This window comes from Haliotis rubra, unplaced genomic scaffold (genome assembly GCF_003918875.1).
Source record: "Haliotis rubra isolate DU_JTF1 unplaced genomic scaffold, ASM391887v1 Scf192, whole genome shotgun sequence".
In the NCBI taxonomy this organism is placed as follows: Eukaryota; Metazoa; Mollusca; class Gastropoda; order Lepetellida; family Haliotidae; genus Haliotis; species Haliotis rubra.
The window spans coordinates 1249327-1321415 of NW_025765914.1; the positions used below are offsets into that span (position 1 = coordinate 1249327).

General features: G+C 42.5%; 1 protein-coding gene and 5 non-coding genes across 7 annotated transcripts; 4 read left to right on the plus strand and 2 right to left on the minus strand.

The window, feature by feature from the left end:
• Positions 1-1986: 1986 nt before the first annotated feature.
• On the minus strand, positions 1987-2059 carry Trnar-ccg. Its single transcript has one exon. It is a non-coding gene; the product is annotated as a tRNA-Arg (tRNA).
• A 12238-nt stretch (positions 2060-14297) lies between these two features.
• Positions 14298-14370, plus strand: Trnar-ccg. The gene has a single exon. It is a non-coding gene; the product is annotated as a tRNA-Arg (tRNA).
• A 916-nt stretch (positions 14371-15286) lies between these two features.
• Trnar-ccg lies at positions 15287-15359 on the plus strand. Its single transcript has one exon. It is a non-coding gene; the product is annotated as a tRNA-Arg (tRNA).
• A 1986-nt stretch (positions 15360-17345) lies between these two features.
• Trnar-ccg lies at positions 17346-17418 on the minus strand. The gene has a single exon. It is a non-coding gene; the product is annotated as a tRNA-Arg (tRNA).
• A 1881-nt stretch (positions 17419-19299) lies between these two features.
• Trnar-ccg lies at positions 19300-19372 on the plus strand. Its single transcript has one exon. It is a non-coding gene; the product is annotated as a tRNA-Arg (tRNA).
• Positions 19373-41680: 22308 nt separating this feature from the next.
• Positions 41681-60532, plus strand: LOC124274594 (hexokinase-1-like). Of its 2 annotated transcripts, none has more exons than XM_046709961.1 (11): positions 41681-41839; positions 54676-54838; positions 55221-55360; positions 55495-55710; positions 56153-56252; positions 56363-56442; positions 56794-56906; positions 57704-57862; positions 58195-58334; positions 58670-58806; positions 59113-60532. In XM_046709961.1, the coding sequence occupies exons 1-11, from the start codon at positions 41801-41803 to the stop codon at positions 59212-59214; spliced, it is 1389 nt and encodes a 462-aa protein (XP_046565917.1). In that variant the 5' UTR covers positions 41681-41800; the 3' UTR covers positions 59215-60532. The 2 variants fall into 2 exon arrangements, with proteins under 2 accessions (XP_046565917.1, XP_046565916.1); XM_046709960.1 differs by lacking the exon at positions 41681-41839 and adding an exon at positions 52996-53169.
• Positions 60533-72089: the final 11557 nt, after the last annotated feature.

Here is a 72089-nt window from a genome sequence, read left to right on the forward strand (position 1 = left end):
AGGCTCCCTGACCTGGAACGATGCATGCCCTCGTGTCACCAATTGAGTAGGTCGGTACTCGTGATGTTAATCACTGGATTGTCTGATTCAGACTTGAGTACGTACAGACCGCCGTCATATATGGCTTGAATAATACAGAGTGCGGCGCTAAACAACACATAAAAGCTTGTGATTCTTGAGGGCAGGGGTAGCCCAGTCTTCCCCGTGCAGAGTTGCGTCCCTTGGCAGCTCAGAAATCGGAGATTATGTTTTCGCCTCGATTATATTTCTAGGTTTGTTGACACAATACCCGAAGTCATGGGCTTCAACAAGGTTGTAAACGTATGATACTGTATCACTTCGGGCTTTTCTCCCACATGAAGCAGACACACAACTGGAATAGACTGTTCAAGTCAGCACCAAACCACCCCACTCACTATTACTTAGTCTCTGAATATATATACTTTTAATTCCTTTTTAATTGAAACGGAGCCTCAGTGAGAAGGGAGATTCAGAACCTGGGGGAATCTAGACTTGCTTCACTGGGAGCTTTAGCCCTGCAGAAAGGGCTGGGTGGAAGAGACAGTAATGAGGTTCAGGGACTGTGATACAGTCTAACTATACGGTGATGAGATGGTATGGATACTGGTCCAATGTGAGAGGACTGACATGTTTGTTAAACTGTCATAAGTACACCCACCGATACAGCCATGACCTTAGTACCCATTCTGTACGTTATATCAGACAATAACTGCCTGACTGTTTTCCTTTTGACAGAGAAAGAATTGTTATTTGGCAATTGTTATAGCTTGCCTGTATTAGACAAGATCCCCATGTAGTAAAGGTGGATTAAAACTTGGACCTTTCAAGTATATTTACTCCTTTGCCCCCCGGAAGATGGTTGCCTCGGGAAGACTGATCACCGCTGCAACCAAAGACAGTTACTGGCAGAAATACCACAGAGGAAACGTCACTGGCAACATGGACTCCACCTTTGCCGGACGGTCAATGTTTGACCTTCGTTACATGCCTCTTATTTACGAGATAGTTTTGTTAAGACCACCAGCGACTGATGAACAGACATGATGATACTGAGAGATATACAACCACAGAATTACCTGGGCAGAAGCTTCCGATTGTTAAAAAGCCTTGGCAGAAGGTTCCGATTGTAAAAAAATACCCTGCACTTACATGCATCACGACCTTGAACTGGGCACATGACAACATGCAGGTAAAACATCAAATGATGAAATGTCTCATTCTGGGAATACATGAGCATCGCATGCCCACAACAATGGAACCCCCATGGCGTCTCCTGGCTCACACTATGTGGGATCCCAAGTTGTACCGAGGAAGCAGACAAAAAAACGCCTTGCCACCAGATGGCGCTCGCGTGTCAAGGTCGCCAGACATTTATGCACTCTACCTTAGCAAACATGCCCAATACGAAAAAAGTACAGCCTTGTAATACAAAGTAAACAATCTGAAAAACTGTAAGAGACCATATGTGATTTCTAAATTGTGCGTGAATCTATGTTGAAAGGATTATAGACACTGGGAACTGTCAAATATTTTATCATTTATTTGGAATTACTGTGAAAAAAACTGTTTACCCAGTCTCGGAACCTGGCAATTAAATATGAACACATTTGATCTTGCCTCTAGAGTGAGTGAGTGAGTTCAGTTTTACGCAGCTTTTAACCATATTCCAGCTATATCACGGCGGGGAACACCAGAAATGGGCTTCACACATTGTACCCATGTGGGGACTCGAACCCGGGTCTTCGGCGTGACGAGAGAACGCTTTAACCACTGAGCTACCCCACCGCCCCTTGCCTTTAGATATATAGTGTCATTTACAAAATGTAACATGGTACGAATGCTAGAGTAGGAGACGATAAGGGGTCTCTCAGCGCCAAAGACCACCAGCAACTGTGTATACACAGGAAAACCTACTTGTAACATAATGATACGACATTTTCACGACACGACATTTTCTGCAAAATTCGACCTTGATGGGACTCGAACCCACAATCTTCGGCTCCGGAGGCCGACGCCTTATCCGTTAGGCCACAAGGCCGCTTGATGAAAGCCAAATATGTTTAAACACATTCGTGATCAACTCGTGTTATTCCGGGACAAGCCGAATAGCGGAAAGGGGCGAGTGGTGACGAATGGTTTAAACATTGACTGTTGACGGTAACCACCCTTACTCCCATCCCAATCCCCGAAATGATCGGTTGTATCGGTAATGAATTATAATAAGGATAAGCTCGAAAGGAAGCAAAGTTAGAACAGAATCAGGGAGAAAATACACTAACAATATAAAGTAACACTCATTGATCAAAGGGAGGGGTTGGCAATCAGGGCATCGGACCTGGGATTTTGGGTGGTTCATTTAGAATCGAGGGAGGGTAACTGACTGACTGACTGAGTTTGGTTTTACGCCGCGTTTAGCAATATTCCAGCAACACCACGGCGGGGGACACCAGAAATGGGCTTCACACATTGTACCCATGTGGGGATTCGAACCCGGGTCTTCGGCGTGTAGAGCCAACGCTTTAACCACTAGGCTACCCCATTATAATAATATATAGAGTGCCTTGGCATTTTGTCTTTTAATGGACATAGGAGGGTCATTAAAATATTAATTTTGTTTAGAAGAAGGTCATTATTTTCTGTACTTCAGTACATTACCACCACCCCCACCCCCGCGCGCACCTCCCCCTGTATCAAATGACCGGTCTCTAGCATAAGTATATCTGTCCGACACAGCTCACGCCACTCACAATACGATAACAACGGCTGTGGCGAGACTTTGTTGTGACGTGAACTATATATTAGTTTGCATGCCACTTTTCAAAGGCGATGTTTCACATATTTTCGATTTAAGTCATATTTGTAAATGGTCGAGTCGAAATATTTCGCATCATTTAACAACTATTTAGAACGTAAATATTGCCATTAAAATCATTGAAAAAAATCTACACAAAATAGAATGTTTTGTGACGTAGTGATTCCTCTGTTCCGATCGTGAATATGACTTGATATAAACAGTACTACTTGTGGGAGCTCCTTGTTGGAGAGTGAGTGAGTAATAGGGTGAGTGAGTGAGTGATTTGTTGAGTGAGTGAGTGAGTCATACGTCTCCTGGATACCCCAGAAGGGTCCCGTTTGACGAACGAGTGAGTTTGGATGTACTAACACTATCATAGTTATATCAAGGCAATGTCTTTGAGAACAAACCACAGACCTGGGTTCGGGTGGTCGTCGTTGTTTACCCATACCACAGTTACCATTTAGATCATAAGTAATGGTTGTTTAACCTACAGCAGGCATCTTGAAGACGTGAAGTAATTTTTGGTTAATCAAACTGCATTGATCCTGTAGATATTTGATGTGTTCTTGAGGATACAGCGGGGACTTGGCATATAAAGTACTACTTGGCCATTCCGCTGGCTATACGTATGAATTGTAGAAAATATATCGACATGTACATTTGTCCTACAGTTGACATGCCCTGTATTTTTACTGTGAGACTGGGTACTTCCTTTCTGTTGCCCTTCATATAGTTTCGTACTGCTTTCTAAGTGTGGCCGCGCTGTATACTTGTACTATAGTGTTAACATGGATCTACAGTGTAGGGCGGTGGGGTCGACTAGTGGTTAGAGCGTTCACTTGTCAATCCAAAATCCTGTGTTCGAATCCCCACATGGGTACACTATGTGTGTTTATGCCCATTTCTCGTGTCTCCCGCATTGATACTGCTGGAATATTGCTAAAAGCGGCGTAAAACAAGACTCACATGTTCTGTACAGTGTATAAACGTATCAGTAGAATAACATTGACGTCACTTTAGCGAATCGGTAGGACCTTTGAGCCAGGAAAATTTCCCTCTCTTACTCCAACTAGCCCATTCAGTACTGCTGTACTTGTCACAATACATACTGGTAAGTTTTCCTTGCTGAAGGCAACACCCGGTCAGTCTGACCATGTTCTATATGCGGTATATGTCATGGTCAAGTGTCCCACACCAAAACATTGCATCGTTCTGTCTGATCGATGTGTGACCACACATAAGTTAGTGTGCAATAACACTCCATGGAGCAGCGGTCCAACCGGGCCACGAAACCAGGTCAAACAACGTTCTTGACCCAGTAACCACTCGAAATGACACATTGTCCTCAAGCGATATTACACGAACCAGAGTCTATATTTGGTGGACATGTCCAACTCGTAGATAGGCACCGAGCCAGGCAGGCACTTGACCGTCGTGAGCAATAACAGCTCTCAAACATATCCGATAACATATCACTACTTCCAGATGATAACATGCATGGCGTGATCGACTGTAAACAGAAGTAATATTTATTGATTTCTTCGGGTATAAGAGTGCATTTTTTGTGTGTCTACTAGACGTAAAGTGTTTGGCCGTGTGCCAAATACGATCAGAGCCGCCTCGGAAACTTTTAAATCAAATAGATCTTATCAGATTAGGAATATACTTGCTCGCTCTAGTGATATATTCTTTGTCGTTGGTGCAGTTAATTTTAACTGACAACTATGAGAATGAGATACGTGTATCCTGTAAAAGTATTTTGTACATAATTTGTCGTGCAATTTTGAATAATTTTGTCCGATTTTACAATATACCCGTCTTCCCTCGATTCGCAATACCCGACGTCATTTATCCTTTTACAAAATATATATATTATGATATTAACCAACTTTTCCACCCTTCGTTTAAACCACTACATAATTAAACATTTCATTTTCAGAAACGTCGTAAAGGTCGAAATTGTTAATGTGCTATGTCAAAACGCGCCTTCATGGTATTAAACTTCGAAATATTCAGTCTAATTACATTCAAAGTTCTTCACAATTGGTCTTCAACAATTTGAACCAATCGAAGGAGGCGACTATCGTCAGCGGGTGGTCAGGTTCGACAACCTGGTGGATGTATATATAGAGAATCTCATCCGAGTGTCTTTTGATATCAAATATATTACCACGAGTTGATAAAGTAACAAATATCCGAGGCTTGCCGAGGATATTTTTACTTTTATCAACGAGTGTTGATATATTTGATATCAGAAGACACGAGGGTGAGATTCTATTTATCATCAAAAATCACTCTTCATTAGTTTTGTGACGTCATCAAGTTCATGACATCATAGCATTGTCAGGGCATTGTGCAAAATCTACTGTCAAAACGATATCTCCTAGGAGATATCGTCTGATCTCACACAAGCGATATCTCCTGTGGAACACAGTTTTGGATGATAAATAACTGTATCCCAGTTGTATAGCTGGATGTCAGTTACTCTGTAGTGTGACGTGTGTACACAGACTGACGTCATACAAATGTCTGGAAGCATCGTTAAACAACACATTGTAGATGTCTAGTATTCTGTCTTACAGACCACAGGGTCTTGTAACGCTATAAACTGCCATCAAGGTATGTACTGTCACTAACGGGGTCTTCGCACTATCTTTTTAGTGCGAAGACCCCGTTAGTGACAGTACATACCTTGATGGCAGTTTTAGCGTTACAAGCCCCTGTCATACAGACCCTGAAACAAACGTATCCAAGAAAGCCCATGCAAGTCTAGAATATGTGGCAAGTCTACATTTCCACAATGAAGAAAGTCTCAGGGCTCCTTTCCTCTATTTGCTTTTTATGATGAACTGTTTTTTTCTGTAAAATATGTTCATTTCAGAGACTAGTTGTTAGTCTAGACGTCTAGTTGTGTACCAGGTTTTACTAGATCGCCATGTTCCAGTACTGGTGACGAAGAACTCGATCGTATGGAAATAAGTTATAATATCGATTGTGGGAATTCAACACAGGCCTTAGCCAGTAGGGACAACAATACATGTATATGGATGAACAACTACAGTACAACCAGAAATTATTGAGAATTTAAGATTGTAATTTTTATATTTTTTTCACTCATTACTCACGTATTAAATGTGAATATTAGCAGAACATAACTCCAGATTCAAAGACAGGTGAACAGTTAGTATTTTGTCAAGTCACCATGGGCAGCAATGCAGGCTTCAATGCGGCGGGGCATACTACTGATCAAAGAAGTTAGAAAGTCGTGGTCCATGCTGTCCCAATATCAGACCACCTCTTCTTTCATTTCAGCAATATTTGTCAGTTTTTCTTATTGACACTTTCCTTCATAAGTCCCCAAACATTTTCCATTGGATTTAGGTCAGGGCTATAGCTTGGCCAATCTAATAATGTCATATTTTGGGTCCGAAACCAGGCCTGTGAATGCTTTGAACGATGTTTCGGGTCGTTGTCCTGCTGGTAAATCCAAAATTTCCATAGAACACGTGAGCAGATGGAAGTGAATGTCCCTCGAGAATATCTGTGTACCGCTCACTGTTCATATTCCCTTCAAATACACAGAGGGGCGTTGCCCCTAACACAGATATGCCACCCCACACGTTAAATTTCGGACTGTACTTTGGGCGCTGATACAAAGGTTTTCAGTTTGTTTGGTCCAGAATTTCAGTGTATTAGGAAACAGCCACACAGAACTTTCATCTGAGAAAATCACATTGTCCCAGTTAAAATTTCTATGCTGTAAGCACCAGTTCAACCTTCGCTCCTTTTGTTCAGGTTTCATGATCGGTGATGGAATTCCTCGACTTTTCTGCCAACCCATTGCATGCAGCTCAGTTCTAATTGTCTCCTTACAGACAGCCACAGTTCCTCTATCAATCATATCCAGCCTTAAGTTTTCTAAACTCCTTCGTTTGTTTTTAGAAACAAGAATACCAAGCCGCCTCCTGTCACCGACAGTCAATTTTCTGGGCCTACCTGCGCCTCCTTGGTGCTCAATGCCATATCCATTTGCAATATTTTTCAAAACACGATAAACAGTGGACAAAGGGATGCCTGTTCTACTTGAAATCACTTTAGCTGATCTGATGTCCTTGTTATAATACTCTAAAATCAACTTCCTCTTCTCTAAATCATCCATACTGAGGATCACTGAAAATGTCGTCTGCTAGCAAGTAAACAAAGGGGGATAACTCTTCACAAACTAATGAAAAAGGATTAACGGAGTTGTCTCTCTTGAATGAAACCAAGCACTTGATAGCTGGTCAAGGTTGTTTATACTAGAAATCCAATTAAACATATTCCTAAAATTCTCAATAATTTCTGGTCATACTATATATTACAGTGAGAACGACGTTTTCGGTACCGGTGTAGGGTCTAACACCATTATGAAGCAAATGATAACGGTATTAGAACCGACACCGAAACGCGACTCTCACCGTAATAAAGAAGTTGTTCATCCATATATTGTTATCCCTCCTTACTAATCTAACTTGTAAATGCCTCCCAGAGAAGTTACAGATCTTAGCCAATGTTTTCACAACTAATCCTGAAACTGCAATTTTCAGCGTAGATGGAATGTGACTCAATACGACTGAAAAATGTCCGGAACAGAAGACAATTGATTCAGGAAGAAGTTGCCAAACGGGGAGGTGGGGTAGCCTAGTGGTTAAAGCGATGGCTCGTCACGCCGAAGACCCGGGTTCGAATCCCCACATGGGTACAACGTGTAAAGCCCATTTCTGGTGTCCCCCGCCGTGATGTAACTGGAATATTGCTAAAAGCGGCGTAAAGCCAAACTCAGTCAGTCAGTCAGTTGCCAAGCAGTTTATATATCTACCGTGATACAGATAATATTAAACATTTTCTTGATGGCAGTATTTCTTTATTCCTATCCTTAGTTGTTTCCTGATATCAGTTTATATCATCGCTAACCGTGACATCAACATTACTCTGATATTCCATTCCTGATATAATATCAGTACGTTAATCTTGATTACTCTGTTGAAACACCTATTCCATTCTGATATCAGTATATGGTTATTTCCATGACATCAACATTACTCTGTTGAAACACCTAATTCCATTCCTGATATCAGTATATCAGTACGTTAACCCTTTCCATGACATCAACATTACTCTGTTGAAACACCTAATTCCATTCCTGATATCAGTATATCAACGTTAACCCTACTCTGTTGAAACACCTAATTCCATTCCTGATATCAGTATATCAGTACGTTAACCCTTTCCATGACATCAACATTACTCTGTTGAAACACCTAATTCCATTCCTGATATCAGTATATCAGTACGTTAACCCTTTCCATGACATCTAATTCATTCCTGATATCGTTGACACTTTCCATGATTCAACATTACATTACAGTATCGTTAACCCTTTCCATGACATCAACATTACTCTGTTGAAACACCTGATTCCATTCCTGATATCAGTATACATCTATTCGCATCCTTATTTCTTTCTTGATATCATAAATATCAATATTGGCTTGATATCATAAATTGAAATATTGATATAAAAATTATCTGTCACCATCTATGTAAGTGAGAGCTTGTCCTTCATGCAGATTAACAAAGAGAAATTTTCATGGCGTTAATGTGTGTAGAATTTGTTTTTATGAATCCGTCCGTAGGCTAAAGATCAGTTTCTCAAAAGATATTTTCCAAATCAACGAAGCGCTCCATTTAAAATGGAAATGTGCCTTGTGAGATGGGATATAAAGATTGTAAACCTGTGACTTGCTATAGGCCCTATATTTAGCTGTAGCAATAAAGTCGGGGGGAAATAATATGGATATGGGACTGTGAGCCCCGTTGATCCACCCGTGACGACGCGAGCTATTAAAGGGGCACTGATCTCTCGCAATTTTCTTGGACGGGATCTTTTTTCACATATTGTTATTTTCGCCGTGATATACCCAGATAATAACAGACACATCGTGACTAGTTCGCGAAATATGCTGCGCCACATGCGTAGTTGTCATCTTTTTGATAGAAACTATAAGGGTGTATCGTCACCAAATATGAAACACACGTGACAGCGTGGTCTTGGAATTAGCAAATGAAGGCATCTTTGAGGTCACGTTGGTAAAGTAACGAAGGTTTAATTTCACCGAAGCATTGCGATCAATCTTCAAAATGACTGTACTTCAAAATTAAAATTTAACAAGCTGAACTGAGGATAAAATGGTTTCAGTCTGTTTGTAGTCATCTGTCATAATGTCAGTTGTACGCACAAACCTTTCTTGGAATAATAACGATTTTTTAGAATTTTTCCGATTTAGAAGGACCGGGGATATTGATAACTTCATCTTCTAGTTCAGTTTGCGTCCGATAATTGATGTCCGGGTTAGAATATTGGCCTTCAGTAACCGGCCATTCTTGTAAGAGGCGACTAACGGGATCGGGTGGTCAGGCTCGCTTGGTTGACACATGTCATCGGTTCCCAATTGCGCAGATCGATGCGCATGTTGTTGATCACTGGATTGTCTGGTCCAAATTCGATTATTTACAGACCGCCGCCATATAGCTGGAATATTGCTGAGTGCGGCGTCAAACTAAACACACTCACTCCGATAATTGATAGAATAGCCAATATACTGACAAAATGGTTTTTATGTTTTAGCCTAGAATAAATCGAATGTCTGTTTTCATTAATACTGACAGGTCATAATTAAAAAATACATTTATATATATGTCATGCCATGATACATGGAAATGGGATCCATCTCAATCTCACAAATCCACAGAAATCTGTTACTGCAGCAGAGGGATACTAATTTTATCATCCTTTTACCGGGTGTATCAAAGGTATCAGTACGCTCAACCAACGGGTGTATCGAAGGTATCAGTACGCTCAACCATCGGGTGTATCAAAGGTATCAGTACGCTCAAACATCGGGTGTATCAATGGTATCAGTACGCTCAACCATCGGGTGTATCAAAGGTATCAGTACGCTCAACCAACGGGTGTATCAAAGGTATCAGCACGCTCAACCATAGGGTGTATCAAAGGTATCAGTACGCTCAACCATAGGGTGTATCAAAGGTATCAGAACGGTCAACCAACGGGTGTATCAAAGGTATCAGTACGCTCAACCATCAGGTGTATCAAAGGTATCAGCATGCTCAACCATAGGGTGTATCAATGGTATCAGTACGCTCAACCATCGGGTGTATCAATGGTATCAGTACGCTCAACCATCGGGTGTATCAAAGGTATCAGCACGCTCAACCATCGGGTGTATCAATGGTATCAGTACGCTCAACCATCGGGTGTATCAATGGTATCAGTACGCTCAACCATCGGGTGTATCAATGGTATCAGTACGCTCAACCAGCGGGTGTATCAATGGTATCAGTACGCTCAACCATCGGGTGTATCAATGATATCAAACCATCAGGTGTATCAATGTATCAGTACGCTCAACCAGCGGGGTGTATCAATGTATCAATGGGTATCAGTACGCTCAACCATCGGGTGTATCAATGATCATTACGCTCAACCATCGGGTGTATCAATGGTATCAGTACGCTCAACCATCAGATTGTATCAATGGTATCAGTACGCTCAACCATCGGGTTGTATCAATGGTATCAGTACGCTCAACCATCGGGTGTATCAATGGTATCAGTACGCTCAACCATCAGGTGTATCAAAGGTATCAGTACGCTCAACCATCAGTGTATCAAAGGTATCAGTACGCTCAACCATCGGGTGTATCAAAGGTATCAGCACGCTCAACCATCGGGTGTATCAAAGGTATCAGTACGCTCAACCAGCGGGTGTATCAATGGTATCAGTACGCTCAACCATCGGGTGTATCAATGATATTAGTACGCTTAACCATCGGGTGTATCAATGGTATCAGTACGGTCAACCAACGGGTGTATCAAGGGTATCAGTACGCTCAACCATCGGGTGTATCAAAGGTATCAGTACGCTCAACCAGCGGGTGTATCAATGGTATCAGTACGCTCAACCATCGGGTGTATCAATGATATTAGTACGCTCAACCATCGGGTGTATCAATGGTATCAGCACTCTCAACCATCGGGTGTATCAATGGTATCAGTACGCTCAACCATCGGGTGTATCAAAGGTATCAGTACGCTCTACCATCGGGTGTATCAAAGGTATCAGTACGTTCAACCATCAGGTGTATCAAAGGTATCAGCATGCTCAACCATAGGGTGTATCAATGGTATCGGTGCGCTCAACTATCGGGTGTATGAATGGTATCAGTACGCTCAACCATCAGGTGTATCAAAGGTATCAGCACGCTCAACCATAGGGTGTATCAAAGGTATCAGCACGCTCAACCATAGGGTGTATCAAATGATCAGCACGCTCAACCATCGGATGTATCAATGGTATCGGTAAGCTTCCATCGTTCGTTTGGTCTGTTTGTTTAGGTTCAAATAAATCAAATTGCGATTTTTGTAATATCAAACCTTTCATAGATGACAGGTAGTAGCCCGTATTCACTTCAGAAATGCCTTTAAGTTTACTTTGGCTATCCTTATAGACGGTAGCCCAGTCTCTTCTTCTACTCAGTTGCGGTCGCCAGCAAATGGGGGACAAAGCAAACGTTCGCTTGTAGGCAATGTTTCACAGCCGGGTAGAAACCAGAGCTCATTGTCCCTTTAAGGTACTGTCATTGATGAACTCGAATGACATCATGTGTCTCAGCGTTTGCCCTTGAAACCACGTGGACACGACGTGGGTACTCTGCGTTCACTGGTTTTTGTACTTGGAAGACAACGCTCGATCGTCACGTCGTGGCATACATCCTGGGTGTCACTTGACATGGACTATCACGTGATAGACTGTGTAGTTGATTGATTTTAATTGTTATTCTGGATTCATTAGTCGATGCACATGTAGACGATGACGAAGGACAGACTAGATCGAATTCTTGAAGATTCTTCTTCGAGTCTGTTGACCTGTGAGCTTTTGGTACCTTTCATCAAGTCGTTGGGGAAATAGAACCAGGTAATTATGCCCATTGAGAATGCAGCGAGACTACATGACGGCATCTGCTTATAAAAAGTAGCACGTGGTGTAATAGTACTGTATCATACTGTTTCCCTAAAACCATAGTCAAGGCTGTATGATGTCAGGGTCTCTCAGACCTTGTTACAGATTCTGGTATGCTCCCATCATTGGTACCTTGCCACGTTCTGTCAAATAGGACCATCAAACTGAAGAGACTACCAGACTTATATCGTATATGCTCCCTGGCTCGACGTCAAACAGACTCATGAAGGTGGCAAGCTCAAAGGTCACAGACTCGAAGAACTATCAAACTCAATTTAATAAACAAAAAAGAACTGTGTTTTATAACACTCTTCCTGACAATCGTGGCAATGCAAAGGCGATCAACCAGGCAAGGCAGGTGAATGGTGGATGCGATGGTTGATGGAAGATACAATTTCACAGGGATGGAGTTTTTGACTCTAATGGGTCAAGGCTTCGCGATCTAACAATGGCTCACGCAGGTCCATTGCTGTGTCAGAATGACATGTAGTGCAATATATAACAAATCTTCAGAACAGACCAGCAACTTATCTACAAGGCGAACGCTGTAGTATAACTTCCAACTCCTTAATGTGTAGGTGAAACCCCCCCTGATATAAACACCAAATAGTCATTCTCATGTCAACTATCTTAGATTTCATTGTTTTGTTTATGGTCCTACTCTGCAGTGTTACAGCTACATGACAGCAGTCTGTAGGTTATCGAGTTCGGACTTGACGATCCAGTTATTGGCATCAAGAGCATTGATTTAGTGAATGCATCAGCAATGTCAGCCATCCCGGCTACACGTCCTTTTACGACAAGGATTGGTTGCTGAAGACCGATTTTGACTTTGGGTCTTCACGGGCCGTGAACGAGACATAAAAGGACACCTAACCTCAAGGATCGTAAAGGGTGATCGACTGGCAAAAGGGGCCTGTGCTTAAGGCTCGGTTCTACCCTGTAGTGAATACGCCCTAGTTTACAGACAGTTACGTAATACAGGATTAATACATTGCGTCACGTTTACCACTTGTCATAGAGTAGGTGGGTGTACCTTAAGGTACTATGTACTTTAAGACGTAAAATGACGTCAAATAGATATTAATATCCTAAACAAATAGTTATCATCAGTGAGTATGTTACCTTCGCCTAAAAAAGGTATTTCACTTATGAAAGACCTTTCAAAAATATTGATCCAAATATATCTGGAGTTTGGTAAGCTCTGTACTTCACTGACGGAGATGATATGGTGGCTGGCAACCTGATGAGCAGGTGAGAATACTTTAGTCAACCGACAGCATATCTGCGTGCATCGTAAGGGCTGTTTTATTGGAAAGGGCTACGTTAACCTGCTGATTGTCTATCGGGTGTGTGTGTGTGTGTGTGTGTGTGTGTGGTGGTGGGTGGTGGGGTGGGGGTGGGGTGGTGGGGGTGGTGGTGGTGGTGGGGGGGATATAGTTGGGGTTACCTTCCCAAACCAAACCACAATTGACCCAAAGGATCAGCGGGAGCAGTGGAGCGACACCTACCGGCAGACCAAGCCTCTTAGCGTCATATACACATTAATCAAGCACCGCCCACGTTTACAATATTATACAATATCGTACAGATCACTACACGTTGTTGTATACGTTTGAAAACCAAATTCCGCGTATCGAAAATGGTAACTGTAACATATTTTACTCTGATTAAAACAAAAATAAAACTGATATTGAAATTTGGTAACAATTTACTTGCAATCTAAGAGGAATACACGAAAACGTGAATAACAATAAAAGTATGGTCACGAAGACCAAACTAATATGATTGTCAGCCGGTTCTCACTTACTGAATTCTATGAACAACCACTGGCGACCATATGATGAAGCCACCCTTCGCACAGATAAGATCAGCCCGTCTTCTCATACTCTCAGCATCAGTCCTCTGTCAATCCTCGTAGAGTGCCTGCGTCAGTTCCTGAAGATGTTGAACAGGAGGATCTCTTGCTCGAACTTGGCGTCAAAGATGGTCCCAAAGTTGTTCGATGGCTTCATATCTGAGCATAGGCGCCCGACTCTGATATATATATAAGTATGACCTATAGATCTATATATATCTTATATATATAGGTCATACTTATATATATATCAGAGTCGGGCGCCTATGTACCTGAGATCCTTGCGGGCCCTGGTAATGTCTATATAGATGGCGTTATTCTGTAAAAATGAGCGATGAGCGGTGAACAGTATGCTAGGCTAAGATCGCTTGTTCAGACCATAATTTTGAAACTTGCCTTTGGATTTCGGTGGTGATTAATAATTGTTCACACGTATAAGCTGTGAAACTTTAATGCTGTGTCAAATATTCATTGTGTCCGGCCAACCATTGGCGGCATTCCACGCAAACAATCACTGATCGAGTCACCGAGCGTCAGGCGGCCTTGTGGCCTAATGGATAAGGCGTCGACCTCCGGAGCCGAAGATTGTGGGTTCGAGTCCCGTCAAGGTCGTTTCTTTTAAGCAATCTTCATTGTTATGTTTCAGACTGTGAGAAACAAATATGACGATAAAAGTGAAACTAATGTATACCAACGGAACTTTCATTTCTACCTGTTTACTTCAATATGCCGCATAGCTTGAAACATTTATCTACTTACTTTGATATCAAAAGAAACTAAGGTAATATTGCCCATAAATCTAATTAACCATTTATCTTTTTCTGATTGTCCAGTGGCCACCCTGCACGTACATCATGACGTCAACCTATTTAATTCGAAGTACACTAAAACTGGTCTTCAGTAACCCATGCTTGTCGTAAGAGGCGACTAACGGGATCGGGTTGTCAGGCTCGCTGACTTGGTGGACACATGTCATCGTATCCCAAGTTGGTAGATCGATGCTCATGATGTTGATCACTGGATTGTCTGGTCCAGACTCGATTTTTTACAGAAATATTACAGAGCTATTTACATACAGCTGGAATATTGCTTTGCGCGGCATTAAATAACCAAACTGAATCTTGTTTACTAGCGGAAAAAAGTTCCGTTAGAACGGTGTTCCTGTTCTATTGCTGAACAATATAATGTTTGTTCTTTCGTCAGATCAATTCTTCATCATAACAAAACCATACCTGGTGACAGAGTGACAAGGGATACGGGTAGCGTTAGGATCTGCTACCCAGACACAGCTTACCCCCACAGAACAAGGAGACAGCTTACCCCCACAGAACAAGGAGGACACAGAACCCAGATCTGCTACCCAGACACAGCTTACCCCCACAGAACAAGGAGGAAGAGCGATCAGTGAAGCAAGCCCATTTGACATCATCAGGTCAACTGCAATGTAACCTTTGTGTTGTGTCACTGGGTGGGTTACGCTAATCAATAAACAATCGATGGCAGTGGTTTTAAGCTTCATACATCAGGCGGCCTTGTGGCCTAATGGATAAGGCGTCGGCCTCCGGAGCCGAAGATTGTGGGTTCGAGTCCCATCAAGGTCGATTTCTTTTATAAACCTTTGTGTGATTATGTTTCAGACCAATCTCAGTGTCAACATAATATTTATGGGCTGTGACCAAAAAAAACCCGAAAAAATTATACAAACAGCAACAACAAAACAAAAACAAATTGCTTCTTCTTCAGACTGGTTTCAAAAACAGGTGGGGGCGGTGGGGTAGACAAGTGCTTAAAGCGTTCGCTCGTCTCGCCGAAGACCCGGGTTTGATTCCCCACATGGGTACAATGAGTGAAGATCATTTCTGGTGTTCCCCGCCGTGATATTGCTGGTATATTGCTAAAAGCGGCGTAAAACCTAACTGACTCACTCAAAACATTTAGATGTAGCCTAAATGTATGTTCGCTTAGTGAAATCGATGACATGTCAATACGACATAATTACACACTTAAAATACGGACCGGCTACTTGTTCTTGTATGCCAGCAGACCAATAACTCAGAGCAGAGTGCCGTCCCTTGGGCGCGCCCGCATCCTATGATCGCGGCGTCAAGTCCCGGTCCGCCTTTATTATGTAAACTGGTCTGTGAGCTCCATGTTTGCGCTTCTGGTTCCATCAAGGACCCTTGGGTTTTCTTCCCACGTGAAGCAGATATAACGTGACATATATCTTGTATTGTTCAAACCGACGTCACGAACCCACTCAAACCCTGAGTATCATATATGGCATTACTGGAACTATAATTTTCCTAGATCACATATCGTGTCCACATGTTTGAGTCGTAGTAACCTTCTACCCGGTCACAGAATCAATAACAACCAATCAAACATCTGAAGGACGGTATATTACCAGCCTCCAGAACTATATTCTACATCTCGATCCATAAGCACACTGTATGTGTTTGCATTTACCCGTGTCCTATATACGCATTTGCTCCAGTCTGTTTAATGTTTAACGCGATACTCAACAGTGCTCCAGTTATACAACAGCGGTGTGTACATAATCGAGTCTCAATTAACTCGATAATCCAGTAATTGACATCGTGAGCATCGACTTGCGTTATTGGGATGTGATGTCAGGACCCTCGAGACTCATCTTACGAGAGGTATTGTTAAACAGAATGACGTACGAAGGAAAACTTTAATGGGTCAGTGAATTTAGTCTTCAATTCAATTTCTTTTATTCAGGAGAGGCTACAAGCTTATAGTATACTCATGCCAATAATGGTTGTCACCCCCCTCCCCACAACAACCCCACACACACCTCACCCCCCACCCCTCATCCCCTCTCCAATTAAAAAAATTGAAGGGGGTGACAACCATTATTGGCATTAGTATACAATAAGTGTGTACAGTCACATACTATTCAAAACAGATTTTCTATTGTTGAACCCATGATAGATGTACGTTGATTTTTAACAAATTTGTAAATTTGTTGCTTTCAACAATAACTTTAATTTATATTCACAATGATTGATACGGTAAAATGGAGGGATAATATAACATTCTTAAACTGAATTAAATGGAATTTAGTGCAGTCCTTACACCAATTCCACAGCCCAATCTACCCATCCTTCACTCAACGTACCAACCGCCTTGTAATAAATGACCAGGGCCTCTTTTCGCAAAGCACTAAGGTGATGGTTACACAGAGTAACGGAAGGACGAGGGGTGTACACAAACAATCAGCTCTAAAGATTCCGAGCCATATTTCGAGCCATTGGACAGTCTGTATTTTAACTTGAATGACAACCTCCTATTAAACAGTATGACGTCATGATACACGTTTAGACCGGTCACTTGCCAATCAGATGGCTAGATTCTAGAGTACTGTTAAATATAGATATTTTTACAAAATCAGCCTGACGTCCTCTTTTATGACACGAGTCGATAAAACTATTAGGCTTACTGTAGTGGATTTGTTATAAGCACGTGGTGATGATAGGTCCTGTTTGCATTTCATTGTCGAATGCTGTGAATATTTAGTGAGGGTGGTTTAAACTGAAACATAATACGACGTTTTCTCCAAAAATCGACCTTGATGGGACTCGAACCCACAATCTTCGGCTCCGGAGGCCGACGCCTTATCCATTAGGCCACAAGGCCGCCTGATTACGGCTGGCCAATAACTCGACCAGTGATTGTTTATCGATTGACGTAACACACACTGTGACTACTTCAGAGTCAAAGGGAACATTGTAGTTGACCTGGCGATTCTAATTGTCCCAGGCTTCCAGCTGTGGTTTCACTTAACTGATCACGTCACCTTTTATTTGGGATTAGCTGTGGTAGGGCTAGGTTATCCTATAAACTGCATTAAATGTTGATTTCTAAAGTTTCATTTGGTTTAGATTTTGTCAACCAGCAATATTCCAGCCATATGGCCGCGGTTTGTACATAATCGAGTCTGTTACACATGTTGACAACCCAGTGATCAACAGCATGAACATCGACCTACGCAATTGGAAACGATCATATGTCAACAATGTCAGCCAGCTTGACCATCCGATCCCGTTAGTAATTTCTGAAGAAATTAATTGCAAAAAATAGAAGTGTGTCATTTTTTTATGTCTTCTCTTCCTCCTACCCTAAAAAAAAGGTCCAATACATTTTAGCGACGCCTCAGACCCACTTTTATTGTGTTATTTTCATGACCCCCAACCCCACACACTAGAAGGGGCGGTAGCCCAGTGGTTAAAGCATCCGCTCGTCACACCGAACACCCGGGTTCGATTCCCCACATCGGTGTGTGAAGCCCATTTCCGGGCTTTCTGGGATTATTGCTAAAAGCGGCGTAAAACATACTTACTCACTCACTCACCGCTCCAAAATCCAGCTGGAGTGATTTTATGTAAAACAACTTTATTTCCGTCTCCTTAATACATTTTACTTTTTCTGTAAACTTTGTAAATATCTTACCGATATTACAGCAGGTCTCTCCAGCAGCGGCTGTCTGGCTCGGCTATTTCCGTTTAGTGTTGTGTGATAGTCTTGTTTGATGTGCTGGGATCTCCAGACAGAGTTATGATGTAATGCCCTATTCCGTCTGTAATCCCAGCTTCATTAACCGACATTCCTCGCACCGGAAGTACCGCGGGCTCTAGGTGCTTCTCGCAGATAAAGTAACCGAATTACTCAAGTGTGCTCCACGGTAACATTGCAGGTACTTGACAACAGACTGGTACGTGTGAGTGAGTGAGTGAGTGAGTGAGGTTAGTTTAACGCCGCACTCAGCAATATTCCAGCTATATGGCAGCGGTCTGTAAATAATCAAGTCTGGACCGGACAATCAAGTGATCAACAGCATGAGCATCGATCTGTGCAATTGGGAACCGATGACATGTGTCAACCAAGTCAGCGAGCCTGACCACCCGTTCCCGTTAGTCGCCTCTTACGACAAGCATAGTCGCCTTTTATGGCAAGCACATGGGTTGCTGAAGACCTATTCTACCCCGGCATCTTCACGGGGCTTGGTACGTGTGACTAATCCTAGTGAAAAAACTGCATCATGTTGAACATAAGGGCTGCAAAACATACTTAATTGAATTCGTGTTCGATGTTACATCCAACTGGAACCGATGACCTGTCAACACGTTACAACATAGTTACCTTTACTCGTTCCTACATACAAACAGAGTGAGTGAGTTTAGTTTTACGCCGCTTTTAGCAATATTCCAGCAATATCGGGGATGGGGACACCAGGAATAGGCTTTAGACAATGTATCCATGTGGGGAATCGAACCCGCGTGTTCAGCGTGACGCCAACCTTAAGGCCGTAAAGCGGTTCCAAATGCTGGTGATACAGTGGAGGATAACTGACCCCAAACAATGAAGAGGCGGCGTGAGCATTGAAGCGAGACCTGGAGCCGGTAGCCGGAGCCAATTAGCAATGCCAGGTTAACTGCAAAGTTACCTTTGACTCGGAAGTGACGAGTTACGTCAATCGATAAACAATCACTGGTCGAGTTACTGCAGTGTTTGTCAGACGGCCTTGTGGCCTAATGGATAAGGCGTCGGCCTCCGGAGCCGAAGATTATGGGTTCGAGTCCCATCAAGGTCGATTTTTTGAAGAAATCTTCTTGTAATTAGGAACGATCTGTGAGACTAGTCTTTGACAAAGAAACTCAGCTAGCACCTTTCATCTTCACCTGCACCGGCCCGCATCCGTGATACAGTCACATCTGGATATACGTTAAGTTGTCCTTTAACCAGACATTCTCCCTCACCTCGCAATCACTTGCTTTAATCAGTCGTGTTGTGTGTATATTTTTTTAAAGGATTAAATGACTTCTTGTCGTGGCATTTTAGAAGTCGGAGTGTCAGATATAAGGACAAACATTTTGGATGAACAAACTTCTTTATTCTTCTAGATTCTGTATGGAAACGTCGCATCACCTGAATAAAGACGTTGTTCATCCATAAAGTTTGTCCCCTTATCATGATTAAATGGGTAAAATGTAAAGTAGTGTAAAATAATAAGCTATATGTCTTCCTTCCAGGGAATTGTCACCGACTCTCAATCCTGGAAACCGTCCAAAACATACCGTAGAGCCGCGTTATCAGCAATTCGAGACAAGCGGAGCGTCGATATGAGACGCGATACATCGATGCATAGAGGGAGCTGATGCTGTTCGAGTTCGCGAGGTGTCACTGTACGCAGTGTACCATTGTCGTGGTACTGAATGCTGAACCTCATCCTGGATTAACGAAGATGGGTTTTTTTCAGTTCTTCCGTCACAGTGATAAGTACACTTGATCCATTCATTACCCAACGTGCCACCCCATCGCGCTAATCTCTGAATCACAATAAACACGTTTTCTTTGCTCGATTTTTTTGGAGGACTATTTTTCTAAGAATGACGTTAAGGTAGTGAATGGGTCCGTGATATTTATAGCAAGAGGATAATGCGCTGGATAATAAAGCCAATGAGCATGCGTGTATGTGTCTTCTAGCTGCACCGATCCACATCGAATACTAACACTGTCGCATCCTACACTTCCTTATCCCGCGGTTCTAAACCCAGACAACTGATAATAGAATGTTTGTGGAAGATAAGCTTGTGGAGTTCATTAATCCTGTTGTCATATTCCTTGAGAAAATGAAGCCATGAAATAGATGCGCAGTAAATAGGTCTTGTTTCCATGGCAACCTGACGTACTGACCGATTTCTTAAATTTAGTGCCAGCACGAAAATCCCTGCATGTCTGTCTCTGCCCACCGTCCTGTTTCCATCCCCACGAGAAATCGATACAGTTCAATATTCTGAATCAATATGTTTAAATTTGTTATCGGCGTTAGACCCGATTTCCAAAAGCCTGTATGACATGTAATCTGCCTCTCACCATGCCTGTTTACGCCAGCTAACGAACTGCCATAACCTTATGTATTATATATTTTGAAACACAGATTAACCATATTTCCAGACAACATTGTGCTATAAATAATGTTTTAACGGTTGCAGCACTCTCTGTGAGGGGCGATATAGAGAATTTTGGCCTCTTCAACGTCTGGCTAAATATCTTCAGCTATAGCTGTTATATATGACAGTTTACGTACATTTATGTGTGGTTATTGCCCGTTTCAGTTGGCTGAGTACCAGTGAATACATGAGTAGTGTTATGTGTTTGTTGTGAGATGTTGTTTCACTCACAGTATTCACCAAACAGACATTCCAGGTACCACTAGTTCTGGGTTTGAATCTAGGATTAGGTCCCATTACAAGTGTTGCGTTTTATATTGACGCCGCACACATGGATTTTCCAGCTGGAATATTGCTAAAAGCGGCGTAAAACCATACTCACTCACCCCAGCTATATCACGACGGTCTTTAAATAATCGAGTCTGGACAAAATACAAACCGAAACATGAATCTCATTGACCTATTCAGACAATGACCTACTTTTCAGCCGATCCGAATTTTCTCGTGTGAAAGTGAAAAGAGACACCACAGACAACTATGGTTACACTGAATTCCAATTCCTTGTTTCATAAGAAAATGGCATTATATGTTAATTGTAATTTTAAACTTTAATAACATCGTATTTCTATATTTCATGGCGAGGTGTAGGCAGCATGGCCTTAAGTAAGACGACACAGACTGCCCCAGTTTGATGAGGGCGTCAAATGATTCACAATTCATCTGGCTCACTGGTTACACCTGTTATGTGCTCTTTGCGCTGATGTAGTGTAGTTGTGTAACGCACAATGTGATTGATATATTATCAAGTCCGTACCAGACCAAAACTTTTCTAGTGGCAGAGCCTCGTTTTTTGAGATTACCACGATTTCCAGATTTCTGTTGGTCAGAGCACACTGTACGAGAGAGCACGCGCTGCCCGACGTGTTTGCAAGGATTAGAAGGAGCGTAGTGTTGCAATATACAAGTGGTTAGATGTATCAAACAATTTCTGATTAATATTTATGTATTCAGTTGAATGAAATCTGGACTGGTTATTGTACTAAGTTGCGCAATAAGACGGAACCCAGTCAGCAGGAAACGAGACTGTTGTGTCATCAATGCTTTGACTTGGCCAGTGAGTGACATCATGAGCATTGACAGAACACCTAGCTGGTGACAGCACTGAAGTATGAGATATGACGAATGTAATTCAGTTGTTTTAGTTGTTGTTTAACGCCGCACTCAGCAATTTTCCAGCCAAGTCAGCGAGTCGGACCACCCGATCCCGTTAGTTGCCTTTTGCGCCAAGCATGGGTTACTGATAGGTTTTAATCTAGTTCGTATGTAAAATATACACCTATGTGCAAATCACACATGTTTTGATGAGGACAGAAATGTTCCTGTTACGTCGCTTTAACGTGAAGAACCAACAGGAATGACATGGTGATGAGAAACCAATAAGGTAACCAGTGTGGAATCTGGATTCAATCTGGATCATTGGATCTTTGAACTTGTATCGAGCATTTTATGTATATCAGTAATAGGAATCCATGCTGGAGTGGAATGTACAGAATGTATGTTACATTAGGTCACATTATTGTCACATTACACCAAACACTCTTGCAAACTCACAGCCGAGGACGCAAGCTTCTCTACGTGTGTATTTTCAATTGACATTTTAGGACGGGCTCACCAAAATCCAAGTTGTACGAGCTATTCGGAGGGATGGGGTTTACTGTTAAATCACATCACTACTCAACAACTGTCAGGGGTATTTTGTTAATAACGAATAAGGTAGAGGGAATACGATTTTATCATCCAAAACTGTGTTCCACAGGAGATATCGCTTGTGTGAGATCAAACGATATCTCCTAGGAGATATCGCTTTGACAGTAGATTTTGTACAATGCCCTGACAATGCTATGACGTCATGTACTTGATGACATCACAATGCTATGACATCGCTGCACTGCAAGTGTAATGGCAGTACCATGTTCAGAGATGTACATTTTCATTGAAAATTAATGAAGAGTGATTTTGATGATAATAGAATTCACTTCGTGTCTTCTGATATCAAATATATCAACACTTGTTGATAAAGTAAAATATCCTCGGCAAGCCTCGGGTATTTGTAACTTTATCAAATCGTGCTTGATATAATTGATATCAGAAGACACTTGGGTGAGATTCTCTATATGAAGTAAAGAAAAGTAAATACGGGGAACAACTGAACATTGTCTGGTTATAGTCTGTGTACCAGTTTCCCGATGTCTAGGCCAGTAGCTGTCACTCTTACTGCAAGCTGGACGAGAGTCTGTCTAGGGTTGTAATCCTCATTGTACTAGGGACTATCCAGGTTAGGTGATTTATATGTTTAATGGAAACATCAACACCATGTCGATAATCATAAGAAATCTAAATACAGATTCCATGCACAATTTCGACTAATTTACATCATGAAAAGTCTTTATAAATCACAATATATTAGTGATGATACCATGTGTTCGCCAAAAGGTGAGCGTATCCTGTAGTACCGATGACATCCGTCTGAAACACATGCAAAGTCAAGTTAATAGCTAGCTTTAGGAAATCCCACGTGACACCATCAGACATCATTATAATCGCTGAAGCGTCTAATTTGGATACGCCTTCCACATATTGACCAGAAACTATACTGAAAGCTTGCTTAGGTCTTGAATGTTTAAACCATGGCTGTATGGCGCTGTTTAACATCTTATCATCAAGAGCACGCTCTATTGTACCTCATGAGCTGTGACACTGAAGACGCCACAGGCTGGACTGTTGGAATACTGCATAAAGGGAAAGTTTAAAACTGGACAGACTGGAGTCTTTCTCTCGTCGTTGTGGTGTTTTTGCCACTCTGATTCTTTATGCATAGATGTGAACCTGGAACGTATGAGGCAGTTTTAATTGCAGGATTTTGTTGGCATGGGTTCTGAAGACCACTATTTCTCTCTTAGTAGAGCCTTTTCACTGATCTTTGAAATTCAGTACAATAGAGTAATGGAACAGTCTTCAAGTCCAAATCGCTGATTCGCGGTTTGGGCTGTTTTCCTTCTCAGTTAATATACTGGCCAATAAGATGTGTATTACATACATGTATAAAGGTTTTGTCATTAGAGGTCTTGTTAGTGGGACAAAGAACTTTGTTCTTTTCTAAGATTACGACATTGTTTTGTAATGTTACCATCACAATGCTACCACAACGCTGGCTTATCTATTTTTAGCAACAAGAGACGTCTTGCGCTGTGCTGACATGAGCACGGTTAACGTTTTATCCACCCCAAGAGTTCACAGCATTAATTCAAGTCATCCTTAAGAATTTTGCAGAAAAGTCTGCTCTCTGGAACAGGCCCAAAGTATCGATGTTGGGCTTCGCATGCTTAGTGCCTTTACAGGTTTGTTGAAGTATTGATGTGTGTGCATGTTTGCGCGCGTGCGTGCGTGCATGCGTGTGTGTGCACTAGCCACAAAAAGAAACTGCATATAGGAAATCAAAATATATAATTTTTATTGAAAATAGTGTGTACAGACATACACATGCAAACACAGCATGTGCATCTCAATAAGGTGCGAGGAACACATGAATGTCAAGAACAGCTGTCGATTTGGTAAGTTTAATTGTTTGACGGTTGACAGTAAAAAGACTAATGATGAACCGCACATCCTCCAAGTCACCGAAATCATGTCCGTCAACCTTGGCTGTTGTTTTAACAGTCAAGTAAAGTTTTAACATTTCCGCTGTGAAGGACGTCGACGTGTCTACATACGTCTTGGAGAGCGTTATGCTAAAAAGCGTCATGGAGACGCTCGCTATGGGTTGGTTCCGTGATGACTTGTCGAGGGAAAAGTACAGGCCAGTGAACCCCATTAATTGTTGTTCAGACCAATTTGACAGGTGTGGGTTACGGAGACAAGATTCTCGAACCTGTGGCAATGCCCTTACTTCAACGTCATGGCCCAGGAATGACATCCAGTAAAATGCCCGTCCTCACACGCAAGGTGTGCTGTGTTTTCTCTTCAACAACACAATATCCAACTGCCTTGGCCTGTAAATTCACCGGATCCACGTACATGGTTCGAATGAAGATATCAGAGGCGCAAAGATTTCAGATAAACCAAGGGGATAACATTCCACAAACACTCCTTCAAAGTTATCGGGTGTTAAATGGGCTACCATCACACAGTATCAGCTGATTGCTTAGAACTCAGTCAACCCAAGTGCCTTCCATGGTCACGTCGACCTCCAGTGACACAGGTCATTGCTATGATAAGTACAATGGCATTCATTTGCAACCTTTCTCGGAACGACAGTGGATACAAAATTGATGTTTGACCACCAACCTTGAGGTACCACTTGACAACACAGGAAAGGCATAAAAACGCACCCTAATGGCAGATCACCATCAGAGCTTCCGTTTATTATGCTGTGCTGGGTACCGAGTCAACCCTCCCTTCGTGGTTTAGCTTAGTCTCTCGTGACCCTGGCAAATATATCCAAGAGTCTAGAAAATGTGGCAAGTCTAGATTTCCTCAGCTTCAGTCTCAGGGCTCCTTTTCATTATATATTTTTTTTTTTTTACTATGAACATTTTTCAGTAAAATATGTTCATTTCAGAGACTAGTTGTTTCTAGGTTTACCTATAGGTGATGACTTAAGGGTTCATCGTCCACGATTCCAAGCTGGACCTGGTACCGTTCATGACCACTTCACAGGTTGTCAGTGTTACATCCCACATGCCCTGGAACCAGCTGCAGTTGCCCATTCTGTACAACCAGCGTCCTACAGTAAGAATTAGACTTAGGCCCCGTTTCACAAAGCTATCGTAGCGCTACCACTGTCGTAAGTCTTTGTTACAGCCTAGGAGGTACGGCAGTCGTAGCGCTACGATAGATTTGTGAAACGGGGCCCTTGGGTGGAGGCATTCATCCGGGCATGTGGAGGGTTACTAAACCTTTGAACTACATGGTATCGTCTAGGGACTGAAAGTGGCATGTTTACCGAGACTATAACCTCTTACGGGCGGTGGGGTAGCCTAGTGGTTAAGGCGTTCGCTCGTCACGCCTAAGACCCGGGTTCGATTCCCCAAATGGGTACAATGTGTTAAGCCCATTTCTGGTGTCCCCCGCCGTGATATTGCTGGAATATTGCTAAAAGCGGCGTAAAACCAAACTCACTCACTCACTATAACCTCTTGACATCGTGGCATGTAAAGACATTGTGAAGGTGTGAAATCACAACTAGTGGTTGTGCTACAGTGTAATGACGGGACTCATGACGATGGTGGTGTCTAACTGTCGGAGCGTTGTTCGTACGTATTTTGTTAGCAGCGTCATTCCATGAACGGCCCCCAGGTGCACTGTGAACACGTTTTTGAACAAAACAATAACGTAGACCAAGAAGGTGTTCCTAATTCACAGGGCGGTGGGGTAGCCTAATGGTTAGAGCGTTCGCTCGTCACACCGAAGACCAGGGTTCGATTCCCCACATGGGTACAATGTGTGAAGCCCATTTGTGGCGTCAACGCCGTGATTTTGCTGTAATATTGCTAAAGCCCAACTCACTCACTCCTAACTCACAATTTGTAATCTTCATCCTGAAGCAACTGATTGGACAAAAACAGAACAAGAAACGAAGGAACTAACAAGCTATAGTCTGACGGTTTTTAGAGAATGATTCACCATATTTGACGGTTTAATGATGTGAGCTTGGATTCATGCCGCTTTCAGCAAGACTCTTGCAAGTTATGTCGACGGACACAAAAGAGTTTTCACACTCCAGAGACCATACACCGATATGTACACCCACCACCCTTTCATAATCCTTGGTGTGTCAAAAAATAACAACCCCCTTATGCACCGCATGCCTGCTGTGTTTGCGTTCCATGAGTTCTGGCCCAACCCTTGTCAATAATGGAATGTTCCGTGCAAGTGTTTCCGCGCTACGGACAATAAGTACAAGGGAACTTGATGACGAAGTAGAACTAGCAATTTTGAAACAACCTGCGATTGTGCATAGGGGCGTCTATCCATCCATGTCAATGTTGAGAAAGCAGATTACATCATATCATGGGGGTGACCCTTCAAAACACATTTTTTGTGTTGTTTTACTCACCGACTTCTTTATCAGGTTAATGATAACCCCCGCGTGAGTCTTCGCGCCAAATTATCTCAAACCGAGATGAACCTGGACGAACATTTAGAGATGTGTCATCATCAGATGGAATTGCCTTATCAGAAGTATGACCTGATTTTTTAAGATTCAAAATGAAAAGTATTAGGTTTGCCAACACGTTTTAACTTAGATCAGGTAGTTCGCCCTTGGAATCCAACACCAGAAAGATGTTATTTATAGCAGCTGTTTACACTGGGGAGGAATTCAGTGAAGCGATTTAACACGCCTTACAGTCGTTAAACTGTGGCTGGCTGAGAGTTGATGAAAGTTGACATTCCTTCTGTAAGCCAGCAACTGGAACGAAGCTTCTTAAACGTGATGCGTCTGTCTAACTGCACTAGCTCAGCGGGATACCAAACACTTAGCTAGTAAATCATACCTCACTGTGGATAAGTCTCTGTCAGATATGTGGAATTCAGTATACATAGATTTATTACATTGCTGCCCTTGTACATCACCGACAGGCAACTTTTTCTACCCAACTGCTTCACGGTTAGTCGAGTACGTCAATGGTGGCAACATTTTCTGCCCCATTGCTACACGGTTGCTCGAGTACGTCAATGATGGCAACATTTTCTGCCCCATTGCTACACGGTTGCTCGAGTACGTCAATGATGGCAACATCTTCTGCCCCATTGCTACACGGTTGCTCGAGTACGTCAATGATGGCAACATCTTCTGCCCCATTGCTACACGGTTGCTCGAGTACGTCAATGATGGCAACATTTTCTGCCCCATTGCTACACGGTTGCTCGAGTACGTCAATGATGGCAACATTTTCTGCCCCATTGCTACACGGTTGCTCGAGTACGTCAATGATGGCAACATCTTCTGCCCAATTGCTACACGGTTGCTCGAGTACGTCACTGATGGCAACATCTTCTGCCCCATTGCTACACGGTTGCTCGAGTACGTCAATGATGGCAACATCCTCTGCCCCATTGCTACACGGTTGCTCGAGTACGTCAATGATGGCAACATCTTCTGCCCCATTGCTACACGGTTGCTCGAGTACGTCAATGATGGCAACATTTTCTGCCCCATTGCTACACGGTTGCTCGAGTACGTCAATGATGGCAACATCTTCTGCCCCATTGCTACACGGTTGCTCGAGTACGTCAATGATGGCAACATTTTCTGCCCCATTGCTACACGGTTGCTCGAGTACGTCAATGATGGCAACATCTTCTGCCCAATTGCTATACCGCTGCTACAGAACTTCACTGATTGCAATTATTTATAGTTTTAACCACATTAGCACAATGTTGCCACTGTTGCACGATTACGTCGCTGGTGGCAACATCATTACCCAAACATCCTCAAAGACCTGTATTACTTCCGGTTTTCACTCAACAGTAACCACCCTTTAATACTCCGGGTTAGATTTGATCTTTAGCAACCCATGCTTTTCGTAAGAAGAGATTTCGGGATTGAGTGGTCAGGCAGTCTTGATTAACACATGTCATCGGTTCCCAATCGCGTAGATCGATGCTCTTGGTGTCAATTACTGGTTTGTCTGGTCCAGACTCGATTATTGACCGACCGCCGCCATGTAGCTGGAATATTGCGGATTGCGGCCTTAAACAATAAACAAACAAACAAACCCAGCATTAAGCTCATACGCCGCTCTGACTGGAATACTGTCTGAAGCGGCGTTGAACCCACCTCACTCACTATTACATGGGGACTAGGAGCATGAGATTGTATGGACGGTAGGGCTGCGCAATATAACCGGTTTACCGGTATTTACCGGTTCAGACATGAAAACGATACGTATTGCGATACGCTGATCGAAAACCGGTATTTTGACATGCATTCGGAAAACGTCGTAACACTTGGAAATCTTCGGATATTTCCTTGTTTCATTTGTGCCAAATATTATTCACATTTTTATTTTATCATGATTAAAGTTTGTTATTAAAGCTTCATCAAGCATAGCGATTTTGTTGTGTTTTTGCTCTATAAATCAAGCATTAACTCGATTATAAGTAGTTTTTTGTTTAAAAATACTTCATGCAATATATTGCAATGCATATCGCAATACATGCTTTCGCATCGCAATATATCGCAATATGAATATTCTCTGCAATACCCACCCCTAATGGATGGCGGTCTCATTAACCCTGCGAGAGGTGAGAGGAATGACATGTTTACTAAACTGTCAGTAATACACCCAACGACACAGCCGTGACCCCTGTAAGCACTATGTGTACTATAAACATAACAGCAGATATCACCAGGAAAATATGGATTACTGTTTTTGGAAAAACGAAAGCTGTCGCATGACAGAGAAGCATTGTTCGTTCTGAATGTTCAAACGTTAAAATCATCTCTATGACATTATTAGCAGTACTGACGGAATAAATATTTGTGTAATTAGCAAAATGATATTATTATCTGTTTGAGCGTGTAGATCAGGTATGGGATGGTGGAGATAATGATTGTCAGCCAGGGTGTTGCTAGGTGATCTAAATGTCACGGGATGTTACAGAGGAGAAGGCACTGGCTTCATCTAAACACAAGCTGATTGATGTTGTCCATAGTTACAATAAAAATGACGACAAACATTATGGCGGACACAGGTACGACTCAACTAGCAATTGAGCGTAGTCAGAAATGAAGACTGGCCGATGAAACATTGTACATGGTTTCATATATTTGTTATTATTAATGCTGTATACAGCGGTACCCCAGCTAAATGACGGCAGTCTCTAAATACACGGGTTTGACTTGACCATCCAGTGATTGACATCATGAGCAGCGATCTGCAGAACTGAGCAACCATGACCACTCGACCTCATATAGACGCCTTTACGATAAGCATTTCCGATTCTTACTTCATAATTATTATATGATTAGATAGTTTGAATTATTATACTTGCTTGACACATCCCTTGAACTGACGAGAAATCTAGGGTTAAGTGGACATGTAGATAGTGTAAGATATAGTGATATGAAATATGTTGGAGTTCCACATATTCTGAGGTAAATCCATACCATGTTGGAGGTTTATGAAACGTTGCCTTTTCGATAACGTCGTCATGTGACAATAATATGCCCCAAAATCGGTATACGTATTTTACATAATTCAACCTGGTTCCGATTCACTCATCATCAGTTACAATATTTGACAGCCATGATTTCTGCAGCATATCTTCAAAAGTTATTCCTGCATCCTGTTTGTCCGATATTCTGAGCGCACCAGACCTGGGGCGCGAGAGAAAGAGGCCTATATCAAACTATATGCAGCAGTCCCCGTGTGGCCTTCAACAGCTATTTTGAAACTAAGGACAAGGACAGAGATAACTAATTTAATACCACCAAGTCCACATTTACAACGACTTCGAGGACTTCATTGTTCTAATGACGTCACAATGACGTAAGCGAGAGGCAGTGTGACCATGAGCACAGCAATAGACCGATCCAGTCCCGGCCGATAAGCCCCGCCCACTTCGTTTTTGACGTTAGGGGGGACAACCACGGACTAATCACAATGGCGTCACCGCCGGCGAAAAGTACGTGACTGCGAACGTTGTTGATGAATTATCTTGTGGTATCCGTCGTTTTTTATGAATGATATTTAAAGAGGAAAGTTATACGTATTTTATTTTTAATAGATTTTAGTTGACAGATTGCAATTGGCGAGTGAAAATGAGTTACATTCACGATGAAAAATCGTCTCGGCCAGCTGCTGCTCCTGCCCCGAAGCGTATTTTCTTTCGAACCAAATACTCTATCTGTCAATTCACGTCCGTCTGAATATAAGATATTAGCATTGGAGGGGTAACTGAATTATGTTATTTGTTTCTTTTTCTCAAACATTCCCATCGTAATTTTAGAAAATCCCTGAACACAGCCACATGTTCAAGTTGAGATTGTTTCGGTATCTATAAATAGATTGTCAACAGTGCGCGTGTATTCATTTATCCGTTGTTCAAATCTAGTTACATCAATAATGTGAAAACATAGGTTTCTACCTTTTAATGAATAAAGCAGAAAAATATTTCCCGTCTACTACTTCGTGCACCTTATTTGTCTGTATATATTAATGTAAACAAATCAATCACAGCATAACCTATAATTGATCTTTTGGGGGAATCTGGAAAAGGTGATTGGGCTTGTAAACATTATGTTTCCATGGGTGTATCTGACATACCAAGACGCAAATATTCAGCGGCTTATCTGCAGCAATTCTCAGTAAAATTTCCCTCTTCAAAATCTGTACACCATCCTGAAATGACACTGGATATAAGGAAATCCTTTCCAATTTTTTTTTCTATGTGTACTTTGTTGTAGAAACTTAATTTACAAACTTCCATAATACTGGACTTTATGAACTGCCAGCATTTATGTACAGGTACGTAACAGCACCAGAACACAAAGAAGATCCAGGATACAGTCTGCACCTGTACACTGACCCATCTTCAGAAATAGGAAACATGTGATGCAAAATCTTTGAACAGAGGATCCACAGTTATCCAAACAATTAACTAGGATTGAAATAGAATGTTACACAAAATACAAATATACTGCTTTTCTTCAGAGATATTTAACTGCTAACTACTAATGTAAATAAGGCACAAAGAATTATGAATATATCCTATGTTCAAAGCTTTTTGTCAATAAAAGTACATATTGACATTATTGCTTCTTAATTAAACAATGATAATCTTTGTTTTATTACATCTGAGACCATATCCCTAAGGGACATAACACTGATTTTGATCTATTTCCTTTTCTGGGATACTTAACAGTGTCCAAAAAATATATTAAAGTTGTTTCAAAATTTGATAAAAGTCATAAGAAATGTTTAGGAAAAAAGACATGAAAGTGTCCTGAAGCTTTCACCTCCTTCAAACCATTGTGCAATTTAATATGAAGCTCATTTTCCAAATAACCATCAACAAACCTTGAACAATGTGTCCAAAATCAACATCTTAATAAACACTACTTTGGCTCAGTCTTCAAATATTGGTAATTCCTCAAAAGCTGATGATTTCTAAGAAGTACTACATCAAATCTGGGTTAAATATATGTTTCAATATTCATTCCACTTACATGAAAAGTCAACTGAGAATTTTGTAACTTATTCTGTTTCAAGACTGAATAATGCCTGACCAAGGTGTGACCAAAACGTAGTCTTTTTTCAAATTTTTTGGATGTTGAAATAACTTTATTACGAGTTATGATACTAGTAATCACTTTCAGAATAATTTTATTAGTAAATATATTATTTAAAAAAACAAAGATATCTTAAAGCAAGAGTCAACAAGTTAGTTAGTACCAAGTGACTGTTCTGACATGATATGTATAAAGTGCTTAAGTTGTTTGCCTATTTCTGCCTTAAAATCACATGAGGGGCGGTGGGGTAGCCTAATGGTTAAAGCGTTGGCTCGTCACGCCGAAGACCCGGGTTCGAATCCCCACAGGGCACAATGTGTGAAGCCCATTTCTGGTGTCCCCCGCCGTGATGTTGATGGAATATTGCTAAAAGCAGCGTAAAACCAAACTCAGTCAGTCAGTCAGTAAAATCACATGAATCTGATATGTCAGTCCATTAAGTAATTATTTATAATAGATTAGATTATTATTTATTTTATTACCTTTCCACGTTTACTAAAGGACGCAAGATTTTTAAAACATACCTATCTATCATGTCCAGTGAATTAATTAAAATGACAGTTCTGTTATTACTCCTAAAATGTACCAATATACCTCCCCTACATGTAAAACTATTATGTTGTAAGAAAAATTCAAAACAAATAATGTTCTCATAGTTAAGAAATATACTTTTATTTCACTCCGTTTAATATTCCAGAAAGTCACTATTCTTCTCACATAGTTTTCGTCTCCAGTCCACATGGAGTAAGGTATAATTCAATTCAAGGTCCCATCTCTTTAAAGAAATTCTAGGGGCGGTGGGGTAGCCTAATGGTTAAAGCGTTGGCTCGTCACGCCGAAGACCCGGGTTCGAATCTCCACATGGGCACAATGGGTGAAGCCCATTTCTGGTGTCCCCAGCCGTGATGTTGCTGGAATATTGCTAAAAGCGGCGTAAAACCAAACTCAGTCAGTCAGTTTAAAGAAATTCTAAAATATTTAAGGCATGGTTTTATAGACACTCATTTGAATTAATTTTGATATTTGGATAGGCAACTGCTGACACTGACACTAAAAAAATATTACTCCTCGAATATTTTGCACTATTAACAGATACTATCAGTAGGCCTTCAGATTGTGCTTGTGAAACTATAAAACATCCAAAAATGTGTGACAAATTTAAGAATATCTAAGAGCGAAGGCAACAATATCCACCACATTGTCCTTTAATGTAACAAGTTTTGCCATTTCGGTCGACCCTAACCGAAATGAGATCGCTGTCAGATTTGTTTACATTGTGTCACGGCTTTCTCGCCTGTCTCATTTCAGCTTTATGGCGGGCCAACTCAATGCCCAGTATTGACTGAAAACGTTAAGCAAAAACATTTTTGTAGTTACAAAAATTGTCCGTGTTTATAACACTTGCAAAGACTTAAACTGCTATTTGTTGTCATTTATTGGTAATGATTTTGCACGTGTGCGAAAGTGTGGAAATTCGTGCAAATTCTCATCTTTGAGCAGACGTAGGTTTCGTGAACGATATGCCGACATTTAACTGATCGCGAGACCTATCGCACTACTTGATCTGCCTCAAATCTTTTGTCTTGATCGTAATGGTTGTGTTAAAGGTACACATGAAATCGAAGCAATATGTAATAGATATAGCGAGTGTCAATTGCATAATTCGATCTATTATTAACCTGCAGCTATCTGGCCTACTGTAGGCGACTTGGAACACCCACACCATGGGGAAGGACGCTCTCTTCCAACGCTAATGAGGTTCGGCCTTTGGGAAAGGTTATTTTAGGTATTGTATGTTAGTTTTAATGCAGTCATCACCTTTTCCCGTATTCAATGTCGAGACGTTAGGGTATTTAGCAATGAAGTATGGTTCGAGTGTTACCACAACTGAAGAGGCTTATAACCGGTTTTGCGATGAAACATTCAGGCTAGTCACTGAACTGAAAACTGAATCCAAAGCCGCAAATGTTTGCTAATTCACCCACTCATCTCCAACTTTCCCACCAACACGCACTCCCCTCCCCAACCCACCATACCCTGCCCACACTCACTCATCCAATCACTGCTAATATTGTTTAAGTCGTTTCAAACAAAAGATATAATTATGAAGCTGACGATCCAGCCGGATGTGAGATTCGAACCCACGTTCAGTGACTATATTCTGGGACAACTAAGGGAAGCAACTCTCCACAGAGAACTCTGCGATGACCACCTGTCAGTGTTATAAGCCTGTTGTTATTGTACACGTCTATTCCCGGTAACAACAGTATTATTCTGGAGCTTTCTTATCTGGATTAGCCGGGTCGTCTCTAAGAAAAGAAGAGCTATTTAGGACGTCATTTATTATGACTGGACAGAAATGAATAACAGATTGAAGATTGCATGGACATAACGGAGTAATGTTCTCACGACCCTCTCATCATTATGGGGGGAGGCGTTCATTTAACAACCGTCGATCAATTTGACTCCCCTCCCGGCCCTTATTTCGCATCTTTGCTTTCACAAACAAATACTCAAATAAAATGAAGGACAGATATGCACATGGGCAAAAGTATCGCCACACCCAATATGTTATGTAGTATCAGTCAGTTACCGCTGACCATATCCAAACCTCAATTTAACTTACTATGTGGATAAATTGACCCACTTTGGTTAACTAGATGGCAAATATAAATGTAAAAGCAAAAGCAGAACAAAAAAAGAAAACAAAAACCCTGTAGTTGATTCAGAAAAGCAAAAACACCAAAACAAATGGCTCATTTTGTAGTGCTGGTAACTTTGGTCATATGACATTAACACGTGTGGCCCTTTGCAAGATTATGTTATACAATCGTCAATAAATGCTATAATTATCCATAACCGAGCACGGGGCGGTGGGGTAGCCCAGTGGTTAAAGCGTTGGCTCGTCACGCCGAAGGCCCGGGTTCGAATCGTTCCAACAATTATCTGTACGCACGTCGACCTGTTTGCCGTACGCCATTAAACAACATTCACTCGACCACTCCACTAGGTCCATCAAACAACTGTACACATGTCGACCTGTCTGTCGTGCGCCATAAAATAATATTCGCTCGACCACTCCACCATATGACTCTCTTAAGGTAGCCAAATGCCTCGTCATCTAATTAGTGACGCGCATGAATGGATTAACGAGATTGTGTACAGTCCATCAATCAACTGACCACTCAACCAGGTTACTGTACACATGTCGACCTGTTTGTCGTGCGCCATAAAACAATATTCACTCTCCCACTCTATCAATCAACTGTACAGACATCGACCAGACTTCCAGCACGTACACATGCATGCTGACATGCCTCAATTATACAACATACCAAATGTAGCCTCCTGACCTCCTGACCCACAGTGCAGACAGGCTGCCGCCGCCATGGTGTATGTTGGTAAACTTGTCTCTGCATTGCCATTCAGAAAGAATAGACAACCTGTATGGAGGTAGATCAACATTGCTGGAAACTTTAACATTACGCTAACATTTAGTCTAAAAAAAGAAAGAAAGAACAAAATAAAAAGAATTATGAGTATGTTTTTGTGTTAGTGTTAAGTTACCTTCTTACATAATAGAAAGAAGAAATAGAAAGTCTGGGGCGGTGGGGTAGCGTAGAGGTTAAAGCGTTCGCTAGTGTTGCTGAAGACCCGGGTTCCATTCCCTACATGGGTACAATGTGTGAAGCCCATTTCTGAAGTCCCCCTCCGTGCTATTGCTGGAATATTGTTAAAAGCGGCGCAAAACTAACCTCACTCACTCACTCTGGCTATAATGTGTAAGCAGTGGCGGATCCAGAGGGTGTGTGTGTGTGTTCGACCCCCTTTGAAAATGACTAAAGACCACATTGAAGTTAATGTTTTGCAATGGCAGAGAGCCCCTCCCCCTGAAAATATCTGGATCCGCCTATGTGTATGTTTCCCTAAACACTACTTCCATATGTCCTTGAGACTCCGCTCATATATGACCCCGCTGGGACATTTGAAGGTTAATCTTTGTCCTCCCGGGATGTTGTGTCCCCTAAATTAACCTGAAATTTATGTGGTATTTGGGAGCGTGTGTTACATAATAAAGGGGCATAACTGCAGTTGTCGGCATGTATATATGTCAGAATGGAGGCCAGTGAGTACGACGTATAGTGTAAACTGATAAACTGTAAACATAACAATCTGTACTGTCTCTGGGAACTTAATATACTACCCACTACAGACATACATAATGGTATGACGTCATCAGGGACAGTGTTGGTCGTTATAGCAGTCTTCTCCCACGTCATACAGGCATATAACTCGACCTTTATGATCAAACAGCACAATTGCATTCTAAGGACAACAGGTATCAGCTATCACAGGGTATTTGATTTATGTGTAAATGGAAGGATTAATTTAAAAATCAGTTCAAGTTATCAAAATGGTAACTACTTTTCTAGTTGACTAATATATATTAAATTAAGGGTCATTTAGCGCAACAACACCTTTAATCTAAACCTCAATTTTGAAGAGAAGGGCCGTTAGCTAGAAGTCCTTGATCAAGTGGAGATTTCGCAAAGCGTCACGTGTGTGGACACTGCCACTTTGTCACTGTTTCTAAATCCCACGTGTTTCGTAAATCACGCTCCGTACTAAGTACATCATAGTATCAACTGTCATATTCTATCAATTACCACATATCATTTCCTACATAGGGTATCAATGATCACAGGGCATGGCAGAGCCGTATCATAAAACATAATTAATATACGATACAAATAACCAGTTGGAATGAACTGTAAAATAATATTCGCCTGACTAAGATAAAGGTGATAAATTACTTATCATAAGGTATGAGTTTATGCTATGGTATAACTCTACAGGACGACTGTCGGCAAATAACTTGTTCAGAACCAAGGAATCCGGTGATTGACCTCATGAGCATCTATCTATGCAAGTGGCATATATTACAGGGCGTTAACCAAATAGACCTTGACTTTGACACGGTATCAACATTGTTGGCTTTTTACAATTTTTCGTTTTTAAGAGTCCAAAATGTTTCCATAGAAACTGAGAAAATTAATGTTAAGGTTATTTGACTAATAATGTGTTATGTATTGTTGCTTAATTGACCCCTTAGCACATAAGTTTCGAAACAGTTAATTAACTTTAGTTTGAGAATTGATTCTTTTCTTTTTTAAACCATTTCACTTAATGATTTAGCTCTATTTATTTTTTACGTCAAAACTACTACTTTCCTGCAAAAAGAGAAGGGGTTTGCAACTTGTATACCTCTCGGGAATCTTATAAACACATAATCTCGAATCAAACGAGATGTTTTCTTGGTTCTGTTAGCTTCTTGTTTAACGCCGTACTCAGCATTATTCCAACTGAATGACGTCAACGAGCCTGAGAATCCGATCCGTTAGTCGCCATCAAAATCAAACATGCTGACAATCAGTCCGAATTCTATAGCTAGATCCCGATCCACAAAGCGTTCACAGCGCTACGATCAGTCGTAACACTATTCCATTATAGACCAACGAATGTCGTAGTTCTACGAAGGTAATTAATGGTTCATAAGTATTACTCACAACAAAAAGAACAAAGATGAACAGTTTTCATGTAAACTTACGAAGACTGCAGAACAGCATGTTTAATGTCCCTGACATTGACGTTACGAGTCGAAATACGGGGCAAGGGTCCAGCAACAATGCCACAAAATCAATAACGGGTATACCCACCGTGAGCAGCGATAACAGTAGTGCATATATAGAGTCTGTCAAATGTACATGGAAGGCTTGTAGAATGGCTTGCCACATTCTCTGTAACTCCCCATGAACGTTATCGGGCGGATTTGATACACGGTGTAGATGTCGCTCCATTTCATCCCACACGTGGAGAAAGACCCGGTGAATTCAGGCCAAGATAGTAATCATGCTGTTGAGGAAAGGAAATAGCAGCCATAGGCACACGAGGAGGGTCATGTTCCTGGTGGAATGTCAATCCTGGGCTGAAGACACTGAGGACACGTTGACGTCCGCCACTGCGGGAAAATAAAGTTAAACTGGACTCGTTTATATAAACTACAGTTCTCCACCACAACCAAAGTTGACGTCAGGATAGTCATATGTCAGCTGTTCCTGCCTGTGTTTGGATGGAATGGCCTGGGTGCCTTTGAACAAAGCGACCATAGCGCTAAGGTGACCGTAGCTACCACACCGTAACGTGGACGTACGACAGTCGTAGCGCTAAGGGGACCGTAGCTCCCATACCGTAACATGGACTTACGACAGTCGTGACGCTAAGGGGACAAACGTAACATGGACTTACGACAGTCGTAGCGCTACGGTTGCATTGTCCAACGGCACTCTGAGCGAGGGTCACTGCAGTCTGGAGATGGGTCACAATCCACCTGACCGGTCTTATATCGCTGAGACGTCCAGGGTCCCGTTCCTCAAAGCGATCGTAGCGCTACGACAGTCGTAAGTCTATGTTAAAGTATTGGGAGTTACGATCACCTTAGCGCTACGATCGCTTTCAGGAACGGGGCCCTGCTCGTCTGAATATTTAACTTCGCTATTGTTCTGACAACGTGTCAGCAGTGATGAAATGGGGCTTCGGTGGCAGTGGAAATGCCCGACGTTTAGCCATTCCCCTACAGACCATCCCAATATAGTCATGACATTGTGCAGTCGTGGCATGATGTTCGGTTCATTAGACGTTCAATTATCTGAACGAACAAATGTCAAACAATTAAGCTTCCGAAATCGACAGCAATTTTTTCACATTCATGTGTTCCACACAGATGCACAAGCACAAGCGTGCTGCCGAAACCACTGACTTCACGAGACGTTAAACATATGATTCAGTTCACTAATTTAAGTAATATAATTACTGTATTTACATGTAATAGTGTACACATGGAGCCCCATGTATTTGGATATCCTGTGTGCAAGTAAATAAAGATAAAAGAATTACTTCTGAAATCAGCATATTGGACAGGGTAGATCATTGGTGGGCGCAATACTGTAGTAAAAATGACTCTGTATAGTTTACACCGCCTTTACTACAGGGGGCATAGGAAGTTCACTTCACGCTGTTAAATAGCAGTGTAATTTATTTCTAGACAATATTATAATTGTCCTACATTGTTTTCTGATACGATTCAGTAGAAGTCCATAACCGTTTGTTTCAACAAAAAATAGTTGTCGGGAAAGTATTACTGAAGCAGTGGTGTGGAAGATATTGCGATGCTTTTAAAGTCAAGTGTACTCTAGAATCTTCAAGAACAACATAAGACGAATCCGCTATGGTATGGCACTCTCTACAAGGTGTTTAGATTTGTTCGTTGTTGGTTTGTTGTTTAACGCCGCACTCAGCAATAGTACAGCTATATGGCGTCAGTCTGTAAATAATTGAGTCTGTACCATCAATCCAGTGATCTACATCGACATGTGTCAACCAAGTCAGCGAGCCTGACCACCCGATCCCTTTAGTCGCCTTTCACGACAAGCATGGGTTACTGAAGATCAATTCTAACCCGGATCTTCACAGGTTACACTGTATAAGAGGACAAGCATGGGTTACTGAAGACCAATTCTAACCCGGATCTTCACAGGTTACACTGTATAAGAGGACAAGCATGGGTTACTGAAGACCAATTCTAACCCGGATCTTCAGGTTACACTGTTACACTGTATAAGAGGACAAGAATGGGTTACTGAAGACCAATTCTAACCCGGATCTTCACAGGTTACACTGTATAAGAGGACAAGCATGGGTTACTGAAGACCAATTCTAACCCGGATCTTCACAGGTTACACTGTATAAGAGGACAAGAATGGGTTACTGAAGACCAATTCTAACCCGGATCTTCACAGGTTACACTGTATAAGAGGACAAGAATGGGTTACTGAAGACCAATTCCCGGATCTTCACAGGTTACACTGTATAAGAGGACAAGCATGGGTTACTGAAGACCAATTCTAACCCGGATCTTCACAGGTTACACTGTATAAGAGGACAAGCATGGGTTACTGAAGACCAATTCTAACCCGGATCTTCACAGGTTACACTGTATAAGAGGACAAGAATGGGTTACTGAAGACCAATTCTAACCCGGATCTTCACAGGTTACACTGTATAAGAGGACAAGAATGGGTTACTGAAGACCAATTCTAACCCGGATCTTCACAGGTTACACTGTATAAGAGGACAAGCATGGGTTACTGAAGACCAATTCTAACCCGGATCTTCACAGGTTACACTGTATAAGAGGACAAGAATGGGTTACTGAAGATCAATTCTAACCCGGATCTTCACAGGTTACACTGTATAAGAGGACAAGCTCATGCCTCTGTCATCTCACGTTACACAATATCGCTCGTCACGCCCAAGATCAGGGTTTGATTCCCCACATGGGTCAACGCGTGAAGTCCATTTCTGGTGTCCCCGGACGTGATATTGCTGAAATTTTGCTAAAAGCAGCGTAAAACTACACGGAAACTCACGTTTTAAACTTGGATATCCACCATGGGCCTATTTTAGATGTTTGTCCTCAGTTGCTTCTGTTTTGTTGTTTTTACCACTGCCATAGACTAACGCTTAGTCTCTGGATATATATAATTTGGATTGTAACAAATAAACCCGTTTAAGTTGAAAAGGAGCCCCGGGGAGACCAGAGACTGAACCTAAGGAAATCTAGACTGGCTTCATGTAGGGCCGTAGCATTGCAGGGAGGGCTAGGCTGTAGGGAAAGTAATATGGTTCAGGGACTACCATAGACTAACAACTAGTCTCTGAAAGGAACATATTTTACAGAAACAAATGCTCATAGTGGAAAAAAATAAACTATAATGAAAAGGAGCCCTGAGACTTCCTTCATTTTCAGAGCTGTGGACATCTAGACTTGCCACATTTTCTAGACTTGCGTGGGATTCTTGGATATATTTTCTTCAGGGTTTGTATGACAGACTAGGACTACCACGGCCATTGAATGCTGTACTGACACTTTATCGTGTACCTCTTGTGTAATACGTTTGCAGTAATGAATATTGGTTTGTAGATCTGTTTTAGTTTAGGATACGGTTGTCATATTTTATAACATTTCTCTGCTATTTGTACGACCACCATGATTTTTTTGGCGAATAGATTTCTTTTTTGGTTAATTATTGTTTTAATTTAGAGACTGACACCTAAAAGCACATATTATCCATATGGGGAATCGAATCCGGACCTTCGGTGTGACGACCGAACACTTTAACCTCACCGCCCCGTTTCAAAGAAGGTCGTCTTTATTGTTATGTATAATGTATATATACGCTGGATATGGAATATCTCCACTTATGCAACACGCCTGAAGTCCGTATAAACATGGAAACACTGTATCTACATATCCAGTGGCGGGACGAATTATGCCACATTGCGCCAGACGCTCAGTTTCCCACAAAAATGTCACCGCTGTGTGTTGTCTGAATAACGACCTACATTCGGATACCCCCCTGTCATTTTCTCCCCCCTACTCCTCGACCTCCCACTTCCCTCCTTCACCCCAGCCCGTATCGTCGCGCGTGACGTCAGCGCGAGGTCAGAGCGGAGCCCAGTCCTCACAGCGAACAACACAGTCTGTGCCAGCAAACTCATTACTATTCATGACGTTATGAATATGTATGAAGCAAACGAGGCCAATGCATTACGGCTACCGAAGCAGACAGCTCAGTTTAAGTGTGGGACGAGACACCTCTTGGCATTCAGGAAATAGAAACTTCAGATTTGTGGAATATTGTTGAACCTAACCATGCCTGCCACGCCCGATCAGCTCTCCAAATATGAAAAGGTAAGTTTCTGTACATTTTTGACAGATTCGAGCTTTTGTTGAGTCCTGAACAACTGAAAACAAGGGCGCTGCCGCGTACGATATGGATCTATTTATAGACCCGACCAAAACATTTGGAGGTTCGGTCAAGGTCTGAGCATCTCAGAGATCGAGATTTGATCCTTTTATGTTTTGAATGTGTTCTATGATGTTTAAGGATACTGTGTAGTGTTTTATCTTGAACGTGTTGTGTGTTTTCTTGCCTAGATCAACACAACAAGGAATGATATGTGATATGTGGGTCATTTGTATGTCGTACCATGTTGTGTATGTGTTTGAATGTACCCAAAGCTTGTGGTCTCTTAGTGTCTCCATTTGTACCGTCAATGAAATATAGGCACAGCTAAATCAATGTAAATCATATGTGCAATGTCCACTGTTTGTTTATTTCATATTTAGTTACACATTTCTGCATCAAAACCTCGGTGTTATCGTGCTATGGCGATGCCCTGTTCTGATTGGTCAGAATAGGGTGTGTGGCTGGCACACCTCCACAATCATCTTGGAAGTCGAATATATTATCCTATGCCCCATGTCCCTCGCGCTTGTTCCACTTGACTGATTTAAACAAGTTTTGTATTACATTGTGTTGATGTTCTGATGAAATAACCTTCGTCCGAAACAAACACGCGGATGTGCTAGGACGATATGACCAATACATACATAGGCAGCCTGTATATGGCGTATCGCCCTACAACGCAGTAGCGGTATTGATCTCAATGTGTGGGGCCAGACCTAGCAATTTAGCACAAACCAGGGTTAAAAGAGACTAACAAATAGTTTTATTTAAACACGTGGCGTTTTTAATCAACTCTATTTGAAACAATTGACTTTATGTGTGGCAGTGTGAAGATGTATTTTGTGTGGATTGATATATGATTTGTGGGCATTCTTGTCCGTTATTTTGGCGCGCTGTGTATTTAAGTCAAAAGTACAAAAACCAAGCATATGTTGGTTAAGGATTCTTAATATCTCAAATTATTTTCACTTTCTTTAACATCTCTGAAAGGATTTCCTGTTTTTCGTACAAATTTGCTCAATGCAGTCATACTTGTCTATACTTTTTGCAGATTTTCTGGTAAATCTAAAATATCCTTGAATGATACGATGTTTTCTTGGTCATAACGTTTCCTCAGAAACAATTTCATGTAAACATATGTCTTGTCTGTTTTATAATTTGTAGACAAAATAATGTATTTTATCGTATGTGTGTGTGAAAAACGTTTCAAAGAACGATAAAACTTCGTGTTGTGTCATTTGTATGTGAATTACTTATATATGTACAACTTTACACTGCTCAGCTTTGCCGCTTTGATATATGCATGTGCGTGCGTCCGTCCGTCCGTGCCTGGTCTTACTTTATGCTTATTAATGCTTTGATCAATAAAACAAGCTATGACGGATAGGTCTGGATGAACCTTCGTGTCATTATTCCCGTGCTCCTAGTGTTCGCTAAACTGATCAACATCTCAACAAAGTCACTTTCGGCTGGCTGTCCTCCCACACTGGGCTTATACAACCGAGGGGCTGTCCCATGGGACAAGTTCACCCAAATTCACTCACGATATATCCGCCTGACTTGACTCACTTGGACAACTTCTAATATTATGCTAAGAGGAGAAGAAATGACCCTTTCTCTGCCAATTACTCAATGTAATAGCAACAATGTAGCAGGCGTTGAAGACACGGGGAACCAAGTGTTTGTTATTCGCGAAGGGGGTAATGACCTTTCTTGATGGCATGCGTGTCTTTTCTCCCTAGACACTAAGTGCGTTTTATCAAAACATGTTTGAAGTAGTTAGATTTTAATAACTTTATTTTCATCTTGTACTGCGCAATAGTTTCTGTTCTATTTGCCATTTCTACCAAGTTTGATTTTATCAGTTTTAATAGCTTCCCCATCGAGTTACGACACAAACAACTTTGAGTTAGATTCAACGTTTTGAGCTCTCTGTGAGTAAAAAACAACTTGATGCAATCTCCTAGCGTTCGTATTATTTATCTTTGACAGTCTTTCCGTTCAATTGTCAGGCAAAACAGCGCATGGCAATTTTAAAACATCACTAAAAACAAGGCTGAAGTCTTTGAAGTAACCTGCCTTAAATTGTTCTTAATTACACTTGAAGCCTTTTCAGTGATATGAACATCCAAATAGGGCAGTGGTCGATTGATGTTTATTACTGACTTTACAAAGGCGCTTCATCCAGCTTCCTCTTTCATTTGTAGGAATGTCATTTTAACCTAAAGGACATAAAAAATAACGTATATCAATAAGCAGCCTTACATTGGTAGTAGACTCATAGGCGCTGAACAACAGAATAGAGATGATTCACGGAATTGCTTCTAAATTAGTACTTGTTTAAGGATTCAGTGGGCGATGTTGAAAATTCTTTCTAATTTTTCTACTGTTCATAAAATCAAATCATGGCGAATTTCACTGTTCGTTAACTTTTTTATGAAGTATTTTGCTATTGTTAAAGGACCCTACTGCTGGGTTCAGTCGTACACCGGTGTCATGAGAATGTTCTGAGACACAGTTTTGGGGTAATAGTCCTGACCCCCAGGAATGGGTAATATTACACTCCCGGGACGGTCTAATATGTATAGCACGTGGCACGAGACTGGCGAACACCAACAGTGCCAAGCTGTTTGTCATTTCAACTTTTTTCCTCGCTCAGAAAATAACCTGATTGCATGAGTACGTGCCACCAGTAGATCCAAGAAGTCAACGTACTTGTGGAATAATGGATTCCTTGACTCGCACTCATGGATTTCTTCAAGTATCTGAAAATGGAGAAAGTCTCTTGTCCCATCTATTATATACCTAAAACATTATAAAAACCTATCAAAATATGTTTCAGAACGTGAATATCAGTCACCCTACCAAAATACAGTGCTTGTATATACACTGACTCTATTCCGAGCCTCGAAACCTCACTTCTAAGGAAATTCAACTCAGAATTTATGTTAAACCTCTTGAAACCAGAAAACATTATAAATGGATATAGATCAGGGAAGTTTTGTTGAGTAAACCGAGAGAATATCTTTTTTAATCAATTTTAAAGGTTCGGTGATTGTTTGTTTTGGGGGGTTATTATTTTTGAAATATAGATCTACGATGCAGCAATCTCGACCAAATGTTTCTACCAGATAACGAAGACTTCTGGACATCAGCGATATTAACTGATTGCGTGTTTGCGTGCGTGCGTGCGTATACTTTCACACTAAACAATATTTAAAGAAATATGACGTACACTATCGAGTCGGGACCAGAAAAACAACATTGAATGATATTATGAGCATCGATCAGCATTGCCCGGTACGATGACACACTTCCATCTAGTCGCCGAGCCTGACCACCTATTCTTCGCATGGCCCCTCCCAATCAGAATGTGTAGTCTGTCTCACACTCCCTGAACCACATTATTTCCCCTACTGCCTAGCCATCTCTGCAATGCTAAAGTCCTAAATGAAGCAAGTCTACATTACCCAGGGTTCTGAGTTCCCGTCTCACTGGGGCTCCTTTTCAATTAAAATGGGATTATGTTATTTGTTACTATCAAAATAATATATATTCTACCTGAATATGCTGCTGGGGACCTACTGTAGACTTAAACCCCAAAAGATATGAGTAAATAGGAAACATTATGTATTATTTATTTGTTCGCACTGTTGAAAGTGTTTCATAATACCCATAATCTGGATTTGATTTTTATTCATTTTAACATTTGCCACATTTTCACAAGTACAATCAATTAAGACCTTTTGAAAACTATTAGATTTATTGTTTAGATAAGTACATTTTATAGGTCGAGCTCTAAAATCTGTCCACCATTAGCTTGGCATGGCATTCAACATTATTACTCAGGGCTATAAATCTTAGCCATATTTAAACCACGCCAGGTAGATGTGTCCCTGAAACAGTGCAGTGGTGGTATGCCAACCTTGGCACATAGAGTATAAGCGACCTGTACGTCTTACTCATGAAGCTGGTTGCATAGCTACCTTGTCCTTGTACTTGTTGCTAGGTAACCGACATTTGGTAATTCACCCTGGAACCTTATTGTTTGGAATGGAACACGCAATAAGTGTCTGTGGTATTAAATGAAATGATAGGCCCGTAGATTTATGATATTGAACTCAGAGTGAATAGCTGTATTTGTGGTATGAGATGATATTCCTGTAAAATTATTATTTGAGATGACAGGAGCAATGGTCGTTTAGGGGCATCAAGCGAAATGGTTGGCCTCTAAATTCATAATGGTAAATCACAGGTGGACTATATGTTTTGGGATATCAACTGGAATGATAGTCGGTCAGCTGATATTTCCTTGACATTATAAAAGATGTAACCCTTTCATCCAGTACTTGAGGTCAACCATTACTCTTACGTAGGGCCTTTTCAGTCTGTACAGTCCCTCCACAACATTGATTTCCCTACTGCCTTCAGTACCTTGTCCTCCCTGCAATGCTAAAGCCGTAAATGAAGCAAGTCTAGATTCCCTCATGATTCCATCTGACTGGGGATCCTTTTGAATTTAAATGGGTTTATTTGTTACTATCAAAATTACATATATTCAGAGACTTAGTCCATCTGTTCTCCATGTGAGTTGGCCCTATTACGACGTCGTATTTGGCAGAACGCCATACTGGTTCCTATAAAGCAAGTGATCTGTTTACTCAATCGGTAGATTCAACCCAGCTAACGAGCCATGCTAGACGTGGGTCAGACCAATCAACAATTCTGAAGAATTCTGGTTTGTCATCAAAGACCAACTCGACCTTAATCCGTCCGCACATTTATGCGAGGATTAGGTGAAACTATATCGCCGTCTTTATGGATTAGTGGTACACTAATGTAGTTAGTGATCGGTAACTTGGCCCCGTGTCACCATATTCAGCCGAAACCAACACAGCATGTCCTATATTGACAGTAATATGGCCATGACACGAGGAACATGGGCAAAGACATGTGCTGATATTGACAGTAAGATCCACAGGGTGGACATGGGATAAGTAATCAGTAATATGTCAATATAGAATACGGAATACGTAAGAACAGGAATGCAGAACATGGATTTTATGGATAACAACTTCTTTATCTTAAAGGACTGACTGGCTGACTGAGTCTGGTTTTACGCCGCTTTTAGCAATATTCCAGCAATATCACGGCGGGGACACCAGAAATGGGCTTCACACATTGTACCCATGTGGGGATTCGAACCCGGGTCTTCGGCGTGACGAGCCAACGCTTTAACCACTAGACTACCCCACCGCCCCTTATCTTATAAGACGTTTCAGAGCTAAGTTTTGCTTCACATAATCCAGCTCCTGCTAATTCTACAAAGAAGTTGTTATTCATAAACACGTGTCATGTATTCATGTTCGTCCAACTTCTAAATGCGTTGGAACTACGTAAGAACAGATATACAAACATTAAACAATATGTAATATTAGAAATGTATCTATGTAATATAATTTAATTTGTTACCCATTGATCCGAATACTGTTTGATTAATGTAGGCTTATAAGTGTGATATCAGGTTTTGCCAAGTTGTAATTGTACAGCATTACTATAGTACAATCGTCTTAATCGCAGAATTTTCAAAATACCCCAGTCTTTGACCATACAATCAATCCATGGGACCAGTGTCTTATCTTCACAGAACAATCTGAAGACTAACTACATGTACGTTGTATATTCTTGAAAGCTGATTTACGATTGTCGTAACTTTAAGATCGTTTTGTGTACCTAGCCCCTTATTATGAAGACCTGTCCGCAACCGGAAACATTCAGGGGAACGCCATTGTTGTAACGGATGGGTCACCAAAGCGTTGTAAAGAAATATAGGATTTATTTTGTTTATTATGGAGAGACGGAAGCTCCGTGTTAGACTTAGTCATGTTTATTGTCAGTGGTTGATTTACATGATATAAGGAGTGTCACTTCTCAATCTGTTCAAGCACGCCAATACCTGATTACCTGATATGTATTTAAATATGATGTATGCATTCGCGGTTTATGGGACTAGTTTGTTGGACATTGAGATCTTTGATATCTTGTTACTGGACCGACTGCTACAGAGTATAAGACCAGGGAGACTATGTAACGTAGATTATCCCTGATAAAACATACTACTACGCTGCTTGCGAATGAAATACCAACGCTGACCTTTGGTCAGACTTCGGCCATTAATGACCACGCACCTGCCTCCCTGCCCCACTGCCCCGAGCTATAATTACTATAACGTGACACAGCAAAGCCCCGCCGTCTCACGCGTGTAATCACGAGACATCGCGGTCATGTGATACTACCCAAACAAGGCCGCCAGGGACTGCATTCATTCACAATGTGACGTTGAAAGATATCGAATATCTTCGTGCGCTTGTTGTATATCTATACTAGACTAACGCTTAGTCTCTGAATATATATAATTTTGATAGTAACAAATAAACCCATTTAAATAAAAAATCCTGGAGCCCCAGGGAGACCAGAGATGAAAATCTAGACTTGCTTCATTTAGAACACTGCAGAGAGTTCTAGTCAGTAGGGAAAATAATGTGGTTCAGGGACTGTGAGAACGACTATATCTATACTGACACGCATATTTACATACACACACACACACGCACACGCACGCATATATATATATACACACACACACATACGCGCGCACACACACGCCCTAAATGTTCATCGATCTGTTTCGGACCCAGCTTGTATAAATTTATCATTTATGTTATAATTTTATTGTATTGTTCCTGTGCCATCAATGGTGGTTTGTCGGAATAAAATATTGACTGTAATCTAAAACTTATGATTCCATTACTATATGGAAGAATGCTTGATTCCGACTGGTGGAAGGAGGGCTCTGTTGTCCATGTGGTATATGTATTGTTATCAAACAATACCGTACGTATGTACAGATCGATATACTACCTATCAATACATGAAATGGCTGTCAATCATACACCGTTCGATATCGAAACGTTTGTTGACGCTTTTTCGTAAACCTCGTGTCTCCCTACTCAAAACAAAAAAAGTATCGTGACGATCTCAAAATACGAATTATAGAGGGTTTATCTGCACAGTTTGTGAATGAGCAGAAGGCGGACCCCGTTTTAAAGGAGCACCAGATTTAGGTTTATTGGCAGTCCAGGCAAAATAACAGCCTCTCGCGAGTTCAGCACACCCAGTTTACCAGTTTACGCTGTCTCCATATGTCATGACATTTTTGCGTAGACGAGGTTAATGCATAATGGCAGGAGACAGCCATAATGTGACCCATTCCAAAATAACAAGCAGTTGAAAAGAATGTCTTCCACACTCGCCGAACGACACATTATTCTACGTTGGTAACAGGAACACATTTGAACTTCATCTGGTGGTTCAACGTCACCGACCAGTTTTCGCCAGCTATATTGATATTAGTATTGGTGTCATGCAATGTTTCCTAGTATCCATTAGACTGACATTTAGTTCCAGAAATAAAGTTACATTTGACATGTCTTTATAAATATCCACAAGAATTTTAAATTAGAACTGAGGCAGTCTAGACTTGCGCAATCACTCCAGTCTCCTGTTTTAGTGTATTCTTTAGGGGCAGTGAGACAGACTAAGTATCCGTTGTCATTCTCGATTATCCAGTCAATGGATATAGAATGCAGTACATAATGTCGAGGGGGGCGGTGGGGTAGCCTAGTGGTTAAGGCGTCCGCTCGTCACGCCGAAAACCCAGGTTCGATCCCCCACATGGGCACAATGTGTTAAGTCCATTTCTGGTGTCCCCTGCCGTGATATTGCTGGAATATTGTTAAAAGCGGCGTAAAACTAAACTCACTCACTCACATAATGTCGAGGTGATCATTGTGTGCGTGGTTAGCTTGTCATTGTCCCCCACCCGGATGCACCATCGCCATCAACGTCACAGGGGCGGTAGGGTAGCCTAGTGGTTAAAGCGTTGGTTCGTCACGCCGAAGACCCGGATTCGAATCCCCACATGGATACAATGTGTGAAGCCCATTTCTGGTGTCCCCCGCCTTGATGTTGCTGGAATATTGCTAAAAGCGGCGTAAAACCAAACTCACTCAGTCAGTCAGTCAACGTCACAGCGTTATCCTAGAGGGAGTAGCGGGTGCTACCATTTCTGCGAACACCTGATGTTATTGATTTTTAGTGATGGTTTTTTAGATTTTTAACGACTTTCTTCCTTATATACTGAATGGAACCTTTGAAGTTGGAATGGTCCAACTTTCTTTACAACAGGACCTCATTACTGCTTATATCTACTGTAGGTTGATATAGGTTGTCCAATTTGACCAGGTAATGTTATTGCTTGTGAAGATGGGACATAGGTAAAAGTAAATTATCGGTCTAAACAAGATCATAATATTGTGTTTTACAATTGCGTTCAGTTCCAAAAATAGCCGATGTCATCAGCATATTGGAATGAACCTGTATGATCTTGTGTGCCCGAATTTGACACGTGTTTCATCAAGCTGTCTGATGCAATGCGAGCCCTGTTTCTGTACCTACTCTGTAAACACATGATGTATAAATAGGCTACAGCTCCATCCGCAGTTTGCTACTGCGCATGCGTAATGGATTCAATGGGTAAAATGATATATATGAATCAATGCCAAACCGGATGTACAGGGTAAACTGTCGAGGACATGATCAAACAAGACGTCCTGCGTATGTCAAACTTATTGAGTATTATTATTGAAGCTCGTCTATGCACATCGAATTAATCTGCATGCGGGGATATTTATAACCGATTTTATGTTATGCTCAAATGCCGTTTACAAAGTGAACAATGTTCATGGATCAATAATGAGTTAATGTATTATGATGCCGCTTTGAAGAATTATTTCAGTTATGCTAACGCGGGTCTGCTTGATTGAGGAGGAAACCCCGAACTGATGCAATTCTGAGACATGTTCCACTTTAGTGAAATCCAAGAACACGGTGCTGTAATGTTACAAAAAACCCTCTGGGATTCGAACCCAAAATCATCGGTTTTGTGACAGGCATGAATGGCGCAAAACTGCACAGCGATCTGGATATGCAATAAAGGCACATGTTCAAGGGTTTAACCGAAAAAAAATGAATAGTGTAAACACTGATAAGAGAACTTAATTTAGAAGATATTTCCATTGAATAGATGTGACACGCATTCAGCGCTGGTGGTGATAGGAAAGGTAGTGATTGACAGTGTTACTTGAGTGTAGCCTGACTCAGTGTAGCCAGTCTCTGATAACTATCGATATCACTATGTGATAAACGTCATAGATCACTCTCACGTCATGGTATTGACACACGTGGCTCGGGTCATTTTTGAGCACAACGTTCTCATTTAACCTACTTTAGATAGACTGAAGATCTCAAACACGATGCGTAAAGCATCAATCCTGTGATATCACTGCGTTAGAGATAAAACAATCAGCGAAACTCTCATTTTACTTGTGTTGGAATCGAACTGAGATGTTTGATGATGATGGGATGATGGGCAAACGCTTTAACCACCTAACCACCCTAACGCTGTATGAGTGTTCTGGAGACAATCCGGAAACTTATATCGCCGATACGACTGAGACCACACGACTAAAAATATAATCATTTCTAGTTCTCTAAGTTGTATCTTTTCAACACTTTATAAACACAGACGCATCTATATTCTTTAACCTTTTATAGTTAACTATTGAATTTCATTCCAATAGGCTGCAATATCCTCCACAAGCCCAGGCATTCATGGATCATGTTGCTGACTAAAGACAAAAGTCCTGAGATCCTGGCTAGCTATTCTCGAAACGTTCGTAGCCCTACGAACTTCTTAAGCCCATTCTTAACATATTGGCTACGATCAAAGTTAAGAATTCTATGGCTACGAGCGTTTCGAGAATAGGGGCGGTGGGGTAGCCTAATGGTTAAAGCGTTGGCTCGTCACGCCGAAAACCCGGGTTCGAATCCCCACATGGGTACAATGTGTGAAGCCAATTTCTGGTGTCCCCCGCCGTGATGTTGCTGGAATATTGCTAAAAGCCGCATAAACCCAAACTCAGTCAGTCAGTCAGTTTCGAGAATAAGGGCCACAGTGTTGTGACGTTTGTACTATTTAAGCTGATCTTACTAGACTAAATAATTTGACTAAACTCGTGCTGCTGTGAGTTCGCCTTCATATAGCTGGAATATTTCTGAGTGTGGCGTTAAACAATAACACTGATTCTGCTTGGTATGTCATCAAAGATGCTCGGACCAGATCCTTCCCTTGACCAATGGTGTATGTAATCGTACCTCGTCAGCCTCGTTTTGGTGTTTTCTATAAAGGTCAAGGACAGACAGAGATCCAGGGTCAGCATGTGTTCTTGTGTACTTGATCTTTTATAGTGACCTTTTCTATGTCGTCACATCATCAACTGAAGGCAAGCAACGGATCCTTAGCCACTTGTTCTTCACTATTTAAAGACCACTTTCAGGCTGGAAAACTTTTCGCTGATTTACAGTTGCTACAGGGGTGTGTTTTGTATCTGTAGGTTTAACGGGTGGTTGGGATATTTGAGCTTATGGTGTTATATATATTAAGGACATCCTTACTGGAGACGCATTGCAAGAAAACCCCAATCAAACAAGAATAAATGGAACTGGTATTAAAAGTTGAAGCTCACATTACATTATTGGCATGTATTTAGCTTTCCAATATATTGTGATACTCTTCTTCATCAAAATTCAGCGGAACTGAGTGATGTATGAAGCTTTAGTCGCCGAAAGGACGGCGTATTTTACCATGGAGTTTTCTTGGGCAATGGCATGGAGTTTCGTTTGTCTATCCTATATATAACTTTTATGCTCATGTGAAATTTGATCCAGTTGAGTATTTCCAGTAGCAATTGGATGGGTACAGAAAGGCTGTTGGCAAGTATGTCTCGGAGAATCTAGTCTGGTGTGTTCAGTGACGGCAACAATCCAGTTGTCCAACGTCTTGTTCGTTGGTAATCAGTGGGGAGGGGCTTAGTGTAGAGTGACTGTAGAGACTGGTGTATCACGCGAGTAGTGTCAAGGTTGCACGACAAGTCACATGACCTGGTGTTTAAGACCAAGCGTTACGTAGATAACATTTATTGTTCAGTCCGCCCGGTGACGGAATATCCCACTGACCGACCGCTCGACGTCCTAAAACTTTCTACCTTTGCCGAACATCTTGGGCTGGTGGGTGTTCCGGACCGAAGTCAAAATGAGTTCGAAAATTGCCAAGACCTGTCAATGCGACGTAGATTCAGAATGTTTTTGCGAGGTAAGAAATATATTCGTGTTTATTCTTCTCAAAATTTGCATAAATGGGGATCAAAGGTATCTTCTGGACATTCCTGTTTGCTTCCTCCTCGTTTGATCTTGCTGAAAGAAAATGACAGGAGACCGGAATCCATTGTATAAGTGCAATTTCCTCCGGTTGCATCGACTGCATAACCTCTTCATTGTGTGTTACTGTCAAACATGGCTTCGCGTGTTGGTTGACCATCGACAGTTGGAGACTTGCGGAAACCTTGCAGGATGTCACATTACGTAGTTTGTCAAACATCTGAACAACTATTGGACAGCTCTGTCCGTAACCCAACCTAATTAACGGTTTTATTTCTGGAAAATCCAATCTCATCTCAATCTTTGATTTCCCCTTTCTTTGCGGGTCTAGGAAGAGAAGTGATAGCATTAAATACACATTGCTTTCCCAGGGACTGATTGCCAGCGTCTTCACAAACAGATGACGTGCACACTGATTTATCGATAGTCAGAAAATCATCTCTAGTCAAGACGTACTTTCCGATCACTAAGTCAGGACGTCAGTTTTGTTGACAGCACAATCTGTCGGGACACCCAGCGTTCGTTTTACAAAATGCACCATCTAACATTCGCAACGCAACAGTGGGCTTTCGTATGTTCCACTGCTCATTGGCCCACCCGTGAAGATCCGGGTTATTGAATTGGTCTTAGAATGCTTGTCGTGGGGGCCATGCTTGCTGAGTTGGATGATGCATGTCATCGCAAGATAAGTGCTCACGATTGTCTGGTCCATGCTGAAAATTTTATTATCGTCTTGATGTAGCTGGGATATTGCAGCGTTAAACAACACGCAAACGAACTTCAACAGGAATACAACCCTCCTCTAAAAAGCTTATAAATTTGGGTATTAGGAGAAACGCGCACCTATGAAACTGAGGCGGTGTTTTAATTGTTCACAGATTGCATTATACGTTTTTTACTAACGTACCTGTAGAATACTTTTAACAGGTAAAATGTCAGTGCCAAAGAATACGCCTCTATCAACCACCGAAGTTCTTCACTGTTGAGGTATAATGTATGTCATTGTCATTGCTATTCGAGAGTCCTCGCCCTCCTGTGTGATACATTGGTCCTAGTGGCAGCCCCGGTCATGGGCCGGACTATCGTTGACCTTCACGAAGGGCGGCGCTTGGCGTACATCTGGCTGCCCTCCCGTCCTCTTGCCCGCGTCCTACTGACCCACATGGGTAGTCAGGCTTTATACATTCATCATGTTACAAAACACAGCCTCATACTGCATAATGGGTCGTGTATTTAGAATAACATGTTACGCGAACCGCCTCGAAAGTTAGTTTATTGTTGTTCAGGGCCTTTGTTAAAACACGTTTTTTCAATTTTTATTCCTGTCGGAAATATGACAACACTAGTTGCATGTTTCATACTTGCTGCACATGTATTTAATGCGTTTGTATTTGTTTTCCTAGTTAGTGCTGATCTTATGTCATTTTCTTCTTTCTTGCAGATCGAGGCTTTTGTCAAGGGCTTCAAATTGTCGACCTTGACCTACAAGCGCGTGATGCATTTACTGAATCAGGAGATGAACAATGGCTTGAAGGAACATACACACCATGTGGCGGACATCAAGATGTTCCCGACATTCGTCAGATCGCTCCCGGATGGCTCAGGTAAGGCCCTTGGGGGAAGGAGATTCGAATAAGAATGTTGAGGATGTCCGTTTTAGTAAGGCCACTGAAATAAAGCAATTTGAAGGACAAGTAAAGAAATGATCTAGTTCATGGAGGGAATTGAGCAGGGATATTGACTTAAGGACAGTAGTAATTTCTACTTTAGATAAATTACATCGATTAAAGGTTCCACTAAGGCCACTTTGCCACAGCTGGTTGCTAAAGACCATTATGGTCACTGGAGTAAGGCCACGGCAGTCGAACAGACTTTTTGTGCATGTATGCGGCCTTCTGTCGGTAGATCAGAAAGTCAGTGGTGAAAACGTCCAGCCAGTAGTCGTTTCTTTCATTTTCAACTGATAGGTTTATACTCCTTTTGTAGAAAATGGAGATTTTCTTGCCCTTGACCTTGGCGGTACGAACTTCCGGGTGCTGCTGGTGAAGCTGAACAAGGGAGATGTGGACATCCAGAGCAAGACCTACCTTATCCCTCAGAGAATCATGCTCGGGACAGGACAACAGGTGCGTGGATCAGGGTGGTGGCCATTGGGGTGGGGGTTGTTTGAGTTATGTTTCATTTTTGTCTTAACGTATCTTTTTCTCGAAGCTGTGTCAGTGTGTGACATATGTGATCATGTCTTTGTGTTTGCTTGCAGTTGTTCGATCACATCGCTGACTGTATCGGGAAGTTTGTTCGGGATCACGACCTGGTCGGACAGAAACTACCCTTGGGATTCACATTCTCCTTCCCATGCAGACAGGAAGGACTTGCCAAAGCGAGGCTTTCAAAATGGACGAAGGGCTTCCGATGTGAGGGTGTTGTGGGTGAAGACATATGCCATCTGCTACACGAAGCGCTCCGGCGCAGAACGGTAAGAGCAGGACAATGTTCCCCAAATACGGGCTGTTTGACACTCGGCTTGACGTCTTCATAGCAACTAGCAGCCATTTTCCCTAATATATTTTGTACAGCATTGGATAGTTTAAGTATCGTGCAGAACAATTTGTCTTCTACAATCCCACGGTTTGTGAACAGGGCGGGTGGTTGCTAGCTAGTTAAGTGTTTCCCTTTTCGGCTCGATTCCCATGTGGGTACAATATGTGAAGCCCATTTCTGGAGTTCCCCACCTTTCCCCATTTGGCTAGGTTCTCGTTGGCAGCAGCTAAAGCAATGCCCACAGTTTATAATGTAAAAGTAACACACCCAAGACATTAGCAGGATTTTTGTAGCCATTTCTGTACTATTACACATGTGTTGGTACGACTTGTATTTGTTTATGACTGTCGAGTACATGTGTATAGTTTCTGTTACAGAATTGTGACGTAGAGATCGTCGCTATCGTCAACGATGCCGTGGGAACGCTGATGTCAGCTGCGCACACAGACAGAGACTGCGAAATCGGACTTATTCTGGGTAAATACATCTGTTATTTTATTTATCAAATAGCATTGTGTTTAGTTGTAGCAGACAGAACATATTGAAAAGAACAAACGATGCTGACAACGCTGGTCTTTTGTTGACAGGAACCGGATGTAACGCTTGCTATATGGAGAAACTGGACAATGTTGGATTGTGGGACGGGGACTACACCCATCCCGAACAGGTATGTCTCTAGCCAGGAATTATTCAATCCATCCATCCATTCATTTGGCTCTCTTCAGTCAATGCACCAATCCAGTCAAGCACAAACACGCACGCGCGCACACATGCACGCTCACGCATACATAGAATGGATCTGGATGTCTGAATGTGATCGACACAATATGAGAAGAATGTGTTCAATACTAACATAAATTCTAGGTCTATCATGTTTGTTCGCTATTCACCTAGTCGATGACCAGAGTGTGGTTGTCTTTTGTATTCTGGCAGCTGCTGCACAGTACTAAGCCTTTTGGAACACATGTTCAGGACGAAGCTTGAAACAGTCAAATTAAGTTTCTGATTTCTGATTCAGGTTATTATCAATACGGAATGGGGAGCCTTTGGAGATAATGGGTGCCTAGACTTCCTGCGGACTGAATACGATCGAGAGTTGGACACTTTCTCCATCAACCCTGGCAAACAAGTGTAAGTCGGAGTCTACATACTCATAATGTAAAATGAAAAGATACACGACTGACCATTACATTATATGTACAACTTACAAAAAGTCACCCCCGATTCAAAGGTAATGTGTTACAATACCCATAAGCTATGGCAGCTGAACGATAATCATAGGAACAAATGGGATGTTCTTTAAAAGCCATGGTTGAGTACTACATAGTTCTATGTTCGCACGGGCGGTGGGGTAGCCTAGTGGTTAAAGGGTACGCTCGTCACGCCGAAGGCCCGGGTTCGATTCCCCACATGGGTACAATGTGTGAAGCCAATTTCTGGTGTCCCTCGCCGTGATATTACTGGAATATTGCTAAAAGGGACGTAAAACCATACTCACTCACTCACTCGATGTTCGCAGAAATATGAAACCAAAACCGATTTCCAATAACTTTTTAAGACAGGAAAATATGAGCAACATTGATTATTCACTGGGAAGTCGGTTGATATGACATATTATTCCCGGAATAGACTCTGCCATGACAAGTTGTCTGATTAGCTATATTGTTCTGGAACTGCGGGTTTTCTTTTGATTGGAATACCTGAATTGTACGGCTTGATATCTTTAGGATTTTTAATTATGTCACACGTGATAAAGACACTTGTGAAGGAGATACTGGGAAACATTGTGAATGACACATATACACACTCACTCAATCAATCACTTCGCACACCGCAGAGACAGACATAGACTCCCGTTATACATATATGCGACGGATTTAGGTGACGGTGTGGCTGAAGGTTTATAATGGTCTGTTATGTGTTCCCAGATTAGAGAAGATGATCTCCGGTATGTACATGGGAGAGATAGTCAGACTCGTCCTTGAGCGTCTCGCCATGGAAGGCCTCATCTTTCGCGGTGCAGACAGAGATTGCTATCTGTTCGAGAGAGGAAAATTCTACACCAAATACGTCTCTGAAATCGAAAGGTAAACACTCTTATTCTTACACTCATTTGCTATTTCGGTAACGCCACATTTACAAGGGTTAATCCTGCTATAGTCTGTCTCACAGTCCCTGAACCACATTAATTTCCCTACTGCCAAGCCCTCTCTGCAGTGCTAAAGCCCTAAATAAAGCAAGTCTAGATTTCCTCAGGTTCAGGTTCTGAAATTCTGGTCTCCCTAGGACTCCTTTTCAATATAAATGGGCTTGTTTGTTACTATCAAAATTATATATATTCAGAGACTAATCCTTAGTCTAATCCTACTATTGAGATAATGTGAACGATTTCACATGCCTATTGTTTATTCTGTTGTAGCGACCATGACGAATTTTTCCGCAACACTAAGCAGGTCCTTGACGAGATTGGTGTTGAGAATTACACCACAGAAGACTGTAAGATTGTTAAGTACGTCTGCACCCTCATCTCAGCAAGAGCTGCATTCCTTTCAGCTGCTGGTAAGTACTTCCGGCCATGTGATTGCCACATCCGGTTTACATATGTGTTTTAGTTTGAGAAAAGGAAATGTCATAACTATCAGAACGTCCACGTGTGTTTGAAGGGCTTACAAGTTCGCTGAATGTAATTTTGCAATGATTATATATTATCCATAACTGATTGTGTACCGGATATATATTGTCTGGCACTGATTGTTTACTGACTGGGTACTAGTTCTTCATTGTCGGATACTTATTGTTTACTGATTGTACTCTGGTTCTTCATTGTCGGATACTTATTGTTTACTGATTGTACTCTGGTTCTTCATTGTCTGATTGTGTACTCTCCCCATCAGGGTTGTCCACTCTGATCAACAAGAAGAACAAAGGTGACATGACCATCGCAGTAGACGGGTCCCTGTACCGCTTCCACCCCCGCTTCCACAACCTAATGAGCCTCAAGATGCAGGAGCTCGTCAAACCAGGGCTCAAGGTACGCAGTCTGTCTTCTCATTCACGTAGAGCATCATCACACACCATGTAAACTTCCAGAAGTTTCTTTGGGCTTGTTTAAGGCATACATCGATCAGAACATTAGCTTAATTAGTCGCGATCTGGTCCCGATCCACAGTTCGTTCGTAGAGCTACGACATTCCTAAGCTCATGATAAACCGTTGGAACTCTTTGTGGATCAGGACCCAGGTCGTAAGTTTGTCCCTATGTCCCTATATTTACAGAATATCAGTTTTTGCGTTACTATAGAATAACCAGCTATAAACCCACCTTTTGCATCTTTCAGTTCCGACTTCAACTATCTCACGACGGATCAGGAAAGGGTGCCGCTCTGGTTGCTGCCGTTGCTATGCGACTGAGGAACTCGATAAAGCAGGAATGTGTATGAGGGAAAACACGCTAGATGGCGCTGTAAATAATACTTTGCAAATGGCAGCATTTAACTATGTGTATATATCTGCTACTGACACCCGAATGGTCATAATACGTTTGCCCTCTTTGGCCAGCGAGCAATGCAAAATACTTCCTTGTTTGGGAAGGAAGTGGACATGATACGTTCTGGTTGCCGCCATTTCTCAGCCCCATCCTGTGCCTTCCGGCACATTGCGCATGACATAATGGACTGTCTTTCCGGAAGTCTTTCTCAACACCCATACACGCAAAAGAAGTCGACAACTCCTGAAGCTTTGTTTGAATTACATGTATGCTGAAACTACCGTAACTGTCTGTGATGATGTGCTCGTGGTATATATTACCTGTTGCTTTGGTGCTACATGCAACAGATGGCTGGGGAGACAACTCTCACTGTGATAGGTAGCGGACTGTGTTGTCTACCTTTGATGAAGGACGATTGCAGTTACCGTGAAGTGTGTGAATGATAAGAAGGGAGCATGCCGTTCGGCTTCGTCTGTCAGTACCAATAAACGCTTGTGATTCTAGTACACGTAGAGTGTCGTTTGTGTGTTGAAGCGTTCGAAGAACAAACATTTGTTACCGGTATTGATCAAATTGGTGCACTGTTCTGACTGTGGTATTTGCGCTGCCTGTGTATGATGTGACCGCATAGTTGCCGAGTGTTAATCATTTACCAGTTAAAACTACCGTTAGCTTGAACCCAGCATTATAATGGCAGCTATTATCCATATTTCGTTCCGTTTCTAGCGGTACATGATGCTTAACTCTTTTACTGGTAAATCCGTATCATCTGGCTGTACAGTGTGCATACTTGTAGATCTCGGGGATGTTAGTGCCAGCAGTATACACATACACCGGGCCACGTGACAATGGCGTTGCCTAGCAACGTCAGTCTTATTCGACATCTTAACTCCCATCTGTGATTGCTAACGTGTAGAGTCTTCTACTCATAAATAACAAGACAAATAATGCAATGTTATTATGTTTGCGTCTACTCTTGTTTTTGTTTTGTTTGAAAGCGCGACATGCTGATTTGGTAGTTTTATGCGTGTTGATATGTACATATTGTTTTTATTGTAAGAAATGATAAACTATATGGGTTATATACTCATGCCAACATACTCCAGGTCGAGGGGTCAGTGTTTCGATCGCGTTGGACATGTATATACGTCGGAAGATAACTTGAGAGCAGTGTGTAATATTTGACAATCTTGGCTTGCTCCTCACGAATCTCTTACTAATATTTCTATGTAAATGAAGCTTTGTATATAACAAATAAACATATAAGAATACAAGGTTTTGTGTCATTTGTCATGTACAGTTTGTAAATGTGTAAATCTAATGCATTAGACGGATCTAATGCTGAAAGAGCTTGCCGAACCCTTATCAAACAGGATGTCTTATCATGCATTCATCCAAACTAGCCCTCATGTTTGAAATGCACTCTCTCACCAAATGGAATATTTCGTTGATCCGTGTTAAATATGGTCATGTGTCTCTCTCTCACACACACACACACGCGTGCACGCACACTCAGGAAGGGGGCATGAACAGGGACACACAGGGTCACACACACAGAGGGGGACATGCACACACGGGTCACGCACACAGGGGGGGGGGGCCATCAGGGACAAATACACACAGAGGGGTCACGCAAATACACACAGAGGGAGCAGGGGCACACACAGAGGGGGCAGGGACACATACTCACAGATGGGGCAGGGACACACACACAGAAAGGGGGCAGGAACACACACAGAAAGGGGCAGGGACACACACACAGAAAGGGGCAGGGACAACACAGAGGGGGCAGGGACACACACACAGACAGGGGCAGGGACACACACAGACAGGGGGCAGGGACACACACAGAGGGGGCAGGGACACACACAGAGGGGGCAGGGACACACACAGGGGGCAGGGACACACACAGACAGGGGCAGGGACACACACAGAGGGGCAGGGACACACACAGACAGGGGCAGGGACACACACACACAGACAGGGGGCAGGGACACACACACAGAGGGGGGGAGGGACACACACAGACAGGGGGGGGGCAGGGACACACACACAGACAGGGGGCAGGGACACACACAGACAGGGACACACAGGCAGGGACACACACAGACAGGCAGGGACACACACACACAGGGACAGACACACACACAGGGGGCAGACAGGGGCAGGGACACACAGACAGGGGGCAGGGACACACACACAGACACACACACAGGGGGGGACAGGGACACACACAGAGGGGGCAGGGACACACACAGACAGGGGGCAGGGACACACACACAGACAGGGGCAGGGACACACACAGACAGGGGGGGGCAGGGACACACACAGACAGGGGGCAGGGACACACACACAGACAGGGGGCAGGGACACACAGACAGACAGGGACAGGGACACACAGACAGGGGGCAGGGATACACACAGACAGGGGGCAGGGACACACACACAGACATGGGGCTGGGACACACACACACACACACACAGGGGGCAGGGACACACACACAGAGGGGGCAGGGACACAAGATAGTGGCTGGAGTCACCCGGGATTAACTCCGCTTTGAACAGTTACCTCGTTATACCGGTATTAAACATGGTAGTCTGGTGAAAGGTGGAAGATTGTGATATTAGTTTTGAAGCCACTTGTAACACTTGTGGGAGGAAATCCACCCTCACAGTACACAGTTGTATGTGACCCTAAAGATTTACGTATGTTTGTAGACCACTATGTCCCCACAAAGCCCACCCATGCCAAGTACACAGTTGTATGTGACCCTAAAGATTTACGTATGTTTGTTGACCACAATGTCCCCACAAAGCTCACCCATGCCAAGTACACAAAGTTTATGTTTATGACGCCTGGGGATTCCAGGTCAGAACAGGTTCCCAGAAAACTCTGCTCGTTACAGCCAACTCTTTATGTCCGTTCTAGTCTGTCTCACAGTCCCTGAACCTCATTATTTTGCCTACTGCCTAGCCCTCATGGAATGCTAAAGCCCTAAACGAAGAAAGTCTAGATTTCCTCAGGTTCTGAATCTCCAATCTCACTGGGGATCCTTTTTAATTAAGATGGGTTCATTTGTTACTACCAAAATTATATATATTCAGAGGCTAAGCGTTAGTCTAGGCCGTTCGAGCTCCGTTGTTTTCGTGGCTTGCCATCGGTAGTCATTAGTAGGGAGGTAAACAACAACAACAACTGAGATCACTCACGGCGGGCCGAGCTGAACAGCTGACGCTGTTCGACCCAATCAATGACCGGTCGGAGAAGAATAACATGTTATCTGGCATGAGTCACTGGTTTGTTGCTCCCGAATCACAGAACATGGAACTGTGCTTCGTTTTTATCCGGGTGAGCTGCACCCAGAATAGGACAGTGATTCATCCTCGACACAAACAACCACATATACCACAAGATTGTGTTGTCTAAATGAGCACAATGTAATATGCCATACGAGCAAACTGTGAATGTTTCATGAGTGTGTGCGTGCGTGTGCGCATATGTTTATCCAGAGAATATGTTTACTATTTGGGCAAAGGACCAGGTATCATACAAATCACGCACCACCAACCCCTCACAATTCCAGACTCACCACCCACTTTATAACATCCACCCAGCCTACCTAGACATCGCCCCCACTCCTAGTGATTCCAGACTTACAACCCACTTTATAACATCCACCCAGCCTACCTAGACGTCGCCCCCACCCCTAGTGATTCCAGACTTACCACCCACTTTATAACATCCACCCAGCCTACCTAGACGTCGCCCCCACCCTTGATTCCAGACTTACACCCACTTTATAACCACCCAGCCTTAGACATCGCCCCACCCCTAAGACCCACCACCCTTTTTATAACATCCACCCAGCCTACCTAGAGACCCACCCCTCGACCCCCACCCACCCCACTCAGTGATTCCAGACCCACCACCCACTTTATAACACTCACCCAGCCTACCTAGACATCGCCCCCCACCCGTAGTGATTCCAGACCCACCACCCACTTCATAACACTCCACCCAGCCTACCTAGACATCGCCCCCACTTCCAGATTCCAGACCCACCACCCACTTCATAACATCCAGCCAGCCTACCTAGTCATCGCCCCCACCCCAGTGATTCCAGACCCACCACCCACTTCATAACACCCACCCAGCCTACCTAGACATCGCCCCCCCACCCCTAGTGATTCCAGACCCACCACCCACTTCATAACACCTGCACCCAGCCTACCTAGACATCACCCTCATGATTCCAGACCCACCACCCACTTCAGCCATCCACCAGCCTACCTAGACGCCCCCATCGCCCCCACCCTTTAGAACACCCACCCAGCCTACCCTAGACGTTCCACCCCCAATTCCAGACTTACCACCCACTTTATAACATCCACCCAGCCTACCTAGACATCGCCCCCACCCCTAGTGATTCCAGACTCCAACCACCCACTTAGACATCGTCTTCCAACACCAGACTTACCACCCAGCCTACCCCCCCCTAGATTTCATCATCCACCCAGCCTACCTAGACATCGCACTAGTGATTCCAGACCCACCACCCACTTCATAACACCCACCCAGCCTACCTAGACATCGCCCCCACCCCTAGTGATTCCAGACCCACCACCCACTTCATAACACTCACCCAGCCTACCTAGACATCGCCCCCACCCCTAGTGATTCCAGACCCACCACCCACTTCATAACACTCACCCAGCCTACCTAGACATCGCCCCCACTTCTATTGATTCCAGACCCACCACCCACTTCATAACATCCAGCCAGCCTACCTAGACATCGCCCCCACTCCTCGTGATTCCAGACTCACCACCCACTTTATAACATCCACCCAGCCTACCTAGACATCGCCCCCACTCCTAGTGATTCCAGACTCACCACCCACTTTAGAACACCACCCAGCCTACCTAGACATCGTCTTCCACCCCTCGCAATTTCAGACTCACCACCCACTTTATAACATCCACCCAGCCTACCTAGACATCGCCCCCACCCCTATTGATTCCAGACTCACCATCCACTTCATAATATCCACCCAGCCTACCAAGCCATCGCCTCCACCCCTATTGATTCCAGACTTACCACCTACTTCATAACATCCACCCCACCTACCTAGTCATCGCCCCCACCCCTAGTGATTCAAGACCCACAACCCAGGGATTAGATATCTATTCGAATCTTTGCCCCTAAACACATTAATTACCGTACTTAATCCCCTACCAAAACACAAACTGTTTACAGATGCTGCTCACCTATTGATGTTTAGTGTCCACTCTAGTATATAGAAAAATAATGATCTAAAAACTACAGACTCACATTCCGTGATAGAGAAAATAGAATTTGTTGATTCTACTTCCTGCCAATGAATTCCTGGCACAGAACCAACTACAATAGAGCAATGTCATCACAATGGTACAATCGTGAGAACATCAATGCAGCGAGATAGGTATCGATAGCCCCAACACAAGAGTGCCGAACTCCGCCCATTGACAAACGCTGTCTGTCAATCAATAACAGAACCATTGTTGTATATGTTGTATAATGTTGAAACATCGATCTATCTACATTTCCAGTTCTATGTACATTTGTAAAACAAACTAATTATATTCGCCTACCGCCATGCCCTACCTCAACAAATTGATGACAACTGTTTGTGAGAAGGACAAATGTATGACCTCGTGACATACATAACGACTGTTTACTGGGCTTAAAGAGTGATGTAATATACAAGGAAATTTCCGTAGCTGAAAAATATATTTGTATTTTGTAAGCAATCTGAAAGTTCGGCGCAACAGGCATGAAGCAAACGGCGTATGGGACAGATCCCTCCGTTGAGGGATCAGTTGCATCTTGTGTAAGCGCCAGAAGTGGCTTCCAAAAATAAGGAATAACTGTACACTTGCTCAAGTCTCTAAGGTAACAGTAATAGTTTAAAGGTAATTTGTAAAAATTATAAATAAGAAGAACATATTGTCTCACTAACAGACTAGCGTCCATGTACTGCCCGCTTATCTAGACTTACCTCTTTAAACGATACAGTTACTATACATCCATGGCTTAGCATTCAGTACAGCCTTAGAGCAAGACTAGGATAACTGCTGGGAGGGATGATGGACTTTGGACCCGAGACTGTAAACAAGTTCTGTTTATCAGGCTTTCGCCTACCGATAAAGGAGATATCATGTCAAAATAGGGTAATCCTTACAAAACTTTCCACTGGTCACGCTGATATTTTTGAAAGTAGTGCAATTGTTGTTATCTGATATGTTTACTTACATAATATAAACCTTTTGAAGCCTGAAATAGGGACCATATTCCGGCGTTTGGTCTCTGCCCGAACTCCCTTAAAATCACTACATTGATCTGCCTTCTAGTTGGGTAAATGAACCTGACTGATTGATTGATTGATTAATTGATTGATAATTGGGTAAATACCAAGAACATGCATTATCCTTGAAAGGCCACAACAAATTAATTACGCGATCTCCGAAATCGCAGCATTCTGTTGTATAAATAACACCAATATTTTGGGAATTCTTTTCTGGTTATAACAAAATAGAGCTTCAGTTTTTATGTGCTAAGTATCACGAAACACAACATTACATTTTCTGAAAAGCTATTAAAACAAATGATTTAATATTGTGGGCGTATCAAGATGTGTTATATGTACACAATTTGAAGTGACAACATGTCACATGAACACTTGAGAAGGTGTGTTCTGGGGTTCAGTATTCGAGCAAGAATTCAGTGCGCTCATACCCAATGAAGTCAACTTCAACACACAGAAAGGTCTGATTGGGCCTGCTGAACAGAGAGCTATTCTTCAAAGAGTGAGTGAGTGAGTGAGTGAGTGGGTGAGTGGGTGAGTGAGTGAGTGAGTGAGTGAGTGAGTGAGTGAAAGGGTCCAAAATAGCACACAGACGCTCCTTTATGGATATGTGACGTGAACGTGTCTTGTGTTGTAAAAGTTGGTCTTACTCCTTGCAGTGTCAGGTCCTACGTGTCTTGTGTTGTAAAAGTTGGTCTTACTCCTTGAACTGTGAGGTCCTACGTGTCTTGTGTTGTAAAAGTTGGTCTTACTCCGTGCAGTGTCAGCTCCCACGTGTCTTGTGTTGTAAAAGTTGGTCTTACTCCTTGCAGTGTCAGGTCCTACGTGTCTTATGTGTGGTAAAAGTTGGTCTTACTCCTTGCAGTGTCAGGTCCTACGTGTCTTATGTGTTGTAAAAGTTGGTCTTACTCCTTGAACTGTGAGGTCCTACGTGTCTTGTGTTGTAAAAGTTGGTCTTACTCCGTGCAGTGTCAGGTCCTACGTGTCTTGTGTTGTAAAAGTTGGTCTTACTCCGTGCAGTGTCAGGTCCTACGTGTCTCCTACGTGTCTTGTGTTGTAAAAGTTGGTCTTACTCCGTGCAGTGTCAGGTCCTACGTGTCTTGTGTTGTAAAAGTTGGTCTTACTCCTTGCAGTGTGACAAGTGGCGAAATACCTTGTCAACTGAGATTTGATATTCGGTACTGATAAGGTCAGCGAAAATACGACAGTAAACATGTTGACCTTTATTATCGTGAAAACTACACAACAAAACTGTGTAAGTGAGAGAGTGTATTTGTACATAACAGTCATCAGTTTTAACCCATACCACGTCGGTACACAATCATGTCTTGACCATACTGATAACTCACTGATAAGTGACTCAGCAAGGTCATACTCTGTAGCCTTTCAGTTCTTATTCTAGTTGTCGCCTGAAGCTAATACGGGTACTATTGTAGTTGGGGACCCAAGGGGTACTCTAAATAAGTCAGGTACTCGTAAATGAATCTACCGAATTTCAGCGATTTCATTTTCTGTCTGAGTGAGTGAGTGAGTTTAGTTTTACGCCGCTTTTAGCAATATTCCAGCAATATCACGGCGGGGGACACCAGAAATGGACTTAACACATTGTGCCCATGTGGGCATTTTTTGTCTGACCACGGAAACATTGATATCCAACAAAGACCCAGACCACAAACGGGTCGACCAGTTCCAGTTTATCCTTGTCCAAGCGTTTTTGGACGTGGCTGGGGATCGAACCACCGAAGGGTGGGCAGACACGCTTTCTACTAGACCACGACAGCTGTGACGTCCTTTAGGCAGACTGTGACTGACTGAGTGAGTGAGTGAGTGAGTGAATGACTTCGATTTTAGCAATATTCCAGCAATATCACTGCGGGGGACATCAGAAATGGTCTACACACACTGTATCCATGTTGGGAATCGAACCCGGGTCTTCGGCGTGACGAGCGAACGCTTTAACCACTAGGCTACCCAACCGCTCTCTGCCACTGAAGTACTCATGCACTCAATCAGGTAAATAGACAGCAGCAGACCATGTGTGACTATGGACCACATGCAAGGTTCGATGCTCATACACAGTGTCCTTGGTTTGTATGCTCCATTTCGTATGACTCTCAGCGACCTAAAGAGACAAACAGATAAGGATTCACCGAATTTTTCAATCATTGAACATTGTCCCTTTAACCTCAATACCTGTAGCGAGAATACCCGTCATGGTTGACCAAGGTCTATACAAAATCTCCTGTTGTGTAGACACAAAAACCCTGATTGTCCAAACAGACTCATAAAGCTGGGAGTCTTTCACTGGCGCAGAACGGGCATGAACCGGTTCAATTTAGATTGACTGTATTTTTTTGTCGACGTCAGCATTGGCCTAGTTCACATGGGATTCTCATTGAAAACATCATTTGAAAGCATGTTTACTTCCACCTATAGTAAAATCACACCAGAGAGTTAGGACGGAGGACTAGAACCTGTATATGGTGGTAAGATTAAGGTAAATATAGACAATACATCAGCAGTTTGGACATAACAACTGATGTATTAACGTACACTGACAGGGCATCGGTCAGAAACCCACACATACCTTTATAGCGACACAACCTGAGACTGTAGATATCAACATTAGACGTTACACTACCATTGACACACTAAACCAAAATACTAGGAACCTAAGACAGGATAGCATTCAAGCCAGATTTAACATCAACTTAACCTCTCTCGACCTGAGACTTTAGACCCCCAACCACTCTCGTCCTACAACTTGACACACACGACAAAAATTATTACATCAGCAGTCTTGTGTCGTGTGTTTCTGTGGGTGTAAAGTCTTGTGTCGTGTGTTTCTGTGGATGTAAAGTCTTGTGTCGTGTCTTTCTGTCAGTGTAAAGTCTTGTGGTGTGTGTTTCTGTCAGTGTAAAGTCTTGTGTCCTGTGTATCTGTAGGTGTAAAGTCTTGTGCCGTGTCTTTCTGTAGGTGTAAAGTCTCATGTCGTGTGTTTCTGTGGGTGTAAAGTCTTGTGTCCTGTGTATCTGTAGGTGTAAAGTCTTGTGTCCTGTGTATCTGTAGGTGTAAAGTCTTGTTCCGTGTCTTTCTGTAGGTGTAAAGTCTCATGTCGTGTGTTTCTGTGGGTGTAAAGTCTTGTGTCCTGTGTATCTGTAGGTGTAAAGTCTTGTGTCCTGTGTATCTGTAGGTGTAAAGTCTTGTGTCGTGTCTTTCTGACGGTGTAAAGTCTTGTGTCCTGTGTATCTGTAGGTGTAAAGTCTTGTGTCCTGTGTATCTGTAGGTGTAAAGTCTCATGTCGTGTGTTTCTGTGGGTGTAAAGTCTTGTGTCCTGTGTATCTGTAGGTGTAAAGTCTCATGTCGTGTGTTTCTGTAGGTGTAAAGTCTTGTGTCCTGTGTATCTGTAGGTGTAAAGTCTTGTGTCCTGTGTATCTGTAGGTGTAAAGTCTTGTGTCGTGTCTTTCTGACGGTGTAAAGTCTTGTGTCCTGTGTTTCTGTGGGTGTAAAGTCTTGTGTCGTGTGTTTCTGTGGGTGTAAAGTCTTGTGTCGTGTGTTTCTGTCAGTGTTAAGTCTTGTGTCGTGTGTATCTGTGGGTGTAAAGTCTTGTGTCGTGTATATCTGTTGGTGTAAAATCTTATGTCGTGTGTTTCTGTCCGTGTAAAGTCTCATGTCGTGTGTTTCTGTGGGTGTAAACTATAAGGTGACGCTCTGGTGTCCGAGAAGGGTCGGGTTTGCTCCTACACATCTCTGCTATAAACGACCCATCACGAATATAACCGCGTGACATGGGAGGTCGCCCTACAGACATTTATCAACAAGACCCTACTCGAGGGAATCCTACCCGAGGGGCTCCAGCAATTTGACGTCCCAACAACAAACAGCTTCATATTTTTCGAATCACAACACCGTGGCGGTCGATCATAACACCTGTTGCCGAGATGGCCGCTGACCGACTTCCACCAGACTTACTGAAGCACGTAAATCAATACAGCATGTGGTGTACATTGATTACCTGACTACTGACGCATACACACTGTGACTGCTTATGTCAGCAAAAACGTCACTACATGTCTGAATTCACGATTCTGGTGTATTTTATGTCGCACATGATGATATAGATCACTTAAGCTGCCTATATATACCCAAAGAACGTAATTATGCATCCCTTGTATTTTTGCAATGATAGGTTTTCAACACGTATATAAAACTTTTCGTATACATAAAACACGAGTTTTTCTGACCCCTCTGATCCTTTCATTGGAGTCCATGTTCATGTTCTGATCATAACTGCTAATTTAAAAAAACCCAACAAACACTGATGTTCTTACCAAACCATGTCTGTACAAGTTTGACCCTGGAATGTTTAATGTTGAATTTATTGGTGAATGTGAACATTCAAAATGCCATTTTGCGTGTCTTACACGATTCAATGTCAATACCGAGTGTAAACTCCATGTGACTGTATGGCAGCCAGCACTCTCCTTCTCATACCCCTGTCAGCCTCCTGATCCTCTGAAGGGGCAGTCTATACCATTCCTCGTGTAAAGCACCTTCATTTGGACCAGTTTCTGTACAGGAGGATCCCTTTGATGCCCACGTCGATCAATCATGTCCCAGATATGCTTCAAAGGGTTAGGATCGGGGCTCATTCAATCGTGAGATATGTCAGGGGGTGATTAACTTGAGTTATATGTGTATATGTCAGTACACAAAGCAAAAGTGCCACATTTGTTAGTTCTAAATTCCCAACTCGTCGGCTTTGTCAGTCAGATCACCCTTCTCCAACTGGGTCAATTTCCTGCAATAATTCCTTAACAAATAACTGAAACGCTGTTCTGTTCGGAATTTCGAATTGGAATCCTGATTGCAATTAGATAAGACACTGTCAGACCAAACAGAACCGATAATAGAATCCCAGAGTGGAATCACAGACAAGGTAATCTGAAACAAACCCCAGATTAGAACCCTCGAGAAGAACCTGACTAGAGACTAAGCAGGGTTCCAGACAAGAACCCCAGACTAGAACCACTAAGCAGAACCCAAGACAAGAACCCCAGACAAGAGCCCAGACTAGAGCCACTAAGCAGAACCCAAGACAAGAACCCAAGACAAGAACCCCAGACAAGAACCCAGACTAGAGCCACTAGCAGAACCCAAGACAAGAACCCAGACTAGAGCCACTAAGCAGAACCCAAGACAAGAACCCAAGACAAGAACCCCAGACAAGAACCCCAGACAAGAACCCAGACTAGAACCCCAGACAAGAACCCCAGACAAGAACCCCAGACAAGAACCCAGACTAGAACCAGACTAGAACCCCAGAACCCAACTAGACACTAAGCAGAACCCCAGACAAGAACCCAGACTAGAGCCACTAAGCAGAACCCCAGACAAGAACCCAAGACAAGAACAGAACCCAAGACAAGAACCCCCAAGAGACAAGAACCCCAGACAAGAACCCCAGACAAGAACCCAGACTAGAGCCACTAAGCAGAACCCAAGACAAGAACCCAGACTAGAGCCACTAAGCAGAACCCAAGACAAGAACCCAGACTAGAGCCACTAAGCAGAACCCAAGACAAGAACCCCAGACAAAAGCCCAGACTAGAGCCACTAAGAACCAGAACCCCAGACAAGAACCCAGACTAGAGCCACTAAGCAGAACCCAAGACAAGAACAGACTAGAACCACAGACAAGACAAGCCCAGACTAGAGCCACTAAGCAGAACCCAAGACAAGAACCCCAGACTAGAGCCACTAAGCAGAACCCCAGACAAGAACCCCAGACAAGAGCCACTAAGCAGAACCCCAGAACAAGAACCCCAGACAGACAAGAGCCCAGACTAGAGCCACTAAGCAGAACCCAAGACAAGAACCCAGACTAGAGCCACTAAGCAGAACCCCAGACAAGAACCCCAGACTAGAGCCACTAAGCAGAACCCAAGACAAGAACCCCAGACAAGAACCCCAGACAAGAACCCAGACTAGAACCACTAAGCAGAACCCCAGACAAGAACCCAGACTAGAGCCACTAAGCAGAACCCAAGACAAGAACCCCAGACAAGAACCCAGACTAGAGCCACTAAGCAGAACCCAAGACAAGAACCCAGACTAGAGCCACTAAGCAGAACCCAAGACAAGAACCCCAGACTAGAGCCACTAAGCAGAACCCAAGACAAGAACCCCAGACAAGAGCCCAGACTAGAACCACTAAGCAGAACCCAAGACAAGAACCCAGACTAGAGCCACTAAGCAGAACCCAAGACAAGAACCCCAGACTAGAACCCCAGACAAGAGCCCCAGACTAGAACCCCAGACTAGAACCACTAAGCAGAACCCCAGCCAAGAACTCCAGACTAGAGCCACTAAGCAGAACCCCAGACAAGAACCCAGACTAGATCCACTAAGCAGAGCCCCAGCCAAGAACCCCAAACAAGAACCCCAGACAAGAATCCCAGACGAGAACCACTCAGCAGACCCC

Excerpts from the sequence above, each read along its gene's own strand:
- LOC124274594 (XM_046709960.1), top strand. The coding sequence starts at position 53,110 with ATGAGTTCGAAAATTGCCAAGACCTGTCAATGCGACGTAGATTCAGAA. Across the intron at positions 56,907-57,703 it reads ATCAACCCTGGCAAACAAGT|ATTAGAGAAGATGATCTCCG; the intron begins GTAAGTCGGAGT and ends ATGTGTTCCCAG. Across the intron at positions 57,863-58,194 it reads TACGTCTCTGAAATCGAAAG|CGACCATGACGAATTTTTCC; the intron begins GTAAACACTCTT and ends ATTCTGTTGTAG.